This window comes from Zingiber officinale, chromosome 4B (genome assembly GCF_018446385.1).
Source record: "Zingiber officinale cultivar Zhangliang chromosome 4B, Zo_v1.1, whole genome shotgun sequence".
Taxonomy (NCBI): Eukaryota; Viridiplantae; Streptophyta; class Magnoliopsida; order Zingiberales; family Zingiberaceae; genus Zingiber; species Zingiber officinale.
This window is the reverse complement of record NC_055993.1, coordinates 101872574-101942991: the sequence shown is the minus strand read 5'-3', so window position 1 is coordinate 101942991 and position 70418 is coordinate 101872574. Positions and strand designations below refer to the sequence as shown.

At 40.4% G+C, this 70418-nt stretch overlaps 5 protein-coding genes and 1 non-coding gene across 11 annotated transcripts in view; 1 reads left to right on the top strand and 5 right to left on the bottom strand.

Annotated features, from left to right (window-relative positions):
* The window catches only part of LOC121975787 (BUD13 homolog), a 6246-nt gene extending 1159 nt beyond the window's left edge, over positions 1-5087 (bottom strand). For both annotated transcript variants that reach the window (XM_042527652.1, XM_042527653.1), the window contains exons 1-5: positions 4650-5087; positions 3769-4555; positions 3562-3626; positions 3376-3431; positions 505-608 (exon numbers count right to left, since the gene is read on the bottom strand). In XM_042527652.1, coding sequence (XP_042383586.1) covers positions 505-608; positions 3376-3431; positions 3562-3626; positions 3769-4555; positions 4650-4845 — 1208 coding nt within the window. In that variant the 5' untranslated portion in view covers positions 4846-5087. The remainder of the gene's footprint in view (positions 1-504; positions 609-3375; positions 3432-3561; positions 3627-3768; positions 4556-4649) is intronic.
* Positions 5088-43830: 38743 nt separating this feature from the next.
* Positions 43831-49444, top strand: LOC121975786. Of its 2 annotated transcripts, none has more exons than XM_042527649.1 (9): positions 43831-44775; positions 44970-45042; positions 45140-45217; positions 46248-46367; positions 47655-47753; positions 47903-47962; positions 48055-48149; positions 48843-48908; positions 49064-49444. In XM_042527649.1, exons 1-9 carry the CDS (start codon positions 43997-43999, stop codon positions 49080-49082), a joined length of 1389 nt encoding a protein of 462 aa, XP_042383583.1. In that variant the 5' UTR covers positions 43831-43996; the 3' UTR covers positions 49083-49444. The 2 variants fall into 2 exon arrangements, with proteins under 2 accessions (XP_042383583.1, XP_042383584.1); XM_042527650.1 differs by having other exon boundaries at positions 43841-44775; positions 44970-45018; positions 49064-49432.
* A 1367-nt stretch (positions 49445-50811) lies between these two features.
* LOC121975785 (origin of replication complex subunit 1-like) lies at positions 50812-59940 on the bottom strand. Of its 4 annotated transcripts, none has more exons than XM_042527645.1 (17): positions 58966-59940; positions 58688-58823; positions 57270-57422; positions 57049-57171; positions 56807-56958; positions 56629-56728; positions 56368-56490; positions 56132-56293; positions 55864-55921; positions 55600-55778; positions 54544-54676; positions 54175-54245; positions 53883-53978; positions 52750-52826; positions 52280-52363; positions 51296-51369; positions 50812-51174 (listed from the first exon to the last, which is right to left on the bottom strand). In XM_042527645.1, the coding sequence occupies exons 1-16, from the start codon at positions 59850-59852 to the stop codon at positions 51306-51308; spliced, it is 2598 nt and encodes an 865-aa protein (XP_042383579.1). In that variant the 5' UTR covers positions 59853-59940; the 3' UTR covers positions 50812-51174; positions 51296-51305. The 4 variants fall into 4 exon arrangements, with proteins under 4 accessions (XP_042383579.1, XP_042383581.1, XP_042383582.1 ...); XM_042527647.1 differs by having other exon boundaries at positions 50812-51151; XM_042527648.1 differs by having other exon boundaries at positions 50812-51369; positions 58966-59499; positions 59689-59940.
* LOC121978991 lies at positions 57285-57362 on the bottom strand. Its single transcript, XR_006111293.1, has one exon. It is a non-coding gene; the product is annotated as a small nucleolar RNA snoR28 (small nucleolar RNA).
* A 2027-nt stretch (positions 59941-61967) lies between the features above and the next one.
* On the bottom strand, positions 61968-62710 carry LOC121978470 (protein PYRICULARIA ORYZAE RESISTANCE 21-like; the record flags this gene model as incomplete). Its single annotated transcript, XM_042530811.1, has 3 exons — positions 62550-62710; positions 62350-62431; positions 61968-62278 (listed from the first exon to the last, which is right to left on the bottom strand). Coding segments are annotated over exons 1-3 (405 nt in total), but the record flags the coding sequence as incomplete, so codon positions are not given.
* A 937-nt stretch (positions 62711-63647) lies between these two features.
* On the bottom strand, positions 63648-69050 carry LOC121975784 (adenylosuccinate lyase-like). The gene is made up of 10 exons (XM_042527644.1): positions 68748-69050; positions 68315-68470; positions 67170-67385; positions 66890-67072; positions 65933-66154; positions 65207-65323; positions 64973-65116; positions 64697-64798; positions 64470-64538; positions 63648-64029 (listed from the first exon to the last, which is right to left on the bottom strand). Exons 1-10 carry the CDS (start codon positions 68907-68909, stop codon positions 63796-63798), a joined length of 1605 nt encoding a protein of 534 aa, XP_042383578.1. The 5' UTR covers positions 68910-69050; the 3' UTR covers positions 63648-63795.
* Positions 69051-70418: the final 1368 nt, after the last annotated feature.

Below are 70418 nucleotides of genomic sequence, written 5' to 3'. Positions count from 1 at the left end.
ACCAAATTTATGGTTATAATCATAATAAGCTACTACAACAATAAAAAAAATCATTAGATTCTAAGGGCTTAACTGATAGCTTGGAATTTTTTTTATAGGTTTTGCATATAAATATGGAAGTAGTTCACACATGAACAAGTGTGAAATTCATTTTGTTTTATTTCTTGAATTCCTAACATTAATGTATATGCCACAAATCTCTATGAAAATTTACGAGAAGGATTGAGTTTTAAAGTGCTTCATATCCACCTAACCATTCTCAGATTGATAAAAAAATCACTAAAAAAGCATACTATTTACACCGTGCCAGTTTATTGTTGTTCCCAAAAATTGCTAGAGGTCCAACATCCAACAAGCATTTCAGGTTCCAATAAGCGATGTTAATCATAGAAACAACAAGTGAGAGATTATAACTAGTATCCTGTTGATCAATATCTAATTTTGTCTATAAAAAAAATCATGCATGCTCGCAACTAAAAAATTTATACAAAAAAAACAACTTACTTCATACGAGCAAAAGGTTTGTCTTTCTCAAGTTCTAATTCTCTAGTGTTAGCTTCAGCTTGCCTCTTCTGTGCCAAGCCTTTACCCCATTCCAATTTTTTTTCCTGGACATGCAAACAAAACACTTGGTAGTAATGTAAAAAGGAAGATCACAAAAGAATATTCCTGATAAAAGTTAACTTTCTTTAGTAGAAACAGCCAAAAGTGCTATAGAAAATCCAAGAACCAACCATTAGCCACTAATAATATATGAAGGGATATTGCAAATGTAAGTGAACTTTAAAGAAACAAAAAGAGCAAATAAAAATCAACGAGACAGCAATAGTAAGGCAAATGATAGTAATGATGAATAGCCTCCATTTCCAAAGAACATGCCATCATTACTACTATTGGATGCCCCAACATGTGAACTTTTGGAAAAAATCCTTGTCATATTGATATTGATCATATCTATGGTCACCATATATAAAGTTTTTTATATTATGCGAGTGTTTTAGACTTTTTGGAATTGGAACACAACTGAAAAATAAAGAGAAAAATGATGCAATACTAACCTCACATCCAAGAAATATCAAGCCAACCTCTTGTTATAGTTTCAAGTGTGCAAGGTCAAAACATATTATATACCAAAATGAGATTATATACAAATAATAAGATGAAATAAGGGAGAGAAGATAAGAGAAGAGAGGATAAAAAAGGAGACGATAGAAGTTTCAAGAAAAATAACTCAATTAAATATCACATATCATACAAAAATACAATATTTGATACTTGCAAGGTTTAAAACTTCGACCTGTGCCAAGGTTTCGGTTTTGGACCGGAACGATATAGTTTCGGTACCGTATCATGTTGTACCGATATAGTTTCGGTTTTTTTAAATATAAAATATATTAATTAAAAAATAAAATATTTAATATAAATATTTAAAAAATAAACAATATAAAAAATAATCTTAAAAAAAGAAAAAGATATGAAAATAGATAATAAATAAATAAAAATTTTCTGAGGATTTAATAAAGCATATTTAGATTATCTCCATCATAACTAGGAGTTGATTAAAATAATTAACCTAAGTTTAATTAAAAAAAATCCGAAATCCGACACCACTCGCGAGCTCGCACTACTTCGTCGGTGTCGCGGGGTTGCGCGACCCCTCAACCATGGCCGCGAGGATCGCGTGACTCCTCCGGGGCGACCACGATGGTCGTGCGACCCCTCTGCAGCGGTCACAAGGTCGCACGTCTCCGTGACGGCGACGAAAGGGTTATGCGATCCCTCTACTGCTGTTGCGAGGTCGACCGACCCCTTCGCTACGGCCACGAGGTCGCGCAACACATCGCAACTGTCATGGGTCTGGTGCCGGGGTCGTGCTGACCCCTTCGCTGCAGCCACGGAGTCTCGCAACACGTTGCAGCTGTCGTGGGTCTGGTGCCGGGGTCGTGCCAATGTCGGTCGCCAAGCGGAATGAGATGTTTCGTCCGTTTCGACCGTCTCGGCACAGCACTTTAAAACATGGATACTTGTATGCTGCTGCTACACTCTAATTACCCTAGCCAATAGTATCATTAAACAAATAAATCACTGAAGATAAAGGAAAAAAAAGTGATATTGCATCAAACTGCTATGTAAAGTCAAAACAAATTAAAAGGTTGATTAATTGAACCTTGTAAAAGTGTCTACATTGAGGAAGCAAGCCTACCCTATGCATAAGCTGACATATGGAATAGGATGAGGAATTGAAAAGCTAGTTTAGGAACAAGCTTACGTTGTGCTACTACAAGTTAACATATAGAATGTGATCCGAAATCTATGAGTTAAATTAGGAAAAAATTTCTTGCTATATTTCATGCACAACTCCATATATCAACCAACAATTATTATCTTTTGTTGCTTCCATAGGCTTACAACAACTGTAGGAAAGCCATGAAGCATTGGAATTTGCATCTTAGTTGTGCTAGAAGCTAATAGGTTTATGTGGGTATTAGAGTTAATTATTTAATCTCCCATCAGTTATTTAGTAATTGGTATTACGTCAAAGACCTATGTATATCTGAGTGATAGCATTTTATCAATTTCAACTAGCATATCTGATTGTCTAAGCCACATGTGTCTTTATTAGTCTTAGACAAAAACATAAAAACATTTATGAAATTTGATGAATACAACTATTAAAAGTTTCCAAAATAATAAGAAAAATGAAGTTCAGAGTTTGTTATACCAATGAACAAGTTTCCTACAGAAGTGTAGAACGTTACCAGCAGTTGCAAAACCTCTTCCAAAGGGTCTATTCCTATGTACTAATAAAATTATTGGATTGTGCTATTACAAGCTAAGAAGTGTCAGATTTAGAACCACTATCTCTCATAATCGACAAAATTCCTATGTTATCAACAAATCTTTTCTAGTTGACAATGATCATCAATGACTCAAAAAGGTAAACAAAGAACTATTAACTGAGACTGAAAAACATAAACAAGAAATAAAAAAAGATAACCTTGAAAAAAAATAAACTGGATTTCAGACCTCTGTACCATGGCATATCTTTTATGACAACCATTTAGTCATTATATAGATATTAATAATAGAAAAAAATAAACAAAAATTTGTGCAAGAACTAATAAATAATAAGCGTTACAAATCACTCCTACACAATCAGCACTACACTTGCTTCCAACTAAGAGCCTATAATTAAACAATTGAATGTGTACCAATAATTCTCCTTTCTGATAAATAGCTGTAATAATAGCATAACTTGTTGTGCTCTTATAGCTAACAATAAAAGTAAAACAAAAAAAATATAGCTCTTGGGACTTGACTGACACGTATAGTAAAAATGACCACCAAATCAAAGATGAAGTGTATCAAAAATACCTTTGGTTTCTCTTCTTCCTTTGGTTTCAATAGCTCTTCCTTTGAAATAGCTTTCCCTACAGAAAATAATTCAGTCACTCAGCAGTCAGAAACATGCAAATATAAAACTACAAAACTGGTAGAATCTGAGCTTCCAAATGTACTTGGAAAATTTTCAAATGTTATGCTGTGTCAGAGAACTCAAACCTTTTGCATCACGATATACTGGCTTTGCACTTTTACCACTCAAACTAGGATCCAAGGATGCAAATCTGGGCCAAAAAAAACATATCACATATGTCAAGCGAAATCTCATAAAACCATGTTCAATTGAACAAAGAATTCACAGGTGTTATGTGCACGTAAATACGCAAGGTGCAGCTGAATTTGAAGTCCTCATAGATTAACCATCACCTTGACAGTGCTTCCTTCCTCGTCCTGTCATTCTCTTCTCTAAGATCTTTAGCTGAAAGTAATCCACCCCTTCTAGGCTCCTTCTCCACAAGAACCTTCCTGCTCTTCCTCGGTGGAGAAAGATCAGTGGGAGAGGAATTCCGGCCTCTAATAGCTTCAGGAGACTGTGGACGAGTCCGGCGTGGAGGAGAGAGGTCATTGGACAAGTCTTTACTACCTCTCCTTGGAGGAGAAAGATCTCCAACAGGGGAAGCTGGGGGCCCTGTGTCATCTGAAAATATGTGACGGGTTTGCCGTGGTGGGGATGCATCAGGTGACAAAAATCTCCGACTCCTCCTTGGAGGGGAAAGGTCGGATGGATTATGTGTGCGGGTGGATATATTACGAGGAGGAGATAGATCATTAGACAAATGCTTTCCGCCTCTCTTGGGAGGAGAAAGATCAGGGCTTGGGAAAGATGGCTCCCTGGTTCTTCTTGGCGGTGAAATATCCATCTCTTGATTAACAGGTAGTGCTGTCTCAGCCTCAGGAGGTGTATCAGCCCGCCGCTGCCTGCGCTGCGGAGGTGAGATGTCTGTACAATGAGAAGCCTCCCTGGTCCTTGGAGAGGGAGTGTCGAACCTCGATCTTGGCTCAGTGACCTTTGTATGTTTTGAGGAATTGGAAATTGAGACCCAACCACTCCCATCTTCTGAAATTGCATGATAGGGTTTCCGTGCACGAATGGACTCCAGTCTCTTCATCCTTTTGACCTCAATATCCTCATCAATTTGTGGTTTTTCTTCATCTGCTCCATTTGATTTTCAAAACAAATCAATAATGCAAAACTATTCAGGAAAAATGTCGAAATTTGAAAGAAATGGTAGTGTTTTAAGGATTACCAGCAGATTCTGACTCTTCTTGTTCAATTTGGACAGGTTTTTGCCACACGGGATCTTCGTCCACCACTAGGATGCCACCCATAGAGCTGGGCTTGACCTTCTCCTTTTTCTTCTTCTTCTTCTTTTTCTTCTCGTCATCTTCGCCCGTTGACTCGTATCGCTTGAGGTAATCTTTGAGGGAGAGAGGAGCAGCCATATGATTATCGGAGAAGCTTGCAAGGGAACAAGGACAAGCAGCAGCCGGCTTCGTGCTCGGACAGGAGGGGAGGTGGCTGGTGTCGGCTGCCCGCGAGGACGATCGAGCGGCGCCGACGCCCGGGCGCGTAAGGGACGGCGCCGATTAGACGAGCGGCGGAAAAACGCCGAGAGTGGGCGTGGGAGAGGCGGTCGAAAAATAAATAATGAGATCAAAGCAATCCCTCTACAACCTAAAATGCCTACATTGTGTTTTGTTAAGTATGCGGGATGAAAATTACGATGGATTATTTTACACTAAATAATTATTTATTTTAATCGAGTAGAGACTTATTTTTTTAAAAACAAATTGGAATTGATATAAATCGTGGGGTGAAATAGAAATTTCCGTTCAAAATCTGGCAAGCTGAGGGATCCGCTGGAAAATATAACTATCTTACGACACTTTGACAAAAAAAATAAAATAATAATAATATAAAAAATTAAGGGAAAAAAAATTCATGATGATAAAAAATTAATTTAGATTAATATCTAAAATATTGATAATAGAAATTATATATTTTTAAGATAATTAATTAAAAAATATTATGAGTAAAAATAAATATGCATATGGTATTTATTGATTTAGAAAAAGTTATGTTAGATTTTCAAAAGAAATTATATGAAAAATACTAGAAATCAAAATGTTAGTATAACATATATTAAACTAATTAATATTGGTACAATCGACGCATGGAGTTTTGATGTTTAATAATATATCAATGTAGTTGACTAAGGGTTGATCTAATTGGAAGAGATAAGTCTAGTCAGGACTAAATGACTAACAAGGATAAGTCCTAACTAGAGGTTATGCAAAGGTAAATCCTAATTGGAAGTTAGGCAGGTGAGAAATCTATTGAGTGACTAGTCCTAATTAGAGGTTAGGCAAGAGAAAATTCTAGTGAGTGAAGCCGGACAATAAAAGTCCTAGTCAGTGAAGCTAGGTAGTGGAAGTCCCAGTGAGTAAAGTCAAGCTCTAGTAAGTGAAGTTAGGTAGTGGAAGTCCTGGTCAGTGAAGTCAGACCCTAGTGAGTGAAATTAGGTAGTGGAAGTCCTGGTGAGTGAAGTCGAACCCTAGTAAGTGAAGCTAGGTGGTGAAAGTCCTGGTGAGTGAAGTCAGACAATGGAAGTCTTAGTGAGTGAAACTAAACTCTAGTGAGTGAAACTAGATAGTGAAAGTCTTGGTAAGTGAAGTCAGACAATGGAAGTCCTAGTGAGTAAAGCTAGGCAACCCTAGGTAATGAAAGGTCTTGGAGGAGTAAACTTCAAGCATATGTGACCGACTGATTTTTGGTCAATCACGTGCGATCGACCGACCATCGAATCTTGAATACTGCTAACATTATTTTACCTTACTATTTTATATCTATTGTGATAACTTAATGTTGCAGGTAAGCCTTAGTATATCAGGTTGATCAGACATTAAATAGGACTAGAGAAAGTCTAGATAGGTTTGAGTGTAAGTACCCCGTGGTAGTTTTGATATAATCAACCAAGTCAAGTTAGGTTTTATTGTAGTTTGATTCTAGTGTCTAAGTATGCAGAAGCTTAGGAGCATAGAAAGTCGAGCAAAAGACAACTAGCGAGAAGGACGGCACGGGAGAGAGTCGATGGACTCGGTGTGTCTAAGGGATAAGGCGCTACAGAAGAGTACGCTAGCGGATGAGAAGGAAACACGCGGCGGTTCCAAGGGACGAGAAGCCGGAGGAGCGAAAGACTGTTCGAGAAGGCTGGAAAATGGGTTTGGTGAGCCCTATTCCGGATGGTTGAAATCACTCAAGCAAGCGTAGTCGGAGCGAGAGACCGGATCGAAAAGTCAACAAGGAAGTTGACTTTGTTCCGGGCGCTCGGATCACATGGGCGCCCCGGGGCGTCTCACATAGCGTGGGTCGTATCGACACCGTTCGGGCTCCTGGACCCCTTCCGAGTGCCCGGACTAGAAAGTTTATCAAAACTCAATGTGCCACGATCTATTGTGACCTGGATAAAATTTTATCCACATCCAAGCGCTTGAAACTCTTCCAGGTATCTCGATCAGGGCTATTAATACAACCCTGATCCCAAAAGCTAAAAACAATACTTGTAAACGATTTATTTTCAGTTTAGCTTTGTAATTGAGTACGTACTGCTGTAAGAGGCTTCTTCACCTAAAGGAGGCTTTAGTGGCTTTTTCAACATTTTAGATTAGTAATTTTCTAATTGCAAATCAAGTAAAATCTTTATGTCTCTCTTCTTTTAATTTGCTTACTATTTTTTTTTGTACAAGTGTTTATATTAATTAACCTGTAAAGTTTGAGAAAGGTATTTATTTTTGAGCTATTCACCCCCTCTAGCCGACTGCGAGAGACCAACATAGAAGACCAGATGTTTGATGGGTAAGGTCAGGTAAATAACTGGAGGAGAGATCCAGTGAGGATGAGTCCCAATTAGGGACTTTAGGTGTTGGTCCATTTTGGATACCTAAATTGAGACCATGACTAGATCCTGGTTTTGGACTGATAGAATCTAATTAATAATGTTATTTTTGTTGGTGCAATATCCCCTGGGTCAGGTTGACCAAGTTGACTAAGTTTGAGTTGACTCAAGCTTGAGTCTTGATGTTTGGGTTTCGATGTTTGACGATATGTGGAGATTGTAGATGCAATTGTCTGATTCGGGAGATTGTTGGTGCAATTCTCTTCTGGTCAAGGTTTGACCAATTTGATGTGAAGAAGAGTCAAGTAGGTTAAGACTGACCGGTTACTTGATTGGGAAAGTCCTAACTTAAAGTTAGGCAAAAGTAAGTCCAACAAGAAGGTTGCCAGAAGTAAAAATCCAAGTGGGTCATTGAGGACCGGACACTTGGTGATGAAAGTCCTGATGGGCAGTGTGAAATTTTGGTGAGTGAAGCCAGGTGAAAATTCTAGTGAGTGGAGCTAAGTGAAAATCATAGTAAGTGAAGTCAGACATGTGAAAGTCCTGGTGAGTGAAGTCGGACAGTGGGAAAATCTTGGTGAGTGAAGTCGGACAGTGGAAAAATCTTGGTGAGTGAAGCCAGGTGAAAATCCTAGTGAGTAAAGTTAGGTAAAAGTCCTGATGAGTGAAGCCAGGTAGGTGAAAGTCTTGGTGAGAGAAGTCAGATAGATAGAAAGTTCTGGTGAGTGAAGCCAGGCAGATCGAAAAACCTGGTGAGCGAAGTCAGACACGTGGAAATCCATGTGGGTTAAGGTTGACCAAACACCTGGTGTTGGGAAGTCCAAGTAGGTCAAAGGTGTGACCGAATACTTGGCATTAGGAAATCCAGATGGGTCAAGGATGACCGGACATCTGGTGGAAGGAAGTCCAAGTGGGTCATGAAGGACCGGACACTTGGCATGAGGAGAAAAGTTTAAATGGGTCAAAAGATTGACCGAGCACTTGGTTAAGAAGTCCCAACAGGTCACGATTGACCGAATGTTGGGTTTGGGAACCTTGAACTTGAGTTAAGCAAGTGAAAGGGAGGTCAATCGATCAACTGATCGATTGAACCATGGAGCAATCGATCAGCCGATCGATTGAAGGTGTGCTGCAAGTGAAGGTTAGCCCAATTGATCAGCGGATCGATTGGGAAGCGTTATCGCAAGCACAGAACGGTCCCCAATCGATCAGTCGATCGATTGGACACTGCCAATTGATCAATCGATTAATTAGGGGCTGGCTTTCTCGTGCGGACGCGAGGAAGCCTGAATCGATCGATCGATTCAGATCGTTTCCAGCAGAGCACAGAGGCACTCTGAATCGATCAGCTGATCGATTCAAGTCTCCCCAATTGATTGGGATATGACCGTTGTGCAGGAAGCAAGCGATGGGCGGCTGCGATTGCATGGATCTGACATGGCAATCGATTGGGAGCTCTAGAAGCGCCAAGTATAAAGTCGTTGTACACTTTTTTCTTCCCAAAAATTCTCCCGATCTTCATACGACTTCTCCGACTACTCTCCGCCAGTTCTTGGAAGCTCTTGGGGACAAGTGTTGTTGCACTTTCAAGATTCAAGAGGCATTTACAAGCAACAAGAGAGCAAGAAGAAGGTTTTTCATTTGTACTCTTTGTATTTTTCTTCTTGCGTTGAGTTGTATGCTTGTGTGGGTGTTGTAAGAGGTTTCTCCACCTCCGGTAGTACTGAGAAGGAGTTTCTTTCTTATTGGAGAGTGCTCATGTGTGTGGATCTTTGGATTAGTCACATCATCTTGAGGTTGATACCAAATGAATCCTTCTTGTTAGCGTTGTAAGTGTGTTTCGTGTTTCATTCCGTTGCATATCATCATCACGAAGCAAACAACCAAAGCGCGACGAGCTATTCACTCCCTCCCTCGAGCTACAAATCGACCCTAACAATTTTATTATTGTGCTAACTTTATTTTGCATGTTACACTTTGTTTTTGGACTAATACATTTTGTAGGACCAAAGTAGCAAAATCAATCTCAGATGAATAGTATTCGAGGCACCTTAAAGTTGATTAGAGGTGTCTATGAGCAAGCTTGGAGGCACCCTAGATCCGTTGAAGGCACCCTCAAGGAAATAAAGTTTGTGTTGAGGGGAGGCGCCCTGGAGTGCACTGGAGGCTCCCTTGATTCATGCTTAGAGGCATCTTGGAGCGCTTGGAACACGCGCTCGAATGGATAAAAGCCAAAGTTAGCGTTGTTTATCGCGACCAGGGTCTAAGGGATTAAACTTAAGGTTGGAGGCATCCTCAACACTCTTTAAAAGAATTGTTCAAGCAGCACAATCAAATCATCCTTTCTACTAGCTTCAACGATTCTTCTACTGTTTCAACTAAGCTTGTTGTTGCACTACTGCTCCGAGACATGCTGCTGGCAAACCGACATCGACACATGAGCTTATTCAGATTCTACAATTCTAAAGTGTTGGTAACGATTTAATATTCGTGTACTTCTTTCATACTTACAAAAGGAAAGTGTAGGTTGTTATACTTTTTTGATTTTTCTTACTTGTATTTGATTCCCTCTATCGGTAGTTCCGGAAGAGGTTATAGTAGATTGGCCTTCGATACAGTCCGAGGGATCGTGAGTCTTAAAGTAGGAGTCGTTGAATGTTCTGAACCAAGTAACTCCTCGTGTGCTGTCTCTTTATCGTTCTTTTTACTTAGTTTATTTTTCTGCTCACGTGATTTATCCCCTCTTCACGTGCCTCAATCCTACAATTAAGGATATGTACGAAGATGTAACAATTAGAGTAAATACTTTAGGCAGAGTAACTGAAATATTTTCAATAAAGATAGAGTTTCATCAAAAATTAGTTCTAAGTTCTTATCTTTTTACAATAATTATGGACGAACTAACTACATACATTCAAGACACAGTATCATGATGCATGTTGTTTACAGATGATGATCCGACGGTTAGAACAGGGGACCCCCATTTTGAGGGGTCAACGCCACGTGGAAGTCAAAGGGCCAGGTGGCCGACTGGAGAAGGGCGGACCGGTCGGCCGACCGGAGAAGGATGGGCCAACCTCCCGGTCGGTCGACCGGTGAATAACCGATGGCAAAAGGCGCCCCGACAGGAGTCGGGGTTCCGGCCCTCGATTGAACAGTAACGAAGGGTCGAGCGGAAGTCATGCTCGGCCGTAGACATAAGGTAACATACTGCTAGCAGTCCCCACATAGCACCTTACCGAGGATCTCCCCAAAGATGAGTGCCGGCCGGCCGGACGGGAGATGAGTGCCGGCCGGCCGGACGCCCCGGCATGGAGTAGGGAGAGAAGGACAAGGAACATCCTATGACAGCTGTCAAGTCCTATGACTAGGCCATACTCCAAATCTGGCGGCAAGGTGTTCTGCTGTCCCGTCAAAGACGTGCCTGGACTGTAGCAGTATGGTGTCAGGTAAGCTTTCTGACAAACACATACCGAGGTATGGGCTAAGGACACGTATTTGCCTCGGTAGGTGTGCGTGAGCTCTTTCACCTCTCTATATAAGGAGTCTTATACTTCGCCGGAGGTAGGTGTTCTACAATTCTGGGAGCCACTTTCTTGTTGTCGAGCTTTGCCTGACTTGAGCGTCGGAGGGTCACCGCCGAGAACCCCTTCCCGGCCCGACTTCTGTGCAGGTTCGCCGGAAGTTCGTACGACCCGTCGGAGATCTACATCAGCGACTCGGAGAGCGCCACGTGCCCAACGTTCGTTGATTCATCTTTCGGACAGGATCAATTTGGCACCGTCTGTGGGAACGCTCCTGCATCCGAACGGAAGCAATGGACGAGGCTGGACGATAGCACACGGTGACGCTTTCCACGGAGGAACTCGAGGCTCTGATCGAGTTAAGGGCCGCTAAGCTTGTGGAACAAAAACATAAGGCACCAGCCGAGCGGCCTGAGCAGCAAGCCACATCAGCATCAGGTGGCCGAGAGGAAGTACCACAGGCCACAGTATCCTTCCATCGAGCTCTCTTCCGCACTCCTCCTGAAGCCGCAGCAGCTAATCGCGATAGAGGCTCTTCGTCCGATGTAGCACCAATGCGGGATAACAGAAAAGGCAAAGCCCCCCGAGCGGACTCTTCGCCCGAGCGGGTCGATCGTCAGTTCTCAGAGGCCATCTTGAAGGACCCTCTGCCAAAGCACTATGTGCCCCCGGCGATCGGTGAATACAATGGAACCACCGACCCAGACGATCACTTGGGTAAATTTGACAATACGGCTACCCTTCACCAATATACAGACGGGGTTAAGTGTCGAGTTTTTCTTACCACCCTCTCGGGATCGGCTCAACGGTGGTTTCGGAGGTTGCCGGACGGATCCATCACAAGCTTCAAAGACTTCCGTACGACCTTACTCCACCACTTTGCCAGCAGTCGGCGTTATCAGAAGACGAGTGTCAGCTTGTTCGCCATCAAGCAAGAGCCAAGAGAGCCGCTCAGAGCTTATATTCAGCGGTTCAACCAGGTGGCCATGGACATTACAACAGCCACCTCAGAGACAATGATGAACGCATTTACACAAGGCCTCGTGGACGGGGACTTCTTCCGCTCGCTCGTTTGGAAGCCGCCCCGAGATTACGATCATATGCTGCATCGGGCCAACGAATACATCAATGTGGAGGAAGCCCAAACTGCCCGAAGAAAGGAAACGCCAACCGAGCGGGCTCCTCCGGCCGAGCGGAAGCCGCACACTGCTCATCAGCCGCCAAGAGGACCAAGGTCCGAAGCAATCCGCTCCCCCCATGTTAGGTCCCATGTCCAAGAAGTCGCAGCCGATCGGCCCAAGCCAAAAAAGAAGTGGACCCCCATGTTCTGCTCATTCCACCGGACGGACACGCACAATACCAGAGATTGTCGGAGTCTTCCCCTGATCGCCCATCCCGTTCCCCGGAGTGGTGGCCGTCGATCACCATCGTCCGACAGGCAACAGAGAACTCACGGAGCCGATCGGACTATATCTGATCGCCGACAGAGACAGACCCCCGAACGGCAGCATACTCTTAGGCGTGAAGACAATCCTCGGATGTCCAGGGAGCGGCCCAAACCGTCCGCTCGGGAAGAAGAGAATAGAAGCAACACTTCCCGAGGTGAAATCAACATTATAACTGGTGGTCCGACCGGAGGCGACTCTAACCGAGCAAGGAAGGCTAGCGTCAGGCAGCTCTAAATCCATGCAGTCGGCTGCAGTCAGGAAAGGGCGAGCGGACCCGAGATAAGCTTCGGGCCCAGAGACTTGGAAGGAGTCGAAGTGCCTCATGACGACGCTCTCCTTATCAAAGCGGTAATAGCCAATTACACAATCCACCGCGTTTTTATTGACACAGGAAGCTCGGTCAACATTATATTCAAAAATGCATTCGATCAACTACAAATTGATCGGGTCGAGCTCCTGCCCATGACAACCCCCTCTATGGGTTTACGGGCAATGAAGTCCTGCCGGTCTAACAGATCCGACTGGCTATCTCGCTGGGAGAAGAGCCGCTCAGGAGGATGCGGACAGCAAACTTCGTGGTGGTCGACTCTCCCTCGTCATACAACGTCATTTTGGGACGACTGGCACTCAGCGCTCCACCTTCCAGAAGATCAAGTTCCCGTGGAGGACAAAGTGGGAGAAGCGGGAGATCAACTAGCGGCTCGGCGATGCTACGTCGAGTTGGTCCGAGCAAATTCCGCTCGCCACGGATCGAGGTGAACGCTATAACCGAAAAGCCTCCCTCTGTATGAAGAAAAGAAGAAGTGCAGATTCACCCGATCGGAGGCCACAACGTTCGTTGCGGCCGATCTGGAGGAAAGCCGTAACAGAAGTGATCAAATGCCTCCAGAGAAATGATGTCTTCGTGCAGTCGACGAGAGCTACCGAATTTCGTGAGCATAGCACGAGGCTACATGTCCGACCGCAGAGAAAAAGGGATTTCAACAAACAAAACGCCATCATCCGAGGTTGAGAAGCTTCAGGTGGCCATATACGCGAGGTTCGGTTCCCGAGGCAAACGTAGTATTGGTCTCCAAGCCGAGCAACAAGTGGAGAGTATGCATAGATTTTGGGATCTCAACAAAGCTTGCCCGAAGATTTTATCCTCTGCCTCGGATCGATCAATTGGTGGACTCCACATGAGTTGATATGTATGCTCGACGCTACCAAGGATATCATCAGTGTCGCCGCCTGGAAGATCAAGAAAAGTCGACTTTGTTACCGACACCTCGCTATAATGTAATGTCGTTCGGACTAAAGAACGCCACTTATGGCTTGATGAACAAAGTATTCAAAAGCGATCGGAAATCTGGAAGTATACGTGGACGACATTCTCATAAAGTCCGTCCGAGCGGCCGATCTCTTGAAGACATGGAGGAAACTTTCGAACGCTACGAAAATATGGAGTCAAGCTAAACCCTCGTAAGTGCTGTTCGAGACAAAGGAGGACGTTTCTTGGGTTACATAGTGACCGAGCGATATCCAAATCCAGCAAGGTGAAAGCTCTACAAGATATCGCCCAAGAAATTTGAGGAGGTGCGGTAGGGTTGGATAACCGCCTCGTGTTCATCTCCAAAACCGGCCGAGCCTACCTTTCTTCAAAATCTTGCACAAAGCCATTAAGTTTCGCGATCGAGCTTTCGAAGATCTAAAGACATATTTGAACTCTCTCCCGATACTAGCAGGTGAGCCGCTTTGTATCTACTTGTCTTCAACCGAGCAAGCGGTCGGCTCGGCACTAGTGAGAGCGAGTGGAGAAGAGCCTGTATATTTTCTGAGCCACATTTTAAAGATGTGAATCTCGCTACACCGGGCTCGAGAAGCTGGCTTTCGCTTTGGTCCTCGCCGCTCGGCGCCTCCGTCCCTAATTCTGGACCAGTATTACTGAATTCAGAAGCGTCCGGACGGCTCATCAAATGGACTACAGAGTTGAGCGAATTCGACATTCAATACCAGCCCCGTTCGGCGATAAAAGCGCAGTCCTTGGCGGATTTTGTCACCGAAGTATAAAGGCCAGAGCCCGAAGCCATGTGGAAGATATTTGTGGACGGATCGTCCACTCGGCTCGGGAGCGGTATTGGTGTATTATTGTTGTCTCCCCAAGAAGAGAAGATGCATCTATCCGTCCGGCTTGACTATAGAGCTACGAATAATGAGGCAGAGTATGAAGCCCTTATAGCCGGCTTACAGGCTGCCCGGCATGTATGGGCCGGACGGGTGATGCTGCATTCAGACTCTCAGTTGGCCGCTCAGCAGCTCACAGGTACCTTTGAGATTAACAACGTTCGGCTTAAACTCTATGCCGAAGTCTTTGAAAAACTCAAGGCCGACTTCAAGGAGGTTATTATCCAAAAGATACCCCGAGCAGAGAATCAAGCGGCCGATGAGTTAGTCAAACTCGCGAGCTCAATAACGTCGGTCGCCATCCAGCAGCCAATTGAACAAGTATCTTTGGTGGCGCACGTCGACCAGATGGAGGACCTCACGTTTCCGAGCGACTGGAGGACACCCATCATGGAGTTTTTACGCTCGGGCGCCACATCGTCCGATCGGAATGAAGCCCAGTTGTTAAGGAGAAGAGCCGGCCGGTTCACACTCATTGGAGATCAATTATACAAGAAGGCCTTCTCTCGTCCGCTGTTGAAATGCGTGAGCTCGGAAGACTCAGCGTACATCCTCCAAGAAGTACATCAAGGATCATGCGGAGGGCATCCGGGCGATCCTGCTGGCCGGATACTTCTGGCCAACCTTACAAGCAGACGCCGCTCGGACCGTGTCGACGTGCCTTTCTTGCCAAAGGTATCATAACTTCTCACACCGACCGGCGGAAGAAATGAGAGCAGCTACTGTGTCCTGTCCGTTCGACTAGTGGGGAATGGATATCGCAGGTCCGTTTCCTATGGCGACCGGGCAGCGGAAATTTTTACTTGTGGCAGTTGATTACTTTTCCAAATGGGTGGAGGCAGAGCCGCTAGCCAAGATCACCGAGCAGATGGTCAAGAAGTTTATCTGGCAGCACATTATCTGTCGGTTCGGCATCCCTCGCCGACTTGTTTCCGACAATGGACGGCAATTCACTGGAAAGTTGCTCGAAGATTGGTGCAAAAGTTATAGCATTGAGCAACACTTCACGTCCGTGGCATACCCCCAAAGCAATGGTCAAGCTGAAGTAGCCAATCAGGAAATTCTTCGCATTCTGCGTGCTCGGCTCGACCATTTGGGAGGAAGTTGGGTGGAAGGAAGGAACGGGTGTCACGCCTTTCCATCTGGTATACGGCGGCGAAGCAGTGATTCCTGTCGAAGTCGGCGTCGAGTCCGTCCGGATCCAGAATTATGATGAGGGCAATGCCGAGCGGAGGAGCATAGAGCTGGATTTGGTTGATGAGGAGCGAGACAAGGCGTCCGTCCGACTGATGGCGTACCGTCAACGGATGAAACAAAACTACAACCGGCGCGTAATACCCAGATCATTCCAGGTCGACGACCTTGTCTGGAAGAAAGTCAAGCCGGTCGGCGATGTCGGCAAGTTGAAAGCTCCTTGGGCGGGCCCCTTCAAGGTTATCAAAAAGCTCCGCTCGGGCGCATATTATTTGGAGGATGAAGATGGGCGCCAGCTGGACCGACCTTGGAGCGCGAATCATCTCCAGCCTTATCGAGCTGGGTGAAAGGTGCACTGATGTAACTCATTTTTGTGTATATTCTAGTCGCCCATGTCCTTGTAATGCAAGAAGCAAAAATGATTTAAAGGATGGCTAATGTGTTCGCCGATCGGCTGTGTCAAAGTTAGCCTTTAAGGCCGTCGAGCTCCGACGTTAAAAATCGAGAGACGAGCTAGCGTCTATAAACCCGCCGAGCGGAAGACCGTCGAGCTCCGACGTTAAAAATCGAGAGACGAGCCTGATAGGACTTCGGATGGTGGCTAGAGAGGGGGGGGTGTGAATAGCCGACCTCAAATTCTCGTTTCTTCCTACAATTTAGGTTAGCGCAGCGGAAATACAATGTAGAAACGAAAGTGGAGAAGATCAAACCTCAAACACGATGATGTAACGAGGTTCGGAGATGATACTCCTACTCCTCGGCGTGTCCGTAAGGTGGACGAAGCCTATCAATCCGTCGGTGGATGAGACCCCGGATAACCGGCTAATATGAACTCCTTCTGGGTGGAGAAACCTCACCACAATTCCTTTTGCAACAGCAATAATGGAGTACAAAGAATAGAGCAAGAAACTGTAGGACCGTTAGAGTCGATAGAGGGGGGGGGGGTGAATATCGATTCGAAAACTTAGAGTATAAACGCAGCGGAAAAGTAGAATAGACACAAATATTTTTTTACTTCGTTCGGAGCCTGTGACGACTCCTACTCGAAGGCCCGTGGTCCTTGACCACTTTCGTTGGGCAATCACTAACAATTCGAATATAGTTACAAAATTGAACACAGGAACTGCTAGTGAAAATAAAGCAATACCGACAAGGAAATTAAAAAACCGAAGGAGCACAAACGCGTCGCAGTGAACGTCGAGCAGCAAGACCAGCAGTAGAAGAGTTCTCAGATTGATTGATTATGAAGCTCCTGCCCGGGGCTTCTTTTATATGCTGTTTCGGGCGCCTGGAATGTGACGTAGCTGCTCAAATCGAGATGCTCCTCGAGACCGGAATCTAGTCACGATCTCGACTTAGACATCCGAAATGGATCTAAGCCGGATCGACGCCTAATGTTCCCTTCCCGGGAACGCGTCCTCGCAGTCACTCACCTCCAGTGACTTACCTCACTTACCTGCCAGACGTCCGGTCAGCCCGTCGACCCGTCTGGACTTCTCGCCAAGCGTCCGGTCAGCCCGTCGACCCGCTTGGACTTCTCGCCAAGCGTCCGGTCAGCCCGTCAACCCGCTTGGACTTCTCGCCAGCTATCCGGTCAGCCCGTCGACCTAGCTGGACTTCGTGCCAGACATCCGGTCAGCCCGTCGACTTGTCTGGACTTCTCCTGCACACTTGATCAAAGTGTCAAACAACAACAAAACTAACTTAACCTATTTGTCATTCATCAAAATCTGGGTTAGACCGTTAGTGCTACCCGCACCAACAATCTCCCCCTTTTTGATGGAATGACAACTTGGTTAAGTTAGTGAAAGAACGCAAAAACCAGGTACATTGGTTTTAAAGTTAGTTTCAGTGTTTTCAATTTGGTTTATCTAACTTAACCACCTAACCTCCCCCTTTGGCATTAATAAAAAAATAAGGGTAAACAATCATAGTGTAGAGTTACTGTAAAAAAGATTAATCACAGCTAATCTTGAAAAAAAATCTGAGTTTGGTTTAAGAAAACAAAATCCAAGGAAAAAATCAAGTTGACTTGGGGGAGACAAGTTGAATTTTGAAAAGTATAAATTTAAAGTTTTAACTTTTCAAGCGTGAAAAAAAAATTTTAAATTAGGTTTTTCAACCTTTCAAAACAAAGCAAAAGTTAAACGAGTAAGATTAAATTTGCCAAAATAATTTTTAAGGCTAATTTGATAAAGGCTAAATTTGGAAATAGTCAACTTTTTAAATTAGGTTTGAAAATTAGGTGGGATTAAACTTTCACGTTTTTCAAATACTTAGTTAAATTTAACTTTTTTGTAAATTAATGTTCAAACATAAGTTAGTTTTTAAAAAGCATTTGTCAAACACATTTTGATTAATTTCTCCCCCTTAACTTGATACTTAAAATTAATCAGCTGTCTAACCAATTAAGTACTAACTAACTATCAGAAGATAGTAGCTTTCACTTGGTTAGTCAGATTAAGTTGATTATAAGCAGTCAGTGTTTGACTTGACTGATGAACTTAATCTGATTAATGTCTGAGTTGTATTTAACGTCCAGACTTATGCTGATGCACTGAAATAAGCATCTTAAGTCCAGACAGTTGGCCTATGCATCTCACCCCTTTCTATGTTTGTCAAACACAAGCAAGGTAAACCTAAGGTGTTGGTGAGATGCTCAAAAACTAGTCCTATGGGTACATGCTTTCTAGGGATTCAAAACTAGTCTAAGGCCAAAACTGTTTTTGAAAATCTAAAAATGGTAAGTTTTGAAAACAAACAAGTTTAACTTATAATTTGATAACGCCATTTTTGAAAGTATTTTTTTAAAAAAAAATCCTAGTCTATCAAGCACATCCCTAATTTTCGCCGTAAGTTGTTAAATTCACTTTCAGGGAGTGGTTTTGTAAAAATGTCAGCTAAATTTGATTTGGACTCAATGTACTTGAGTTCAATATCACCTTTAGTAACATGATCCCTGATGAAGTGGTGCCTAATTTCAATATGTTTGGTTCTTGAATGATGCACAGGATTCTTGGTTAAGTTAATTGAACTTATATTGTCAATTAATACTTTTACATTTGTGATATTTAAGTTGAAATCTTTTAGAGTATGCATCATCCATAATAATTGTGCAACACATTCGCCTATAGCTATGTATTCTGACTCAGTTGTGGATAGAGCAACACAATGTTGCTTTCTACTAAACCAGCTAACAAGTGATGAACCTAATAATTGGCATCCACCACTTGTGCTTTTGCGGTCTAATTTGCATCCAGCATAATCTGAGTTAGAATACCCTATTAGTTCAAAATTATTTGTCCTAGGATACCAGATTCCTACATTTGTTGTTCCTTTAAGATACCTAAAAATTCTTTTAACTTGTGTCAAATGGGATTCCTTAGCACAAGTTTGGTATCTAGCACACATACTAACTGCAAATAAAATATCAGGTCGGCTTGCAGTTAAGTACAGTAGGCTACCTATTGCACTTCTATAATGTTTTAAATCAATTGGTTTTCCATTTGGGTCACTATCTAAGATTGTGTTTACTGTCATAGGTGTTTTTATTTCTTTTGTATTTTCCATTCCGAATTTTTTAAGTAATTCTTTGGTGTATTTATGTTGATAAATATAATTTCCTTCATTTGTTTGTTTGATTTGTAATCCTAAGAAATAGGTTAATTTTCCTACTAAGCTCATTTCAAATTCTTTTTCCATTAGATTAATAAATTCTTCTAAAAATTCTGAATTTGTTGAGCCGAATATTATATCATCTACGTATATTTGTGCAATAAATATGTCTGTATTTAATGATTTAACAAACAAGGTTGGGTCAATTTGACCTTGTTTGAATCCTTTAGATGTTAAGTAAGATGTTAGCCTCTCATACCATGCTCTGGGTGCTTGTTTAAGTCCATATAGTGCTTTCTTTAATTTAAAAACATAATCAGGGTGTTCTAGACTTTCAAACCCAGGAGGCTGATCTACATAAACTTCTTCTTTAATTAGTCCATTAAGAAAGGCAGACATAACATCCATTTGGTATAATTTGAATCCCTTATGGGCTGCATAACTTAGTAACATTCTAATGGATTCTAATCTGGCTACTGGGGCATATGTTTCATCATAGTCAAGTCCTTCAACTTGACTAAATCCTTTGGCAACCAGCCTAGCCTTATTTCTAGTAATTTCTCCAGTTTCACTTAGTTTGTTTCTGAATACCCATTTTGTTTCTATTATTTTCTTATTCTTAGGTGGTGGGACTAGGTCCCAAACCTCATTACGCTCAAATTGGGCTAGTTCTTCTTGCATAGCTATAATCCAATCTGGGTCTAGTAGGGATTCGTCCACAGTTTTGGGGTCAATTTTTGAAATTAATGAAATTTGACTTAGGTTTCTAAAAGATGATCTGGTTTGAACTCTTAAGTCTGGGTCACCGATTATTTGATCAGTTGGATGATTTGGGTTAACCCTTATTGTTCTAGGAGGTTGACTCTCTTGATGTTGTTCCTCTTCTTCATGACTTAGAGTTTGGTTGGTTTCTGGAACAAACTCAGGTGTTTGTGTAGGTTCTATGTCTTGTTTAGTTTCTTCAAATTTTACATTAGTAGTTTCTTCAATTTTTAAGGTAACCTTATTATAAATTCTGTAGCCTCTACTATTTAGGGAATATCCTACAAAAATTCCATTTTCAATTTTAGAGGTGAATTTTCCTAAGTGTTCTCTTGTATTTAAGATAAAAACTGGGCACCCAAATACTTTAAAATATTTTATATTTGGTTGTTTATTATAAAACATTTCAAAGAACGTTTTGTTATGAGTTTTATTTATTGTTGTTCTGTTCTGTACATAGCAGGCTGTACTAACGGCTTCTGCCCAAAAGTATTTAGGTAGGTTATACTCATTTAACATTGTTCTAGAAGCTTCAAGTAAGGTTCTATTTTTTCTTTCTACAATTCCATTTTGTTGGGGGGTTTTAGGGCATGAGAACTCATGATGGTAACCGTTTTCTAGACAAAAACTGTTAAAGTTGTGATTTTTAAATTCTCCCCCGTTGTCACTCCTAATTCTTTTAATTTTAATATCTTTTTCGTTTTCAATCTGTTTGCAAAAATTTGTAAAAATTTCAAAAGTTTCATCTTTATGTTTTAAGAATTTTACCCAAGTAAACCTAGAATAATCGTTTATAATTACTAAACAATATAAGTTTCCATTTATAGATTTGACTCCATGGGAGTCAAAAAGGTCTAAATGTAGAAGTTCTAATATTGAGTTAGTTTGTGGTTGATTTGTTTGTTTGTGGGTTGATTTAGTTTGTTTGCCTTGTTGACAAGCATTACATATGGTTGAATCTAAGTTAGGTAATTTTGGTAAGCCTTTTACAAGTCCATTTAGTTTACTTATATTTCTAAAGTTGGTGTGAGACATCCTCCTATGCCATAACCAAGTTTCTTCTTTTTGTGTTAAATAACACTTAATGGAGGAAGTGGTTAAGTTGATGGCGTAGATGTTGTCTTTTCTAAAACCTTTTAGGCTTATGGTAGGATTATCTAGATGTTTGATTAAACATTCTGTGGATAGAAATTTAACCTTATACCTAGTATCACACAATTGACTTATACTTAGAAGATTATACTTGAAATTTTCAACAAGTAAAACATTTGTAATTATAAAGTCTAATTTTAATTCAATATTACCTATACCAATTACCTTGAGTTTGTCGTTGTTTCCAAAGACAACGGTTCCTAGGCTTTTGTAAGTGAGTTGAGTGAACTTGGTGTGATCTCCAGTCATATGTTTGGAGCAACCACTGTCCAAAATCCACTTGGTTTCCTACAGTAAGTAGGATTTAAAGTTAGTCTTTTGAGCATGCATTATTTAAGTTTGAAATTAATTTTTAAGTTTTAAAATTAAAATTTTGAAATTAATTTTTAAGTTTAAAATTAAAATTTTGAAATTAATTTTTAAGTTTTAAAAATAAAATTTTGAAATTAATTTTTAAGTTTAAAATTAAAATTTTGAAATTAATTTTTAAGTTTAAAATTAAAATTTTGAAATTAATTTTTAAGTTTAAAATTAAAATTTTGAAATTAATTTTTTAAGTTTAAAATTTTGAAATTAAAATTTTTAAGTTTAAAATAAAATTTTGAAATTAAATTTTAAGTTTAAAAATTAAAATTTTGAAATTAATTTTAAGTTTAAAATTAAAATTTTGAAATTAAAATTTTAAGTTTAAAAATAAAATTTTGAAATTAATTTTTAAGTTTAAAATTAAAATTTTGAAATTAATTTTTAAGTTTAAAAATAAAATTTTGAAATTAAAATTTTTAAGTTTAAAATTAAAATTTTGAAATTAATTTTTTAAGTTTAAAATTAAAATTTTGAAATTAAAATTTTTAAGTTTAAAATTAAAATTTTGAAATTAATTTTTTAAGTTTAAAATTAAAATTTTGAAATTAATTTTTAAGTTTAAAAATAAAATTTTGAAATTAATTTTTAAGTTTAAAAATAAAATTTTGAAATTAATTTTTAAGTTTAAAAATAAAATTTTGAAATTAATTTTTTAAGTTTAAAAATAAAATTTTGAAATTAAAATTTTAAGTTTAAAATTAAAATTTTGAAATTAATTTTTAAGTTTAAAAATAAAATTTTGAAATTAATTTTTAAGTTTAAAAATAAAATTTTGAAATTAAAATTTTAAGTTTAAAATTAAAATTTTGAAATTAATTTTTTAAGTTTAATATTAAAATTTTGAAATTAATTTTTAAGTTTAAAAATAAAATTTTGAAATTAAAATTTTTAAGTTTAAAATAAAATTTTGAAATTAAATTTTAAGTTTAAAAATAAAATTTTGAAATTTAAGTTTAAAAAAATTTTGAAATTAATTTTAAGTTTAAAAATTAAAATTTTGAAATTAATTTTTAAGTTTAAAATAAATTTTTTTTTAAAATAAATTTTTTAAGTTTTAAGTTTAAAATTTTGAAATTAATTTTTAAGTTTAAAATAAAATTTTGAAATTAAATTTTAAGTTTAAAATAAAATTTTGAAATTAAATTTTAAGTTTAAAATAAAGTTATTCATCTCACCCGATCTATATTTTCAATCAGGGAATCCTATGATTTCGTGAGATGAAATTGGATTTTTAATTATGGAGTTTTGGTTTAACGTGTGTTAGATTCAGATTTAGTTTTGGTTTCCACAAATAGGCATTCTTCGGATAAACTTCTAAGCTTGGTGAGTCACATGGACATCATTAGAAGTAACCAATCTTTCGAGGTTTTCCGAATAGTCCTATCCACGGAACTTAGTACTAAATCTTGGTCTAACTGGTTATGATTTATTTAAGGGTAGCTTCGGTCAGTTCCACTTGGCCAAATGCACCAGATCGAAGCCATATCTTTCTGGACATGCGATGCCCAAGATTCCCTAACGTACTATCATCCAAAAACTTCTCCAGTACCATGATTCAAGTTAAACTTGGTCTCTAATTCTAATTACCCTGCCGGGTTAGTTAGTTTTGGGTTACCCTGTCGGGTAAGTTAGTTTTGGAGGTGCCAGCTATTCTGGAGCCTCCCCCTGAATTATTGGCCATTAATTTAAATTTTGATTTTAGGCTTGTGTCGATTCTTTTTATAGTTATGGTTAACTTGGTGATAATTTTGTTGATTTTTAAACTGTTTAGATTTTGAATTTGATTTTGGTTTGTATTTTGGATTTTAGTTTGGTTTATTCAATTTTATATAATGTATTTTTTCTTTAGGTATATAATATTGATTAAGTCCTACTTGCGTAGTCAGACACGCTTTCGGAACCCAACCTAGATTGGTTGACTTGTATTGGGTTATTAATGATTTGAAGGTTTTATTTGAATTCGACTCATATCCTAGTCCGGTTTTATTATAACATGCTTTTTGATTATTTAGGATTAAGTCTAAATTTTTTGATCTTGTTGTAAATTTTTCTAGCATTTCTTTTAAATTTTTAATATCATTTTTTAATGATAGATTCTCTTCCTCAAGTGTTAGATCTTGAGTTGGATTTGAATTTTTGATTTGTTCCTTGAGATTTTGATTTTCCTCAAGAAGTGATTTGTTTTCATTTTCTACTTTAGTTAATTTACTATTTAAACAGGAGATGATTCTAAATTTTTTTTTTTTTAAATTAAAATATACCTCATTCGAGCCTTCGAAAACGAGTACGGACTCGTGGCTTGTTTCGGGTTCAGACCCGTCTTCATCTTCCGACTCGTTTTCTGTTTCGGCTTCGCGGGCCATCAGTGCGAGGTGGCTCTACTTCGTCCGAGGAGTCGTCCCACGTTGCTTTGAGTGCCTTCTTTTTGGTTGGCTTTGGTTTGTCGAACTTCAGTTTTGGGCATTCGTTCTTGTAGTGTCCCTTTTATTGCAGCCGTAGCAGTCACGTTCTTTTGTTCTGAGGGAGAGCTGATCTTTTGAAGGTCCTTTTTCTGAGCTCCTCTTTCTCCTGGTGAACATTTTTCTTACCAAGTTCACCAGGTCTTGGTCGATTCTTCTTCAAATTCAGGCTTGCTTTTCTTTTATTTGGAGGAACCTGCAAATAAAGCTATACCTTTCTCGGCTCCAGCATTAGTTTGTTCGTGTAATTCTAATTCACGGAAAAGCTCATCTAATTTTAATTTAGAAAGATTCTTAGAAATTTTGTAGGCATCCACTATTGATGCCCACAAACTATTACGTGGAAAGGCGTTCGCGTACCTTATTAAGTCTCTATTCTCCATCGGTGGCCTATCGCATGAAGCCCGCTGAGGATGTCCTTGATCCTCGCGTGGAGTTGATTCATTGTTTCTCCTTCCTGTATTTTTATATTAAAATTTTATTTAAAAGCAGTCTCGCTTTGTTACCTTAGCGTCGCTGCAGTTCGATCAATTTGTCCCACAGTTCTTTAGCGTTTTGTGTGGACCGACTCTGTTTAGTTCTTCTTAGTCCGCACTGTAGAGTGTTGATCGCTTTATTTTCCGTGACGCCTTCTTCTTCAAGTCACCGTCCGTCTTCAGGATCCGATATTCCCTGAGGTGTCTCGTAATGCTCATCCACCGGTGAAGTCTGCTTTGAGGTAGACCTCCATGCGCTTCTTCCAAGATGGGAAGTCTCCCTTAAGAGTGGAGTCGTACCGTGCTGAATCCTTCTTGTTGGGACATTCATAATAACTGAAAAAATATCCCAAAACTTGGTCTTGGATTAGTAGTGCGGGAAGAGAAAAATAGTAGAAAAATCTAGATTGGTGTTGCACCAATTTAGCTAAAAAAAAAATAATAAAAAATGATAAACCAGTTTGGAGTTTGAGTGTAAAACTGAAAACCGAAAAAAAAAGAAAGAATTTCACCCCCAGTCTGATTGGTGGTTGCACCAAATCAGAGCGGTACCTGCTCTGATACCACTTGTAGGACCGTTAGAGTCGATAGAGGGGGGGTGAATATCGATTCGAAAACTTAGAGTATAAACGCAGCGGAAAAGTAGAATAGACACAAATGTTTTTTACTTCGTTCGGAGCCTGTGACGACTCCTACTCGAAGGCCCGTGGTCCTTGACCACTTTCATTGGGCAATCACTAACAATTCGAATATAGTTACAAAATTGAACACAGGAACTGCTAGTGAAAATAAAGCAATACCGACAAGGAAATTTAAAAACCGAAGGAGCACTTTGTCGGAGCTTTGTTGGCGTCGCACTGAACGTCGAGCAGCAAGACCAGCAGTAGAAGAGTTCTCAGATTGATTGATTATGAAGCTCCTGCCTGGGGCTTCTTTTATATGCTGTTCCGGGCGCCTGGATTCCTTCCGGGCGCCTGGATTCCTTCCGGGCGCCTGGAATGTGACGTAGCTGCTCAAACCGAGATGCTCCACGTGGTGACGACTTGGTTTGGATATAATTTGCCTTCCGGGCGCCCGGACCTCCGAGCGCCCGGACCTCCGGGCGCCCGGACCACCTTGTTCCAGAAAACTCCTTTTTCCTGCAAAACAAAGTTAGTCCGAGGCAATATATATCCTGCAACACAGATTGTTAGCACATTTTATCATAGTAAGAATTAGCACAAATAGTATGACTTAGATTCCGTCTTTCCGAGACCGGAATCTAGTCACGATCTCGACTTAGACATCCGAAATGGATCTAAGCCGGATCGACGCCTAATGTTCCCTTCCCGGGAACGCGTCCTCGCAGTCACTCACCTCCAGTGACTTACCTCATTTACCTGCCAGACGTCCGGTCAGCCCGTCGACCCGTCTGACTTCTCGCCAAGCGTCCGGTCAGCCCGTCGACCCGCTTGGACTTCTCGCCAAGCGTCCGGTCAGCCCGTCGACCCGCTTGGACTTCTCGCCAGCTATCCGGTCAGCCCGTCGACCTAGCTGGACTTCGTGCCAGACATCCGGTCAGCCCGTCGACCTGTCTGGACTTGTCCTGCACACTTGATCAAAATGTCAGACAACAACAAAACTAACTTAACCTATTTGTCATTCATCAAAACCTGGGTTAGACCGTTAGTGCTACCCGCACCAACAGAAACAATGGACAATATGAATGTAAAAATACCCTACCAAGTTTGCTTGTCTTCTCGTTGTTTACTGGAGTCTGTTGATGAAGCAGCAACTTCACGGATCCAACAACAGCAGCTAGAAAACCAGCCGATGGAAGCTCACACGAAGCTTCAGCAGTGGAGAGCTCAACAAAGCTCAGATCGCAGGAGCAAGAACCGTAGTCAGCAAGCGTTATGCATCCTTCTTCTACTGTAGCGGCCTTATATCCTGCACCTGCGAAGAAGACAAAGAAGAATCCAGAAATCTAGCCGTTGAGTCACAACGGCTAAGCCTGGACCGATCAGGCTCCATCCTGATCGGTCTAGGAGGACCCTGATCGGTCTGTGGACCGTATTTGGATCGGTCCCAAGATCGATCAACCAACTCTGTGAGATGAGGCTTGGCCTGATCGGTCTGTGGACCGATCAGGCTATAGGTGGATCGGTCCACAGACCGATCCCCCTACCTTTTTCTGCCTCCTGATCGTTTCCTGATCGGTCTACAGACTGATCAGTTAACCCACAGAAACATTCTGTTTGGTTACTGATCGGTCACCAGACCGATCCAGACAATCAGAGTATCACTGGATCGGTCACCTGACCGATCCAATGCCTTAGAGCTTCCCAGTCCTAAACCCTAAAGCCTTCCCGGTCTAGAGAATGAGCTACCGAGCCCTCTCTGACCTAGTTCGGAGAATGAGCTACCGAGCCCTCTCCGACTTCCACGTTCGGTCCAGAGAACGAGCTACCGAGCCCTCTCTGACTTAGTCTGGAGAACGAGCTACCGAGCCCTTTCCGACTTCATCCGGTCCAGAGAACGAGCTCCCGAGCCCTCTCCGACCTAGTCCGGAGAACGAGCTACCGAGCCATCTCCGACTTCGTCCGGTCCAGAGAACGAGCTCCCGAGCCCTCTCTGACCTAGTCCGGAGAACGAGCTACCGAGCCCTCTCCGACTTCGTCCGGTCCAGAGAATGAGCTACCGAGCCCTCTCTGACCTAGTCCGGAGAACGAGCTACCGAGCCCTCTTCGACTTCCTCATCTGGTCCAGAGAACGAGCTCCCGAGCCCTCTCTGATCTAGTTCGGAGAACGAGCTGCCGAGCCCTCTCCGACTTCGTCTGGTCCAGAGAACGAGCTCCCGAGCCCTCTCCGACCTGGTCCGGAGAACGAGCTGCCGAGCCCTCTCCGACTTCGCATGCCAAGCTTCCATACTTTGGACTTTTCCGTGCCAAGTCTCCATACTTGGACTTTTCCCTTGCCAAGCTCCCTGCTTGGACTTTTCCGTGCCAAGTCTCCATACTTGGACTTTTCCCGTATCAGGTCAACTCAAGTCGGGTCAACCAGGTCAACCTTGACCAAGGTTGCACCCACAATCTCCCAAGTTTGTATTCTTGTCAAACATCAAGATACAACTTTTCTATTCTCGTCAAACATCAAAATACACCTCGAGTCAGGTCAACTCGAGTCGGGTCAACCAGGTCAACCTTGACCTAAGGTTGCACCAACAGAGCCTGCGCCTATAAACCCGCCGAGCGGAAGACCGTCGAGCTCCGACGTTAAAAATCGAGAGACGAGCCGGCGTCTATGAACCCGCCGAGCGGAAGACCGTCGAGCTCCGACGTTAAAAATCGAGAGACGAGCCGGCGTCTATAAACCTTCCGAGCAGAAGGCCGTCGAGCTCCGACGTTAAAAATCGAGAGACGAGCCGGCGTCTATAAACCCTCCGAGAGGAAGACCGTCGAGCTCCGACGTTAAAAATCGAGAGACGAGCCGGCGTCTATAAACCCTCCGAGCGGAAGACCGTCGAGCTCCGACGTTAAAAATCGAGAGACGAGCCGGCGTCTATAAACCCGCCGAGCGGAAGACCGTCGAGCTCCGACGTTAAAAATCGAGAGACGAGCCGGCGTCTATAAACCCTCCGAGCGGAAGACCGTCGAGCTCCGACGTTAAAAATCGAGAGACGAGCCGGCGTCTATAAACCCGCCGAGCGGAAGACCGTCGAGCTCCGACGTTAAAAATCGAGAGACGAGCCGGCGTCTATAAACCCGCCGAGCGGAAGACCGTCGAGCTCCGACGTTAAAAATCGAGAGACGAGCCGGCGTCTATAAACCCGCCGAGCGGAAGACCGTCGAGCTCCGACGGTAAAAATCGACGTTAAAAGGCGAGCAACCGGGGCCTATAAAGCCGCAGGACGGGTAGCTCTCTGCGTGGTCCTACTCGATTGTAAAGGCCAACCTCAGATCGGGCATGCCGATGAGGAAAGAATAAAGAAAGCGTGGGGCCGATCGGCTCCTTTATAAAATGTACTTGGGACGCGAGAAAACTGTGACCGAGACGAAAGTAAAGATGGGACGATGGTCGAACAAACAAATAACAAAAGGAGACAATCCACTTACGCCGAGCGGTGGACAGACAAAATTTATAATATTCGCCCCGAACGACAGGCATGCAAAAGATTGCACACTTAGAGAAATTACATAAACCCCTCATTCACTATCATCAAAGTTAAAGAGAGAGTCGGGGATGGAGCCCATCATGGCCGCCAAATCTTCGGGGGGGACGAACAGCTCGGCAGGTATGTGGCCTTTGGTCTTCAAATAGTCCACCGCCACCTTGATCGCCTCTTCAAAAGTCAAGGACAGCTTGTCGCTGAACCTTTCGCCAAATTCATCCGAGCGGATGAAAGCTTTGCGCACCTCCGCCGATCGACCGGGCTCCCCGTCTTGATACTCTTTAAGCGTGGCTTTAGAAGCGTCAAAGGCAGCTTGAAGATCTTTCAGAGCCCCTTCCACTTTAGCCGGGTCGGCCGAACGACCCTCTCGTTCAGCGGACAACGAGGCGTCCAATTCCTTCACGCGCCGCTCTAGCCCCCGGTTCTCTACCTTCATCATATCCATGTCGTCGATGGCTTGGCGCTTCCGGGTGGTCGCGGTCTTTATCTCCTTATCTCGTAGCTTGACCAAAGCTTCGAGGCGGGCCACCTCACTCGACAGATCGGAGGACTTACCCCGCTCGGCTTCCAGCAGTTTTTTGGCCTTCTCCAGAGCGGCCGTTGACTGTCTGCTATCTCCCGCGGCTTTGAGCTTTTTCAGCTCGTCCTCCAGTTCGGTCAGGCGATTGCTGATTGCAATCTGCTCCACCCAATTCTGCAAACGGATAGGAGCAAGTTAGAAACTAACTCCAAATAACTAACATGGCAAAGAACATACCCCGGTCGCCTCTTGTAGATTGTTGTCGCCTAGCTGACCGGGAGTCATGATTGCAATTCGGAGCCGAGCATCCTCCCAGGCTTTGCCAAGAGGACCCGTGAGGGTGATCTGCTGCTCGGGGACCACTGGCCGATCAGCAGCCGCCATATATTCCTCCGACGGAAGGCGCAGGACAGTTTTTATCAATCTCGGGCTGCTCGGATCACCCTGGGGCGCAACTGCTTTACCGGACGGCTCACCACTTGAGGAAGGAAGGTCGCCCAATCGCCTAAGGCGACGCATGGTTCGCGGAGGACTGGCGGGCGGCACCTCAGAGGTAGCCCTTGGACAGCACTGGAGCTTCATCGCCCCGCTCGGACTGCGGTTGATCAGATGGAGTTGGTTGAGAGGCTGGTTCTGGCCGTCTGCGCTTCCGAGTCACCAGGGGGGCTTCGTCAGCCGAACGACCCTCTACCCCGACTTGAGTAGAAGGCTCTATATCGCCCGCAGCCTCACCGAGAGAGGCAGAAACGTCTAAGGCTTCGGGGACATTCTGAGTCCCCTCACCCTCTTCGCTGGCCGGACCAGCTGAGTCCAAGCTCCGCTCGGCGATCTCCCTATTCTTGGTCGCCTCGATCTCAGCGGCTCGTAGTTTCAGCCGCTCGGTAGCCTTTGCGCGCCACATAACTTCGGCTGCAGAAACAAAGAATAAATCAGTTAGAACAAAAGAAAGGGGACGATAAGAGAACTTACTCATGCTGCAAGGCAGGTCGGCTGGAATGGGGGACAAGCCAAATATATACATCACTCCCAGAAGGAGCAGCTTGTCGATGTGATAGCGCTGGCCGATCAGCCGGTCGGCTGCATGAAGGTAGGCTGGATCACCCCTAAACTTGCCGAGCTCCGGTTGCACTGGCATCGTCGTCTGCCATTTGATTCGGAAGGCCGGTGGCTCGGGGAAGCGCATGTAGAAAAAATGCTCCTTCCAGTGTTTGTTGGAGCTCGGCATATTATCAAAAAGGACAAAACCTATCCTCGATTGAAAAACAAAAGTACCCCACTCGGCATGCTTAGGGTGGTAAAAATAGTGGAAGACTTTGGGGTCTAATGGAATGTCGTTCAGTTTAAAGAGAATTACTACCCCGCTCAGCAGCCTAATGGAGTTCGGGACTAGCTGGCCGAGCAGGATGCGAAAATAGTTGCACACTTGTAAGAAAAACTTATGTGGAGGAAAGCGTAGTCCGGCCAAAAATTGGTCTCGGAAGAAAAGAACGGTGCTGGGCGACGGGTTATGAGGCCGGTCGGTAGAGGTGGCTAATACTATGTGGTTGTCGGTCGACAGGCTGTATGTCCGAGTGAGGCGCAGGGCGTCCTCCTCGTCAAATCGGCTCTCCATGGTCGTGTACCATAGACCAGGAGCGCCGCTAGTCGGCTGGGAAGTACTGGTCATGGTCGGGGGCAAGGAAGGAACGCGAGATAAAAGGAAAGGGAAATAAAGCAAAGAATGAAGGTGGCAGAATGAAAGAGGCAACCGACAGACAGAAAAGGAGGGAGAAAGCGAGGAAAAGAAGGGTTTACGAGCAACAGGATGGTCGCAAGGGGCCTCGGGGTCGTCGGAGAGTTGAGAAGCGAGGTCGCCGGAGAAGAAAGAGCTGTGGGGCGTCGAGGATCGATGAAGCAGAAATGCGGCGAAGAAGAGGGGTCACGAGCTTTATAACGTCGGCCTCGAATGGCCTCAGCCGTCCGATTCAGGTCGTGAAGAACCAGGCGATCATCCAACCGCTCATTTTAAACGGTGGCTGTCCCATCGGACGTAACGCCACCACCATACGCTGACAGAAGCGAGATCGCCACGTGTCAGCAGGACACGGGTCGCATTTAATGAGCGCCCCTTACCGCGCGCACCGCACGTGATTGGCAGTAGGGGAGAGGATTCGGCATGGATTCCAAGGGAATACAAGGCACGGGCAAGACACCGCCGAACGGATGAGCATCCCTAAGCCTGGCCGAGCGGACTAATGCAGCGGCCGTTACTCAGTCAGATCGGCAGTCCAGTCAGTCGGACTTCGCCTCCTTCGACTAGACTTGAGGGGGAGGCAAGTGATCCGACGGTTAGAACAGGGGACCCCCATTTTGAGGGGTCAACGCCACGTGGAAGTCAAAGGGCCAGGTGGCCGACTGGAGAAGGGCGGACCGGTCGGCCGACCGGAGAAGGATGGGCCTGTTGGGATCTTAGATGGCTAGAGGGGGGGTGAATAGCCTCTTTGAAAACTTAAACACAATCTTTCTTAAAGAAAAACTTGTTAGCACAGCGGAAGTAGAAAACTAAAACGAAGGAAGAAAAACACACACAGCAGACACAAGGATATACGAGGTTCGGGGATAACTTGCCCCTACTCCTCGGCGTGTCCGTAAGGAGGACGACTCCTTGATCTTTCGGTAGATCACACCCCGGACAAAATCCGGCTAAAGATGTCTCCTTCTCGGTGGAGCAACCTCTCAACAGAGTCTCAGTTGATTATAGAATTAAGCACAAGACTTACAGTGGCTGAGAAGAATAATCAGATGAGCTTACAGCCACGCGGAGAAAAAACAGAGCAGAGAGCGCACAACGACCTTCTTAGCAAGGAGCTCACAGCTTCACCAACTTGCTTTCTCAAAGGATTGATCGAAAAGAAAACAGAGAATTCAGTTACTTTTCTGAACCTCTCTTCTTCCTTCTTATGTCTCTCTGCTTTACTGGCTTGAATCACCGCCGCCTGCAGAATCGCTGCTGCCAACAAGGCGTAGCCAATCACCTCTCCTCCTAGTCTGGTTCTCTGAACCCATGCCAATGGAAATCACTGGCGTCTCTGGATACGAACCAATAAGTAGAGGTCAAACTGAGTGCAGCCCAATCGCAATCAGATTCGCCAGTGAACGTTGATGCCTCAAATGCATCTGTTGCAGCAAATCACAGTGAAAAGAGCACTTGTCTTCTTCTATTAATGAAGCTTAATTTGAATTCAACCATGAGAGTGTGACCTGCAACCTGCAAGCTAAAACGACTCACAGCAGATGGTTAAAAATAGATGGGTGAAAACAAATACGGCAATCAGAAAAAGTGCATGCAAAATAAACAATATCGTGGGTCGGCACCGATCCACGCCGATCATCGCTGATCGGCGGCATCGATCAGAACTATCTGATCGGTCCCGCACCGATCGATGTCGCTCTTTCCAAATGCGCGCAGCTTCTGGACCGATCGGGCACTAATCTGATCGGTCCGAGACCGATCGATGTCGCCTTCCCAAGCGCTTACGGCCTCCGATCGGTCTCCGGATCGATCAAAATCCTGATGAACCATCGATCGATTTCGATCGGTCCGCCGATCGATAATCGCCGAGCCACTATCGATTCACGATCGGTCGCGGACCGATCAGTGTCCATATCGGTCCGCCGACCGATCCGACTTCTGACTAGCTCCGAGCCCTCTCGACCTAGTCCGAGAAACGAGCTCCCTAGCCCTCTCCGACTTCATCCGGTCCTAGAGAATGAGCTACCGAGCCCTCTCGACTTCGCATGCCAAGCTTCCTTCTTGGACTTTTCAACACCGGATGTCCGATCACCCTTGATCCATCTGGATTTTCCCTTGCCCGGCTTCACTCACGGGACTTGCACCTAGCTTCACTCACTAGGTTTTCACCGCTTCACTCACCGTGATTTCCAATCACCGACTTCCCTCACCAGACTTTCCAACCGCCTAACATCCCAGTTAGGACTTTCTCAATCAGTCAACCAAGTCAACCTAGATTAGTAATTAATCTGAGTTAAATATTCGATACAAACTTAAATCGTTGTCAACAAAAAACAACATCCGTGTCGATCGTATCAACAATCTCCCCTTTTGTTGTTTGACAACACGATTTAAGTTTAGATCAAATGCTCATATACCCATAATTTTAGGGAAATCAGGATCCTCCCCCTAAGACGGATATACCTTAGTTATCTTCTCCCCCTTTTTCATATTGACTCGATGAAGTCAATTCATCACTAAACTTAACTTAGTCGAATAGGTGCGAATTAGGTAAGAGGATTCAAAAAGACTCAAAGTCATCCTCTCCCCTAAAATCAACCTTTCATTCATTTCTAAACTTAGTTATCTTCTCCCCCTTTGTCAAACACCGAAAAGGAGCGAACAAGGTAAGATAACTTAAAGAGCTCCCCCTTAATCCATACTGTCTTCTGCTTAATCCCCCTAGAATTCCTTCTAAGTGTATTATGAGACAGTGATAAATGAATAAGAGACATACAAAACAAGGCATATCAGTAGCATATTAAAAACCAATAAGGAGCAAGACATAAAGAAAGAAAATAAATAGCATACATAGATGAAATGAACAAGCATCCAGGTCAGACATAAAATATCCAACAAGCAGCATCCAAAAACATAGACAGTCAAAATGAATGTATCAATCAATGTCCTCAACATGAGGAACATCATCATCATCTGCGGGAGGCACGTAATCCTGAGGCGGTATACTGGAGCTCGAAGATGGATGGCCCGAGAATCGCTGCGGAGGTGGGTAGTTGGCCATCCAGCCCAGAAGTAGCTGCTGCGTCACCAGCTGCTGACTGCGCAAGTCATCGTAGCGCAGTCCATGGAGCTCAGCAGCCAGTAGCTCATCGTGTCGATCAAAGCGACTCTCCAGCTCGGCGATCTGCTAGCGCAGATCAGGATCGGCCTCTCCATCGTCAGCAGCAGGAGGAGCAGCAACAGGAGCAACCTGTTGTGGAGGTCCCCGTGGTAACTCACCTAGTGCCCTCCCATCCTTCCACCGGACGTCCCCATTTTGTCCTATGATTCCAGACTTGGAAAATGCCCCCTTCCCAAGCCTGCAATCCTGTCTGACCATCTTGATTATTCTACCCTTAGAGACATCAACCTGAAGGGTCTCGAGCCAGTCTGTAATTATATGCCCATAAGGCATATAAACAGTGTAGCCGCTCGGCTCACTATAGGAGACGATCGAAGAGTAGATGCTAGATACGATGTCAAAGTCGAGACGCCGACGCAATCCATAAAGCATCAGGCAATGATATGGTTGGATCTCAGACAATGGTTTAGATGTGATAGGCAGAAGGCAGTTTGTGACAATTTTAAACAGAATGTAGTCTTGAGGAGATAATCTCAAGGCTGCAAAAGTAGAAAAGTCAACATCTAGCTCATCAAGGCCACCCGGTCTAGGTTGCCTGAAGAAATACTCATAGACGGAGTCAGGTGTGACATCAAAAGGTGAGGGTAGGGGGTCTGGTAGATCAGGAAATATCGAGAAGACATTACCGGAACACCTCCGACAATCGAGATACTCAAAGAAGGATACAAAATTGAAATCAAGAGTCCGCTTAGCAACTCTTGTTTTATAACCTGCTTCATTAGGAATCTTATGAAGGTTGTTATAAAACTCAGAGACCAAGTCATAGTTGATATCTCGTTCTAAGTAGACAAGTGAGTCAAGATTGTAGTAGGAAATAGTTTCAGACACAGTTGGGCAAAACTCGTCCATGAATTTACGATCTACAGATCTACACGGGAGTAATTTGAAGGTTCTTAGTCTAAAGGCTTCCTCAAAATTTTGGTTCGGGAATCTACCGGAGACAGCTGGTTGAGGACGGGAGGTTTCTTTGGACTTGGATTTATCTTTGGACTTGGAAGTACCCTCACCTACTGGTTTCTTCCTAAGGGGTTAGGAACATGACACAGATGAAGCAAAGGAGCACAACCCGAGCACCACCCCAAATCACTGAAGCAGTGAGAAATGAAACAAATGAAGTACTAACGAGAAATAGAGCTGATTAAGTTACCTTGGAGCCATTTCTCTGGTTTTCGGAGAAAGAAAGAAGTGCTGAGGCAGGAGGGAGTCGTCTAGGGTTCGGCGATCAAGGGGAAGAAGAAACGGGAAAAGAGAGTCGGCTAGGGCTTCGTATGTAATGGGAAAGGAGGGAGTCGGGAGGAGTTAAAACCAGGGATCGATCTATTCCCTGATCGGACGGTTGTTCGATCAGGAGAAATCCTGATCGATCAGATCCACCCGAGTGAATCGGCGACACCTGATCGGTGCCCAGACCGATCAGGGGGCTTCCTTCGTGCGCTGATCGGTCACTGGACCGATCAGATACCAAACAGAGAGTTTAGCTTCATTCTGGATCGGTCGACAGACCGATCCAGACTTTCCTGATCGGTCTGTGGACCGATCAGTGTCTGATAACCCGATTTCAGTAATTTCAGTAACTGAAATACTGAGCCATGAAGTCTGAAGAATCCGGAACTCAAGAATTCAAAACTTCCCTAAGACATACCCTAGAACTTAGGAATCACCAAACACTAATATATTCGAAATATGATTTCTTATGGCCTGAACTTGTTCATAATCCAAAAGTTTCAGACTCTTATCAAACAAAACCTCACACTAACTCCAACCATATGGAGTTCTGTCTTCTTGGTCCTTAAGAGTTCAAAATATATTTTTGCTAAACTCATCTCTATGATCAGGTTCAAATTTGTCAAAATATAAACAACTTGTCCTAATTTTCAATCAAGGCATGTTAAGTATCAATCAAAAATATCAATCAACAAATCACCCATAGTTAGACACTTTTTAGACAAAGGTCCAATCAAGATTCCTTGATTGGAATATATGAGTAAGATCAAGGAACCAATTACACATGAATTATGTAATAGTGTTCCCCATACTCAATTAATGTCCCTTCAACCTAATTATTCAAGGGATGCATGATACATTTTGAATAATTTGGTTGTTCCTAGCATCTCACCCCATTTCTAGCAAACAAAAATATTTTGTTAAACCTTATAGTTTGTGTGAGATGTTCCCAAGTTGTCCAAATTATTGTCCCAATTACTCTTGTCATTTTACTAGTCCTTATTGATCATGGTGAAGTTCTAATGACCTAAGGAGCCAAACACATTCCCAACTCCCTCCTTAAATGACTAAATTCATTCTCCGGAAGGGGTTTGGCGAAAATATCAGCTAGGTTTGACTTTGACTCAACATATGTGAGTGCAATGTCTCCCCTAGCTACGTGATCTCTTATGAAGTGATGACGCACTTCAATGTGTTTGGTCCTCGAATGATGGACTGGATTTTTAGTTAGGTTGATCGTGCTAATGTTGTGACATAGCACTTGTACACCCTTATAAGAAAGTCCATAATCCTCTAGGGTGTGTGTCATCCACAACAACTGTGATACACTCTCTCCCATGGCAATATATTCGGCCTCGGTCGTGGAGAGAGCAACACAATGTTGCTTCCGACTTGACCAACTAACTAAAGATGAATCTAAAAATTGGCAGCCCCCACTAGTACTTTTCCGATCCAATTTGCACCCAGCATAATCGGAGTCGGCATAACCTATCAAGTCAAAAGACTCAGTACGTGGGTACCAAAGACCTACTCTAATTGTGCCTTTAAGGTATCTCAGAATTCTCTTAACTGCAATTAAGTGAGATTCCTTGGCACAGACTTGATACCTAGCGCACATGCCCACAGCAAAGAGTATGTCTGGTCGACTAGCTGTGAGATATAGAAGACTACCAATCATGCTTCTATATTGCGTTAGATCAATTGGTTTTCCACTCTCATCATTGTCAAGGCGAGTGTTTGTCGCCATTGGAGTGGACACTTCCTTAGAGTCACTCATATTGAATTTTCTAAGCATCTCTTGAGTGTATTTTGTCTGATGGACATAAATTCCATCTCGAGTTTGTTTGATTTCAAGTCCGAGGAAAAATGTCAACTCTCCTATTAGACTCATCTCAAACTCACTTTCCATGTGAGAAATGAATTCATTCAAATAGCCCTTGTTATTTGAGCCACAAATTATGTCATCGACATATACTTGGGCTACAAAAATGTTTTCACCATCTCTACGTAGAAATAGTGTTGGGTCTATTTGACCTCTTACAAATCCCTTCTCTAGTAAATAAGTTGACAGCCTTTCGTACCAAGCTCGAGGTGCTTGTTTAAGCCCATAAAGAGCTTTCTTGAGCTTGTATACGTGGTTTGGAGCTTCGGTACTCACAAACCCCGGTGGTTGCTCAACATAGACCTCTTCTTTGATGAGACCGTTTAAGAAAGCTGATTTAACGTCCATTTGATAGAGCTTGAAACCTCTATGTGCAGCAAAAGCTAGCATCAAACGAATGGACTCTAATCGGGCCACGGGAGCATAAGTCTCATCATAATCGAGACCTTCGACTTGACTATAGCCCTTGGCTACAAGTCTTGCCTTGTTTCTTACAACTTCTCCCTTTTGATTTAACTTATTTTTGAAGACCCATTTAGTTCCAATAATGGTGGTCTTCTTAGGTCTAGGAACTAAGTCCCACACTTGGCTCCTTTCAAATTGACCTAACTCATCTTGCATAGCTAAGATCCAATCAGGATCGTGCAATGCCTCATCAACTATTTTTGGTTCAATCTCTGAAATCAATGCGACTTCATTAGACTCATTTCTAAAGAATGACCTAGTCCTAACCCCTTGTTGGATGTCTCCCACAATCTGGTCTTGGGGATGACTAGAGGCTAACCTAGACTGCCTTGGTGTTGGCAGTGCCTCATGAGTGGTCTCACTCGGCACAGGCGAGGACTCAGTATCAGGCAACGGGTCTGCCTGAGTTCTTTGTTGCCCTTGCTCATCATCATCAGAGTCAATTTCGACTCTTTCTATGTTTGGATCATTCAAACCTAGCCTTCTAAGTTCGAATTGAATTTCTTCTACATTCCTTGATTGATTATCAGGGATTTCTTCGAAAGCTACATCCGAGGACTCTTCAATCAATTTAGTCCTCTCATTGTAGACTCGATTGGCTTTGCTGGTAAGAGAGTACCCGACCAGTATCCCTTGATCAGCCTTAGCCGTGAACTTCCCAAGATGATCCTTGGTGTTCAAGATAAAAACCTTACAACCAAACACCCTAAGATGTTTAATTGTAGGTGGTTTCCCAAACCAAAGTTCATGGGGAGTCTTTCCTAAAAACCTATGTATTAAAACTCGATTTTGCACATAGCAAGCTGTATTCACAGCTTCAGCCCATAAGTAGCTCGGTAGTGAGTACTCATTGAGCATGCTTCATGCAACCTCTTGTAGGACTCGGTTCTTTCTCTCCACAACCCCATTTTGCTGTGGGGTCCTTGGAGTAGAGAACTCATGCCTATATCCCTTTTCTTGACAAAACTCTAAAAACCTATGATTTTGAAATTCCCCACCATGATCACTTCTAATGGTTTTAATTGTTGTCGATTTTTCATTTTCAGTTCTTCTACAAAAAGAAATAAAAATATCTATAGTTTGGTCCTTATGTTTCAAGAAGAAAGTCCATGTGTATCTAGTAAAATCATCAACGATTACCAAGCAATATCTACTTCCATTCAATGATATTACACTACTGCAATCAAATAGGTCCATGTGCAATAAATCTAAAGCAGTAGATGTACTTACGGTGCTTTTACCTTTATGAACAACTTTTGTTTGCTTACCCTTTTGACATGCATCACATAGTTTGGTCTTGTGGTACTTGATGCTGGGTAAGTCTCGCACTAATCCTTGGTTGGCCAACTTCCGGATGTTCTTCATGTTTACATGTGCCAACCTTCTATGCCATAGCCAAGACTCTTCTTCTTTCGACATGAAACACTTAATCAAAGCATTAGTAGCACTTTTAAATGATACTTGATAAATATTATCAACCCTTGTGCCTACTAGTACCGTGTCAAGTGTGTCAATGTGTTTAACCAAACATTGACTTGAATGAAATTCAATTGTGTAACCCGTATCACACAATTGACTGACACTTAGGAGATTAAAAGTCATCCCCTTGACTAGAAGGACATTCTTGATATGGAGACATTCGGATATATGAATGTCTCCAACTCCTACAACCTTAAGGCTACCATTATTACCAAAAGACACATTACCTCTACTTTTGTTTTGAATGGTTGTAAACAGTGATTTGTCCCCGGTCATTTGCTTGGAGCATCCACTATCAACAAACCAAGTTGATAGATGCTCCCCCTCGACCAATGCCTACAAGACACGGAAGATAGAGGTTTTAGGTACCCAAATCTTGGGACCTAATGCTTCTACAACGAAAGACCTAGGAACCCATGCCTTGGTCATACCTTTCCTAGTTCCATGAGCCCTAGAAACATGTGATCTACTATTTTGAGTTCTAGACATTAGAGAAATGAAACTCGACTCCTTAGGTTGATACCCTAGCCCGGCCTTGTTGTAGACTGCCCTTTGGGCATTTAGAATCATGTCTAGAGTCTTAGAACTAGTTGAGAACTTCTCAAGCATTTTCTTGAGTTTCTCAACCTCACCCTTTAAAGCCTTGTTCTCATCCTCAAGGACTTCTAGATGTAGGTCATCGACCTCATCTTCCCTAAGGGTCCTTAAGGTTTTTACTTCTTCTTTTAACAATTTATTTTCTATTTTTGACTTTTTAAGCAATGTAGATAAGTGAGTGATAGTCTTATAACACTTTTCTATATGAGAAGAGGTTACCTCTTCATCATCCGACGATGATGAAGCCGCGGTTGAAGCGTCGCTCGAATCTCCCTCACTTCCGGAGTCCGAAACCTCCCTTGCCATGAGTGCTAATTGTCGTGTGCTCTTTTCCATCTTCTCTTCTTCCTCCGATGAGCTTGATGAGGACTCATCCCAAGTGGCCTTGAGAGCCTTCTTCTTCTTGACTCTTTCCTCCTTCTTTTTGGCTCGTTCCTCCTTCCTCTTTAATTTCGGACACTCGCTCCGAATGTGTCCTTTCTTGCTACACTCATAACATATAACATTAGATTTATCAAAATTTTGATCATTAGTTTTACCTTTTCCTTTGTATCTTCGGCTTCTTCTCATAATCCTTCTTACGAAGTTCGCCATCTCACTTGATGATGATCCACTTTCATCATCGGATTCGGAGGAAGAGGTGTATGAGGAAATCTCCTTTTCCTTCTTCTTTTCCTTCTTCCTTCTTCCATCCTTGCTCTTTGGTCCTGCAAATAAAGCAATACCCTTCTCTTTTTGACCTCTGTTAGCAAGCTCATGAAGTTCCATCTCACAGAAAAATTCATCTAGTTTAACAATGGAAAGATCCTTGGATACCTTGTAGGCATCTACCATAGATGACCACAAGGCATTCCTAGGAAAAGATTTAAGAGCGTACCTTACTAGATCGCGATTCTCCACTCGTTCGTCCACAGAGTGTAGACCGTTGATGATCTCCTTGAATCTCCCATGAAGTTCACTTACCGTTTCATTGTCCTTCATGGTTAGATTTTGGAGTTGATTCAAGAATAGGTCCCTCTTGGCAATCCGAGAATCTCGAGTTCCCTCTTGGAGCTCGATGAGTTTGTTCCATAGGTCTCTTGCACTCGAGAACGGACCTACCTTGACGAGTTGGTCCTTGGCGATTCCACATTGCAAGGTGACCATAGCCTTGGCATCGGCTTGTGCTTTGCGGAGTTGTTCGGTAGACCACCTTGACGAATCGAGTTCCTTACCTTCTTCATCCTTTGGTGGTGTGAAACCTTCCTTGACTGAGAACCACATGGCAATGTCGGTCTTGAGGTAATACTCCATGCGACCCTTCCAATATTGAAAATCTGCTCCTTCGAAGTAGGGTGGTCGATTTGTGCTAAAACCTTCCTTCATAGCCATCCTTGTTTGCTCTTTTGGGTGTTAATCCGAATCAAAGAGCCCCTTGCTTTGATCTTGTTGGGATCTTGATGATGGCTAGAGGGGTGAATAGCCTCTTTGAAAACTTAAACACAATCTTTCTTAAAGAAAAACTTGTTAGCACAGCGGAAGTAGAAAACTAAAACGAAGGAAGAAAAACACACACAGCAGACACAAGGATATACGAGGTTCGGGGATAACTTGCCCCTACTCCTCGGCGTGTCCGTAAGGAGGACGACTCCTTGATCTTTCGGTAGATCACACCCCGGACAAAATCCGGCTAAAGATGTCTCCTTCTCGGTGGAGCAACCTCTCAACAGAGTCTCAGTTGATTATAGAATTAAGCACAAGACTTACAGTGGCTGAGAAGAATAATCAGATGAGCTTACAGCCACGCGGAGAAAAAACAGAGCAGAGAGCGCACAACGACCTTCTTAGCAAGGAGCTCACAGCTTCACCAACTTGCTTTCTCAAAGGATTGATCGAAAAGAAACAGAGAATCGGGTTATTTTCTGAACCTCTCTTCTTACTGGCTTGAATCACCGCCGCCTGCAGAATCGCTGCTGCCAACAAGGCGTAGCCAATCACCTCTCCTCCTAGTCTGGTTCTCTGAACCCATGCTAATGGAAATCACTGGCGTCTCTGGATACGAACCAATAAGTAGAGGTCAAACTGAGAGCAGCCCAATCGCAATCAGATTCGCCAGTGAACGTTGATGCCTCAAATGCATCTGTTGCAGCAAATCACAGTGAAAAGAGCACTTGTCTTCTTCTCTTAATGAAGCTTAATTTGAATTCAACCATGAGAGTGTGACCTGCAACCTGCAAGCTAAAAAGACTCACAGCAGATGGTTAAAAACAGATGGGTGAAAATAAATACGGTAATCAGAAAAAGTGCATGCAAAACAAACAATACCGTGGGTCGCACCGATCCACGCTCGATCATCGCGATCGGCGATCAGAACTATCTGATCGGTCCCGGACCGATCGATGTCGCTCTTTCCAAATGCGCGCAGCTTCTGATCGGACCGATCCAGCACTAATCTGATCGGTCCCAGACCGATCGATGTCGCCTTCCCAAGCGCTGCCTCCGATCGGTCTCCGGATCGATCGGTAAAATCCTGATGACATCGATCGATTTTCGATCGGTCGACAAGAATTCGCCGCAGTAACCATCGATCGATTCTGATCGGTCGCCGATCGGTGTCAGTTTCACCGGATCGGTCGCCGATCCAGACCTGACTCAGGTCGAGCCCTCTCTGACCTAGTCCGGAGAAACGAGCTCCCTAGCCCTCTCCGACTTCATCTGGTCCTAGAGAATGAGCTACCGAGCCCTCTCTGACTTCGCATGTCAAGCTTCCTTCTTGCACTTTTCAACACCAGATGTCCGATCACCCTTGATCCATCTGGATTTTCCCTTGCCTGGCTTCACTCACCAGGACTTGCACCTAGCTTCACTCACTAGGGTTTTCACCTGGCTTCACTCACCAGGACTTGCACCTAGCTTCACTCACTAGGGTTTTCACCTGGCTTCACTCACCAGGATTTCCAATCTGCCTGGCTTCCCTCACCAGGACTTTCCAACTGCCTAACATCCCAGTTAGGACTTTCTCAATCAGGTCAACCTAGATTAGTAATTAATCTGAGTTAAATATCTGATACAAACTTAAATCAGTGTCAACAGCAAAACAACATCCAGGTCAGACTGTATCAACAGGGCCGACCTCTCGACCGGTCGACCGGTGAATAACCGATGGCAAAAGGCGCCCCGACAGGAGTCGGGGTTCCGGCGCTCGATTGAACAGTAACGAAGGGTCGAGCGGAAGTCATGCTCGGCCGTAGACATAAGGTAACATACTGCTAGCAGTCCCCACATAGCACCTTACCGAGGATCTCCCCAGAGATGAGTGTCGGTCGGCCGGACGGGAGATGAGTGCCGGCCGGCCGGACGCCCCGGCATGGAGTAGGGAGAGAAGGACAAGGAATATCTTATGACAGCTGTCAAGTCCTATGACTAGGTCATACTCCAAATCTGGCGACAAGGTGTTCTGCTGTCCCATCGAAGACGTGCCTGGACTGTAGCAGTATGGTGTCAGGTAAGCTTTCTGACAAACACATACCGAGGTATGGCTAAGGACATGTATTTACCTCGGTAGGTGTGCGTGAGCTCTTTCACCGCTCTATATAAGGAGCCTTATACTTCGCCGGAGGTAGGTGTTCTACAATTCTGGGAGCCACTTTCTTGTTGTCGAGTTTTGCCTGACTTGAGCGTCGGAGGGTCGCCGTCGGGAACCCCTTCCAAGTCCGGCTTCTGTGCAGGTTCGTCGGAAGTTCGTACGACCCGTCGGATATCTACATCAGCGACTCGGAGAGTGCCACGTGCCCAGCGTCCGTTGATTCATCTTTCGGACAGGATCATATGATATTATTTTGATAGATGAAACACGTGAATAAATAAATATTAAATTAGAATCTCAATATGAAATACTAAAAGGAAAATTTTTTAAATTTAATAGAATAAAGATAAAATATATAAAATTTAAATTTAAAAATATTAAATATAATAAGATAATTATTAAGTCAAATTATCCGAGATTTAGATATTTAACATCACTATCATGTGACTGTAAACTACTTTTAAAATTTAAAAGACAATTCTGTAAAGTCACATATGCTATATGAAAATCGACCAAATAAAAAACTGAGAGGTATTAAAGAGAAAGTGAGTTGAGGAAAAAACTCGTGGAACGAGTACTGATTTCGGGTATGTTTTTTTCCTCCTCCTGCTGACCCACCGGAAAAACTAGCCGTTGCTTCGCCGCTCGGTTATTAGAGGAGTCGTCCTGCTTCGGGGTCGCGTCGACGAACCCTAGCGAGTCACGCTCGCGTTCTTTCTTCTCGTATTCCTCCTTCCTTCGGAGATGGCGGCGACTCCGTCGAAGAAGCTGCAGCGCTCCCGATCTCATGTGTTGGAGGCACCGATGGGCTCGGAGAATTCCGATCCCAATATTCCCTCCCCGTCTCCTCTTTCCTCGCAGAAATCGGAGAGGTCTCCAGCGGTTGGATCGGACGAGTCGAAGGGTTCAGGGAGTAAGACCCGCGGTCGGGATCCACCGCCCGCTCCGGGACGAGCGAGGAAGTTCATCGTCGCGAAGAAGAGCTCCAGGAGGGCGGGGAATGGGATTGACTTCGAGAAGTGCCGAAAAGAAGCTTACGAGACCCTCCGAGCGTCGCAGGAGGAGTTTTTTAGGATAGGCCGATCTTCGGGAGTGGCCGGTGTCGTGAATCCTGTAGACGTTGAAGCTGGCGTGTCCGTTGATCGAAGCAATAAGGAGGGAGTGAATGGGACGAGAGAGGTTTTGGATTCGGGGACTGAAGATACTGAAGACTGTTCAGAGGCGAGGAAGCTGAGAGATTTGGTGAAGGAGGAGGCACCCGAGCCTGGATCTGGTCGCGTTAGGCATCTGGTAAAGGCATTTGAGAACTTCCTTTCCATTTCAAAGGATGATGCTGTTGAAAAGTCAGAAGACAGAGATCCGAACGTGATGAATTGGACATTGCCAGGCTTACAGCAATCGTGCAAGACTGAGGCAGCGAAAACTTCATTTGCATATGTTTTTTCTTCGTCAGAGTTTATACCTTCTAAAAAACCTACTAGGGAGTCGCAGTTGAAGTCTTCAGTGGATGAAAATGTTGAAAGGTTAGAATTCTCACATTGCATAAACTTGATGTGTTTTTAGACGTATCACTTCTAATTTTTTTGGTAGGTGGCATTGGTGATAGGCTGGAGCTCTTAAACTCTAGAAACTTTATGCTTTTTATATATGTAGTTTTTACTTGATGTTTCTGTCACTACTCAAAGAATTCAACATTATCGACCCCAATTGGTTCTAGGCTGAGCTTGGGGAGAAGGACATCTGGTGAAGGAAGGAACAAACGTATTGTAAGAAAATCTTGTATTCTACAAGTAATTATTTCAAAATGTGTACAGAGATGTTCTTCATGTTTTGCTTTAGAATGTCATATATACAGGTTCTGACGTGAAACTGGTGTATTCTTGCCAGAGCTCTGATTGTCTTAGGAGGAGCTGGGATAAGATGCTTAAAATGACAAGCCAACATCCATTCAAGCTCAGGACCGAGGTAGGTTGCTAGATCAATTTTGTTAGCAAATAATAAAAAACTCTGGTTAAAGTGAAAAATAGTGTTATTTTTAAAGCCTGGATTGTGGGCACTGATCAGGTGCTTGGCCACTACTTACTGTCAGAAATGACAGGATATCCCTGATCAATGACTGTCCTCTAGTTATGTAAATCCTTGTGTCCTTTACTATTAATTCTTGTCTAAAGGAACTTTGTATCTTGTATGATGTGAGTAGCTTTGGGTTCAGCTTCGCCAGAATTGCAAAATGTTTGAAAGTTAAATGGTTGAAAGAGTTATTTTTAATTTTAACTTCACTTTGTCCAAATGTGAAGGGGAGCCTTGGCGCAATGGTAAAGTTGTTGCTTTGTGACCAAAAGGTCACGAGTTCGAATCCTGGAAACAACCTCTTGCAAAAAGTAAGGTAAAATTGCGTACAATGGATCCTTCCCCGGGACCCCGCATAGCAGGAGCTCTTGTGTGAGCGTAGTGCGTTTCTGTCTAACAGAAAATAGAAAAATTTATAAGATTGTGGGTCATACTTTGTAGATCCAACTGTTGGTAACTTAATAAATAACTCATAAAAAGTTATTGTAGCTGGGGTCCGAATGCTTAAAAGAATGCATGAGATTACTAATAAAATAAAATAAATACTACATTTTCACAAAAACAACAAATAAATTCTATAATTAGACAAGTTGAGTAGATTAAAATTGAAATTTATGCGGGACAGAGAAAGATAAAATTAAATTCTAGTTTGTAATATTTCCAGTAATATAGTCGCTTCATGTGGTGGGGGCTATCACAGTTTGTTTATCTAATAGAGCACCCTCCAACTAACTCTTGCAATGAGTGCTTGCTAGCTAACAGTCTAATCCAATGATCTGAAAGGTGTTTTTAAGTTTATCTATGTTTTTTCTGTTCCTTTAGTACTTCAGGATGTCAGATAAACTTTAAAGATTTTTTTCATCAATTGAATTTTGATCTTGTTTTTGGTTGAGCTTCATAAAAAAATTATGTATTCTATTTTTAGCAAAGAGGAAGGATTAAAGAAGAACAATTTATCAAGAAAGTGAAAGAAATGCTGGTTGAGGAGGAGAAGCAACGTATACCTATTGCCCAAGGCCTTCCATGGACCATAGATGAACCAGAGGTGACAAACTTCAAACTTAATTTCATGACAAGATTAGTGTTCAAAGTTAAGCAATGTAATGTGTGTGACGCAAATATATTCAATTGATGAGTTTAATCTTTAGATATTTCCCTTATTTATTGCTTTAATCATGATTGCAAAGTATGAAGAAGCTTGTGAAATCTATGACTAACTAATAGTGGGAGGGAGACCACCAGCACTAAATGTTCAATTTTTCTCTCCCAATAGGAGACCGCATCAAGAAAACTTTCCTATGTATAGCCCGTCTTAAAATTCATACTATAACAAGGGCTTTCATTGCTGGTATATTGAAGAATTTCTTATTGTCAAAAAAATTGTTTTCAGTAAAATTTTCAATTTAGGAAAACAGGCTTCAACTTCTGAAATTTATATTGAAGAGTGTCTCCTTCGTACTTGACAAAAGGACATTCTGTCCAATGTAGTGGCAAAGGGCAGTCTCATCAGGATAAACCAAAAGTTTTTTATCTTGACCATAGAATTCAATAAATAAATAATCTAATAAAGAACATGCTTTTGTTGTTTGTTGGTTACCTTGCCATATTCTTTAAGCATGCTCATATGCAATCAATCTTTTATTTTTGAAGTTTCTATGAGATGCTCACTATAGCCTATAGTTCTTAGCTAAATAAACTTCTGTTAGGAGGACATTTAACTGGATAAAATGCTTGTGATTTTGTTTACACTTGGCAAGGACCATACAGGAAAATAGAAATAATGAAAATTGAGACATGCTTCATTCCAGCATATATTTGTATGGGCTATTTTTTTTTATCTGTACGTGGCTACTATGTTACATCTTTCATCAAGATTAATAGAGGCAGTAGATTGCACCTAAAGTTATTGTCTTCATTGGCAATTTAGATAGGATGGAAGGCGTTGAGATGGAAGATATTAAGCATCTTCATAAACATTAATTATTTATTGAACTATTGGATCAGCTATGTTTGGTCTACTTGTTTGATCTATTCATGTTTATTTGTTCTAGCATCAGCAAAATGAGCCAGACTGTAGATACCATTCAATATGGATGGAAGTGAATCATTTTGTTTAATGTTGCCTTTATTTTTGTATTTTTTTGGGGAAAAAACTGTCAGAATTGCACTACTTATGGACATTATGTAGTTTTATGAAACTCCAACTGAATTTATTATTGCAACCATTAGCCGGTTGGATAATTTTCTTACTGAAATAGTTAAATCTCTAATTCTACATTTCTGCAAGTTCTTTCCTTCTGCTAACCTACAATATTTCTAATATGTCACTTAGATCTTGTTGAAGCCCCCCATTAAAGAAAGCACTGAACCTCTAGACCTTGTTTTGCATAGTGATGTGCGTGCAGTTCAAAGGGCTGGGTTTGATAAATTTGTAAGATTTCTAGATTCTGCTATTATCAGCAAAAATAAATAAATAAATAGAAATTTTTTTAGTATAATTCCAGTAATATCATGTAGTGCTGAAGCCAATATATAATTCATCACTAAGCTTTCTTTGTTGCTTACTCTACTATTCATCAGGTAGCTGAGCGGCTGAGCTTTGCCGAACAACTAAGATTAGAAAGGGAGATGCAACAGAAGGTTTTTTTTCCTCTCTTTCCCCTTAACATTCATGATTTATCAAGTTCTATGAATCCAAAAAATTGTATACTTAAATATTAAATATTTTATAGTTTGAAGAAGAAGAAGAAATACGGAGGCTCAAAAGAGAGCTTGTGCCTAAAGCTCAACCGATGCCATACTTTGATCGACCCTTTGTTCCTAAAAGGTAAGTTTACCGAAAAACCTATGCATCTTTTGCCCTTATATTTTTTTGATGTACGTTAGCCAAATTTCTCCAAATTCAGACACAACTTACCTGTTAATTGGCACCGTCTTATTGAACCAAGTAGAAAGTATTTCTTAATTTTTCTGTTTGATGGCTAAGCATCATAAAGCAAGATCTGCTAAAATTCCTGATTGCACCATCTTACTGAATGCAGTAGGTATTTCTTTTTTTTCCCTGTTTGTCGGCCAAGCAAGTCAAGTATCTTGAATCCTTCCACATTACAAATTCAGTAGGCACTTGATAATGTAAATGAGATGGAAGTGATGAGAATCCGATCTAGAGATGCATTAATGGGTATCTGAAATCTTGTAGTATTGTGAGCCACGCTTGTGAGGCGGATGAGAATGTATACAGGAATTCTTGCAGCTGGCCACAAATCGAAAAACTGAACTAAACCAAACTTAACTGAAGTTCTCGATGCAGTTTGGCTTCCTTGAGAGTAGTTTGGTTGAACAAAAAAAATCAATTCAGTTCACTTCAAACTTCGTATAAGATTTTTTTAATATGGGTTGGTTCTGTTTACAAAAGATAAAATAAAATTCAATTCCATTTGAATGAAAAAGAGAGACACCCTCTTAACTTACTCTTGTTTGTTATTGTTTCATTATATTTTGCTCCTCTTGTTCTTGAAAGGTCGGAAAAGCCTTGCACAATCCCAAAGGAACCAAGATTTCGCATCTGCCCAAGAAAATCTTCATGGTAATTATTTTAACCAAGAATCATTTCATTTGTCATGTTTTTCAATTTTCTTGTTGTTAACGCGTGAAAAAAAAGAGGGAGCGAAAGATTACAGAACAATTTACATTCACATGCTATATCATACTTAATGATTCTTTCCTTCTTCTCGTCTCCAGTGCTTCAAGGTTCAAATAACTAGCCAAGTCAGTATCGTCTGTTCATCCTTTTGCTTTAATAGACTGAGGTTGCAGCCAAATGAGAATTGCTCTCGACTTTGTCATGATTTGAACCGCAACTCCACATGACATTGTACATACAGGAATTCAGTACATTTTTGTCCCAATAAGATCTTTTTCCCCAACTTGCGCATGGAGTGCTAGTGTTGTAACTTGTAAAGCATTAACATTTTGTCTTTGAAACATGTAGTACCAAGGAAATTTAGTAAGTTGGGGATTTGTTCATGTATAGTTTCTGTGATCTACCATCTGCACTATAAGAGTTTGTTTCTTTTGGCTTCAGAATGTACTCAATTGTGCAATGTTTTGGAGAACATAATTTTGTTTGTTTTGGAAAACATGATACTCTAAACTAGCTTGATATGGTTATATGTTCGCCTCTTTTTCTATAAAATACTTCTTGTTTAGTGACGACAGTTCTTTGCTGATGTGTGATCCGAAACAGAGAAATGGTTTGGCCGATTATGTCGGGTTTACTCTTGACAGGTAGATGACAAATAGATAAACCTGTAGATCAATCATCTTTGAGGATAAGAGTCATTGGAAATTGTCCACCGGTGTGGTGCAGTGGGAAAAATAGAAAATAAATAAGATGATCAAAATTCGAATCTCAATTGGGATGGATATTCTAGAGAGAGGTGGTATCTAAATGTCCATAAATTCGGCTGCAAATTTACTCGATAAGTTAACTCACATCCAAGATTAAGTCAAGCACTTGAACATCCACATTATTTTTAAAAAAAAACCACAAAAAATTATTCACATTATAATAAAAACCCATAAAAAGTTATTGGGCAAAAATTTAAGAGTATTTTTTTTTAACGTCCCACTTTTATTATTTATGAAAAGAGCACCTCACTGCAGTAGTAACTTATGTATAATTATCTAATTACATAAAAAAAATATATCCTTTAGTATACTTTATCCATTAAATATTCTATTTATATTTCATAACGGCTACAACATAGAATTAACATGTTCACCTAACATTCATATTATAATAGCTACGAAACTGTAGTTGCTACGATTTTATAGTTGTTACAACGCAAATTTAATTTATTCATCTAACATTCACGTTATAACAATTATATAATTATAGTTATCACGATTTCGTAGGTACAATATACGCACCTTCCTATGGCTAATGTTTTAAACCTGTTTCTCATTATAGGAAAAATATCTTAAGTGCACAACAGTTAAAATTCGAAGTTTAAATACTTTAATTATTCGTTGAAAGACTTAACCATTGCACTATTGCCCCTAGGACACATAAATCCCTTTTATTATTCTTATGATAGTGGTTTTTTATTATTGAATTTCTAATTATCCTTTATATCACGCATAAAGCTCTTAAAATTACTTTCCCCCTTTTAAATTAAAAAAATAATTTCCATCAATTTAGACCAAATAAAAGAATCATTTTGGATGTTTAAATCCATTATTAAAAATTATAAAATCATTATTTTCTTTTTGAATATATTTTTATTTATATTAAATTTTCTGAATGAATAAATTTTTAAAAAATATCTTTTACTTTTCCTCCCAAATGGGAAACACTATTGTTTTCTTTAAGAAAATCAACGCTAAAAAGTTTTTTTCAAACTTTTTTTTATGAAATAAAAATCAAGCCAAATTTGCAGCAACAAATCAAATCAATGAGTTTGGAACTAACGTAATCAAATTGAGAATATGCCACAAAATTTGCACATGAATATACCAGATGAAAACCCATACAATAGTACAAAAGTATCGGATTGTCTAATTTGATACACTCGCCAAAGTTACATCCGGCCTGAATAATTGAGTTTTTAATCTCACTGAGCAAAGAAGTCGCTGACAAGAACACACAATTGTTCAGTGGATTTGTCCCTTAAAGTCATCCTCATTGTTGACGCTGAAGCAGACTTCACCCTCCTCATGGTCTCTGAATTTATTCTGCAATAAGCCATCCTCTTTGCCGCAGAAACATGGCTGTACCTCGCTAAGGTGCCAGCATAACCTTCTTAGTTTGCCAATTTGATGAGTGCTCTGATAAAGAAATGAAGAACAAACTGCCGATTGAAACAGAGACACGAGATTGATCAATTCATCCTAGTCAAGGCTCTCAATCGAATCCATGAAAAAAGAAACAAAAAACCATGACGGACGGAAGTAGATATTTTGCCATATTACCACCATGCACTTATAAATATTTTGCCAACCAGGGTAGTTCCGAGCAGTCTTTTAAAGCAAAAGAAACATCATCACTGCCATCATTGTAGAACAAATATCACATCAGTTTCAATTTAAAAAAGAAATTAAACCACGTAAGGAACTTAAAAATATATATAATCACAAAAGTATAGCCAACGTGATGAATGATAGGATAAAAGCATGGGTATTAATATTCCATAATTAGCAATAGTCTCAGAACACCGATCACTTCACTAAGTTGATTTTTATGCCATTAAAGAACTGTTTGAAAATAAATTCTGGAAAAAAACATAATGTGTTTTACTTTTGTACTAAAATTTTAAATTTTTGTGAGAACACCAGATGGCAATGACAAAACCTTCTGCCATACATGTGAAACCTAACAAAATTCAGAAGCATGTAGCACACGTGGATGATTTTAAGCCTAGCCCCATTAGAACACAGATCACTAGCGGCATCAAATCATATTCCAATCCTAATGGTTTGTTAGGATGATCTAACAGAAAAAACGATGCCTTCAATAATCAGTTGTTCCACTACAATAGCATCATTTCTTTAGTTTTTATGCAATACCCTGGGATGCTAAGATTCTACAATTAGCAAATAAGAGACTCATCTAATTCTATCGGCAAGCTAGTGATGAGCCTTGTAGATTATCCTAGTTCTAACTATCCAATGAATTATAAATTTCTTAAAGAAAATATGATTCTGACCCAATTTAATATGCCATTAGTCATCTTGCAATGAGCTTCCAATTTGCAATCTGGAAGCCCGGTTCACCTCTATTGCTATGTGAATCACTGTTCTCATCCAAAATTGCAAATTACTTGCACAACTGAGCACTGAACAAGAATGCCACCCCTTGGCAACCTCAGCGACAATATAGGGTCAATGATATGACAGAACTAGTAGACAGAATTAGCTATTTAAGTAAAACTAGTTTTCCGAGCAACAAAAGTTAACCTTGGGAAGTTAAGCTGCAACTTTTGCAACCTGTGTTTTGTGCCTTCCTCGCAAAGAATTATTCTACTCTCTCCAAGCTTACACCTGTAGCCCAACAAAATTTTGGAAGTTATTTTTATGGGATCAGAAATGAGAACCTCACTTGAACAACATGAGAGCAACTTGATGTAGCTAATATGATGGCTACTCAAATAGATGAAATGACTATGAAACAACCAAATATACTAACTGCTACATTTTTTCTCAAGCCGATTAGAATTTGGAGAAAGTGAAGTAACTTGAGCATTTTATGCTCTCTTTCCAAAGGGGAACAATGCCCTTCTACTGACAGCATGTTCGTTCTCTATTGAGGTTGTATCTCTTCATTCATTTTTTTTTTAAATTCTGATGCTTAAACATTTTAGTTTCTCCCAGTGTTTACTTTTTAGGCAAAACTATAAACTACATCAAAAGAACATTTTTGTCCTTACCCCACTTTCATGAGTGTATCCCATCCAGGAGGTGCTTCCCTATTGCTTGAGCACATAGATATAACAGTCGTTGCAAGCTGCAGTAGAGTTACCTTTTATTACCAGATAGAATTATAGAAAAGTATAATCCAAATCACATAATCATATCAGGAACTAAGAGAATGCCATGCAACTCAAAGCAATTAACACCAGATACTGATTTGTGCTTACTTAGAGAGGAGAAAGTAGAAGAGAAAGCGAGAAGTTCAAGTAAAGGCAAAAAGGAACATAACTATATTATCTAATTTCCACCATTGCCACTCGTCTAGTTTATTTGGACAGCACTGAAAGAAGTTATTGCTTTTATTAGAGATCCAAACTTCTTTTCTATCCATTTCAACCCAATTTTGGCAGAAATAGAACAAGTAACTGACAAATAATAAATTTCTTCCTCCTCTCCTCTTCCTTCCAAGTAAACCAGAGACTCAATTTTTCTATTTTCCTTTCTTTTCCCTCTTATTCCAGTCCAAGTAAGCACACCATGAGTACTACATAAAGGAATGTTATTCACCATATTTGTCAATAATCAATCTAAATTCATTCTTTACCATGAAATTAGGAAATTACAATGTAGATATAGCACTGCAAATGAATGAAATAACAAGATCAACAAACTAGAACTTTTGACAGCATCATGAATAAAGACCAACTTACAGGAGAAAGAAGGATGGACTAAAGTTTATTAGTTTCTGATGGAGCAAAGGATAACTTGAAGAAATTACCCGAAGAAAAAAAAACAAAACAACTGAATGCCATCCAACAACACGAAATCATGGACATAGCCATCAATTTATTCAGCTTTGAATTAACACTAAAAAGGGGCAGTTGGGCACGAAGCTTCCATCAATGTGGGGTCCCGAGAAGGGTCGGACCACATTGGGTCAATTATACGCAACCTTACCTTTCAATTTTGCAAGAGGCGATTCAAGGTCATATGGCAGCAACTTTACCGTTGCGCCAAGGCTCCCCTACTTAGATTTGAATTAACACTATTCACATGAAAAAAATGCAGTATAGATTTTATTTGAGATAGTAGGTGATGTTAACTAAATAAACATGTTAGTTCAAAAGAAAACAATTAGGTAAGAGAAAACCTTTTCGAAATTTGTTTCACCCAAACCAGTTCTGTAGAGTTCACGGACCATAGCTACTAAAAATATTTTGCTCAGTCTTGAAGAAGTTTTCATGACCTATTGAGAGATAAATATTAGCTAGCTTAAATATAGTACAGCTACTTACAGCATTCAGGAAACTATATCTAGTAAACACAAACAGAATATTACCAGGTGCATTTTTGCCAATTCAAGTTCACATTTCCAAATTTATCTTTTCAAGACCCAATATGAGAAGAAACAAATTTCTCCAATGTTGAAAATTGTAGCTTACTTGAATATGTGGTGCCTGAAAGACTTCTTCTAGGGCAGCCTGGATGTGAGTCATCCGAACTCGCTGTTTCTCTAGCAAGTAGACCAAAGCAAATCTCAAATTAAGTGCACATATCTGGAAAATAAATATCTCTTGATGCTTTTGGTATAAGAGGGGAAAAGAATCTATATATCAACATATTTCATTCATAAGAGCTTATCCAGGAAAAATTAATTGATGATTCATGCGTGGCTATATCTGGATACTATAATCTTGAAAAGTTGAATGATGCTTCATGGTTACTAGGATCAAGAATTTTAAAGTTTCAACACATTGCTTCACTAAATTAGCTGAAAACCAAATTCTCAATTATTTATCCTTAACAAATACCTTCCATCAAATCATTAAGTGAACCCAAAGATTGTTTTGATAACAGTGACTGCTTAAGTTGATAATCTGCTATCTCTGCTGCTCGCCTACATATCTCCAAAGCACGCCTGGCATCACCAGACATAGCAGCAACCTGATACATGAGAATGCAGATAAACTGTTACGGACATGACAGTGTGAACATATATACTGAAGGAATTTGAACAAGCACCAAATGCAAGCAATGGACTGCTTTGGTTCCTGAATTAGCACTATCTGGAACCAGGTTGCTAACCTTGACTGAGGCAATGAACAAGCAGGAGGTACCCAGTTACTAATAAAGCAAACAAGTATAAATTGTATTTATAAGAGCACAAGGCTTTGACCATAAGCAAAGTCAAAAACTTTTTTTTTTTGCTATTTTCATCTTCACGCAATAATAAAAGGTTGATTCATTATAAATTACAAAATTAAAAAAAGAAAAGAAAAGAATCAACTTTCTAGTATTACATTACTAATCTTCTGATTTACCTAATTCTGACATCGTATCCACAGGTATGAGTTGTGGCATGATATAATATTTTTATTCAAAAAGTTGGTCGATGTTATAAATATTAAATTTAATTAATTTGAATAGTACTAGTGATAATGACTTCAATACCTCAATGGAGGGATAAAATTCATGTATCCAACTCTAAATAGATAGAACAAATATGCCGTCATGATGATGGTAATAATATTATAAATTTTATTATGTGGTCGTTTTTGAGATGTGTTTACTTGCTAATAAATGATTTGACCGTTACATTTGTGTGAATGAGATATCTAACCATATGAACTTATAAACCACTTGTACTGGATATTTTTTGGAACAGTATGCCTAATTGTTTTTAGAAGAAGACCAGCCTTCCTCATGTGCCCAGGATCCACAGCCTCTTAGACTAGTTGTGTGTAGTGCTTCTGTTAATACAATGGTGACCATTAACATGACTTGTTTCTAGAACATGTAATTTAGGTTTCTAGAAAATTGTTCCCAACAACAGCTACTCCTTATGAAATATGCTAATCATAAACTACCTTTCTTGAAGCAAACTCAATGGCTTGATCCTCGAATGCATCAAGGCTGTTAAGACGACTTGATATTATTTCTTGCAATTGCTGATAAGTATAAGGCCCGAAACATAATCTCTGAATTCCCATTCTGCTCGAGATGCGAGGCAATAACTTTTCAGGAAGATCCATTGTGTTTGCTATCCCTGAATAAAGATCAACCAAACAAAGTTGCATTTAAAAATCAAACAAGTTGAGAATAATATACAGTCAACAAGAACCATTATATACCTATAACAATAAGATTTGTATGAGGTTTAGTAGGCCAATCGAGAATGTTATACAAGACCTGAATGATGAAAAGAAACAACAATTATAAGCTCAAAATTATTATCTAAGAATCATATCATTTTCTACAATTTGTAAATACTTTCAGGATTTTTAAGTTAGATCAGAAAGACAGATAATCACTACCCAAAATTTACCGATAGAATTTGTAAATACTTTCAGGATTTTTAAGTTAGATCAGAAAGAAAGATAATCACTACCCAAAATTTACCGATTGGTTTCGTGTCAAAAGAAGATCAAGCTCATCTATGAGTAAAACACAAGGTCGATGCTCATTTATCTCAGCTCTGGTACCATTGTTAAAACGTTCATTCAGAAAATGAAGAGCTTTTTTCCACCCGGCCCTGTGACCACTTAGAGCTTCATGAATTACCTGGATTGTGCAAATTCAGTCTATCTACTCAAGATTTTGGAGAAAGAAAAGCAGCAAAGAAACAAATAACCTACTTTGTAAATATTCTCAGGAGAAGCCAGTTTCAAACCATTAATCTCCACAAATGTATATGGCCTCAGAGTTCCTGCATCAACCTCAGACCTCAAATTCCTCATGACTGAAAGTACGGACATAGTCTGCAGTTTGAGGCAGATCAGTGGTACAGAAACAACTATTCTAATGTTGATCACTAAGACACAGTAATAATATCAAAAATTTAAAGCATTAACATGTGCCAAACTAATTACATAGAAAGATGACAAGAATCAAATTACCTTGCCAGTTCCTGGAACACCATGAATATAAAGGCATCGTCCTAAACAGTGTTCACCAGAGATAGCACCTTTGATGAATGCAGTAATTTCTTCCATTTCCCTGGTATATAAGCACATATAATCACATACACCCAAAAATAGAATGTCAAACTTCTAAAATAAATCAGATCATATATACTTAGTTCTGCAAGGCAAAAATTTTGGCAAACTCGCTAACAACAGCATCCCCTTGGCCTTTTCAAGATCGGTCTGTTTACGGCGCCGTGCGTGCTCAGGGATTGTCTTTATACCAATTTTTTGAAGGCCAAATGTTCTTCCCTTGCATATGTTCTGAAAAAAGGCATATATTTAATTACTTGTTAGATTCAAAAACATCAAAGCAATTAAAATGAAAATTGAAAAAGGAAAAGAAAATAATACAGCCGCCACTTCATGCTTTCTCTGACAAGAAGGGGTTTTCATAAGTCCTTCATTTTCTAAATCTTCTTCTGCATCAGAATCCTTGTAAACCCACTCCTCGTCACTTTCAACTCCATTGTCATTCTAAAAAAGAAGAAAAATTTAAAGTACAGCTTCATTCATGCAAGAACTGTTAAGTATTTTCCTAAATGCATATTCTACTATGATTATAAAGAATGTACCTCATTGGCATCATCAATATCTGTTATACGCTTGAAGTTATGCCAGTGAATATCATACTCATATTCACAGTAGAATACATCATCTCCTGCATCTTTGGCTTCACTGTAGGCCTTAGGGTTCATAGCATAGCAATGTCGAATGACACACTCCATCTGGAGACATACAAGAGTTTTAAGTTCTTACATCTGATGAAAGAATTAATGCATCACCTTAAAAAAATTAACATCCAAGGGAAGTAGGGTTCTTTAAAACTAAAAAACTGTAAAAAAAATGATAGTACATCAACATGGCAGTATTTAATCAAGATTAAAGACTAAGTTTTATCTGAAATTCAGGATCATATTAACTTACCCATTTCACTAATGACCACATTCAGTCCAAGTAGGACCATTAACTCTTCGAAACGTCGAGCTTACTTTTCTTTTGGACACTGGCATAATGTGATTATGATCTATTTTGTTATCATCATGTGACCATTATTAACTTTCAACTAACTAAATCGCATGGCATCTAAGGAATAACTTATGTTTGGAGAATTAGATAAATGGTCTCAAATTCAAAAATATCACCTAATTGGGAGCATGCGTTAAGCAAAAGATTATCAGTTGTATTGATTGGATGTCACTGTGACTGACTGATTTACCACTATTTTTAAACCTACTTTATGTTAGTAATATGATTGTGTGAGCGATTAGGTTCAAAGCTTTCAGTTGATAAAGTGAAATAAATACATATAAATATGTATGTCTGTATGTTAAGATGACAAGGCAATAGGGATATATGAAAACTAAAGTTCAGCATAGTATAACTTAAAATGATCTATGTTTATAGTTGGAATACAGTAATTTGTTGTCCTTCTTTGAATTCTAACATGATTATGTTCCTTGGTTAATAATCATTGGGAATGACCAACTTATACAAAGCCACATGCAATACCCTATATATGTTTTCTTTCTGTGTTCGTTCCACCCTGCAATCAACACTTGTGCTCCTTCCATCGACGTGGGGCCGTCGTGTGGGGGGTCGTTAATGTGGCGGTTCCACATTTTTTATATATGTTTTCTTTTTCCAATATTTTTGGAGAATTGTTAATTATTGCTTGTTGGATCAGATTCCTCAGTCATCCAACTGGATATGAGAGTGTGACTTGTGTTGTTGCATACATCTTTTTACCAATTTTCAAAATTTCCAATATGAGAAAATGCTTACATAACATCTACATATCAAACCCAACTCCATATCCTTCCAAACAGTATCCTGATCTTGTGAATATGGCATTTATTGTCGTTTACAACATTATAATACCTACATCATTCATCTTGACTAATTAGCAGAGCTTGACAGAAGCTGTAGTGCTAGAATTTTCAGAACAAAGATCAAAGAGAAACCAATTCAAAAAAATGTCAAAATTGTCTACCTCGACGTCATTGCAATTATTTGTTCGGTATAGCTCCCTTCTTAAGTTATGTGGCTGTCTCCCAACGGCAGTCTCTTCAGGGATGATGTACCATCTACACTTGAGCCAATAAGTACCATCCGGTTCCCTCCATAAGCTGTTCATAAAACACAAGATTTCCTATTAGTAAACTGACGAGCACGAAACAGGAGTACTAAAACAAGCAGAGCCGAATAAGATACTGAAAAATGTGTCAAATGACCAAAATCTACCACAGATTCAGATGTGTCGAGCAATACCTCTCGATCCTAGCAGCCCAGAGATCGCAAGAAAGGAGCTTCTCTTTGGCCGTCCTCCGCACCTTTTTTCCTTTGGGCGGGCTTGGGAGTTGGACATCCTTTCCCAGCTTCCGGGCCTCACAAAAGTCACAGATCCAGTCCCCCTCCGGGATTTTCCTAAGCGGCGGCTTCAAGCACTTGAGATGAAACCCTCCCAAGCAGTCGTCGCACTCGATCATCACCGTCCCGCCTTCCCGGAAGCAGATCCGGCACTCCTCCACCTCCAGGTCATCATCATCCGACTCCAGCCCCTCCCTCCTCTTCAAGTACACGTCATCTCCGACCTCGAACTCGACCTCGTCGAAGACTACCTTCTTGTAGTAAACTCTCCTTCGGGCGGTCCTAGAGTGCTTGAAGTCCGGGGTGACTGGAGGCAGACCCGAAACATCTCTCTTTTGGGGGGTCCTCGAGGGGGTTCCCGACCTCCGCTGCTTCTTCTGGTCCGGGGTGACAATCGGAGCATCTGGGCGCGACAACGACCGCTTAGAAGCGGATTTGGGAGTGCGGTTGGCAACGGAGGGTCCGGGCCGCCGCCGCTGCTTCGAGTCCGGGGTGATTGGAGACAGACCCGAAACATCTCCCTTTTGGGTGGTCCTCAAGGGGGTTCCCGACCTCCGCTGCATCTGCCGGTCCGGGGTGACAAACGGAGCATCTGGGTGCGACAACGACCGCTTCGAAACGGATTTGGGAGTGCGGTCGGCAACGGACGTTGGAACGACAGGGGTGGTAGGGTCGGAGGTTGTCGCGGTCGCGGAACGGAGAGAGCGGCGGGGAGGTGCGGTGGACTCTGGCGTCAGCGGAATCGCCGGCGATGACTTTGAGCCCCTGGTCTGGCGCTTCGCAGCCATCAGCCTAAACCCGTCTTCCCCGATGAATCGGTGGCGAGGTGTTAGATAACCGTTTGACGTTTGATTTTTTGTCTCGCTGGAGAATTAAAGCCGTTGAGAGTTTTTTCTCAACGGGTCGCTGTAGAATTAAATTACCTTTAATCTAAAAAAAAATTAAATGTGAAAATTAGAAAGTATATAATTTATCAGTATTAATATAATAATAAGTAATTGATATCAAATAAAATCTTGATTAAGATTCAGTGCTATTAAATTTTAAAAATATTTTATTAAAAAAGGGAAATATATAAATATTTATCATATGTTATCTTTCAAGTATTAACCATGTTTTTGAATTTTGTTTTCTTTCTATTTTTATAAGTTTTTTTTCTCTTTTTCTAAGTTTTTTCTTTTCTCAGCTAATTTTAACTTAAACTAAGGGCATTTTTAGCACAGTAGTCCATTTTATTTAAAAATTTTAGGGTAATTAACTCATCGACCTACGTAAATTCATCATCTGCTAAGAAGGATGAGCCAACCTGCCCGTCGAAATTTTTTTAATTTAACCTAATCTAAGATGAATTACTAAAAGTGTGTTTGATTTGTGTGTTTTTTATTTTTATTTTTTAGAAAAATATATATTTTTAAAAAATAGTATTTGATTTGTATTTTTTATTGTCTAAGAAAAATAGGTAGTATTTTTCATATTCTATTTTCTAGAAAATATGTATTTTTTAGAAAATAAAAATAAAAAATATACAAATCAAACGTACCTGATTAACGGGTTAAGCCTTTAAAAAAAATCCCTACGAATTTAATCATTTCATAAATAAATATTTTAAAAAATCATAATAAAATTCTTAATTAAGTTAACCAAAACAATTAATAAAAAAAAATGAAAATACATATATCATTGTAAATTCATAATAGATAAAGATTTTTTTTTCCTTTTTTACTTCGTGGACCAACTAGAGCCCGTTACAGTCGGTCTGCTTGACCCAAATGAATTAATTAATAAAATTTTAATGCATCTTGCTTAAATTATGGTACATCGGATAAATTCAATCATTGTTCTAATTGAGATTAGATCCTCTGTCTCAAAATTTTCATGTCTCCATATCTCCTCATCGATCAGATGAATTAAATCATATCTCAAAGAGATATTACACATTACGAGGATATCATGACCATTCAACCGACAAGAAAACACGGAAATATAAAAATTTTGAGGCAGAAAACCTGAACTCGCTAATTGAGTTCAAAGTAAGCTACCAATTTTATTTTTAATACTTTAATTTCCCCCACTTTCTTATCTTATTTTAATTAAGCCCCTAATTCTCACTATCGCGAATGCATCACATCTGTCAACCACTGACCACCAACATCAACAAGAAAATGACCCAAAACCTCACTAATTCATAGCAATCACTCACTAATTCAAGCATTTCAATATCAAATTAAAAATATATTTCTCTCTTTTCTCACTTTTTAACTCAAACTTATTAATTTCTTACTTAAATACATTTACTTTTTACACATACCACCTCAATCACCCTCCAATTTATCTCACGTCACAACTTGTCTCTTACATTCTTACATGCTCCAACAATTATATATATAAAAAAGGTAGTAAAAATAGATAAAATAAATATTGGGGGGGTGATATGAGTGATTACATTACATGATGGAGCAAGAGGTTGCAGGGTCGTCTTCACAGGAGAATTGGCACGGCTGCTGGTAAGTCACAGGGTAGTAGCAGGGAACCGGCGCCGGCGGGTAGGCCATCGCCGGCGGCTCCGCCTCCGTCGTCCTTCCGCAGGAGCAGCACCTGCACCCGCCGTGGTAGCTCTCCAGGTACGGCCGGTGGCAGCACATCGGCCCCGGCGCCGTCCAGAAGTACGGGTACAGCGTCATCATCACCGGATCAAACTTAATTCTCTCTGCTAGCGCCGCCGCGACCTCTTTCTTCTCTTCCTTCTTCTCTTCTTTCTTCTTCTCTTCCTTCTTCTCCTCTTTTTTCTCTTCTTTCTTCTTCTCCTCCTTCTCTTCCTTTTTCTCCTCCTTCTTCTTCTCCTCCTTCTTCTCCTCTGGTTTCTTCTCTTCTTTCTTCTTCTCCTCTGGTTTCTTCTCTTCTTTCTTCTTTTCCTCTGGTTTCTTCTCCTCTGGTTTCTTCTTCTCCTCTGGTTTCTTCTCCTCTGGTTTCTTCTCTTCTTTCTTCTTCTCCTCTGGTTTCTTCTCTTCTTTCTTCTTTTCCTCTGGTTTCTTCTCTTCTTTCTTCTTCTCCTCTGGTTTCTTCTTCTCCTCTGGTTTCTTCTCCTCGATGTTCTTGATCACTTTCCCGGCCCTGCACTTGAGCTTCCTCGAGACCCTCTCGGCGTCAAACACGCCGGAGACCGTCACCGTCCCGCTCTTCTCGTCAAAGGCGATCGCCGTGATGTGCACTTCATCTAAACCGATCAACACAAAACAATCAACACAAATTTCATGCAACGGCCATCTCCTTTCAAATCACGTTTACCTTGAAGCCTGCACAAAATCTTCCTTATCTTCTTGTCGCAGCGGCAGCATTCCAGATCAACTTTCAAAATCAACGTAGTGTTCTACATATTAAGAGATCATTCAAAAGAAAAGAAAAAAAAACAGAGAATATTTATAGTTCCTTATGAAAGAAACAGCAAAAAGAAATTATAAAACTCCACATCATGAAGAATTGCAGACCTTCCATGCCATTGCTCGAGCGTGATGAAATCCTTGCAGCGAAGGCAGCCAGGCAGCGACGAAGACAGGAGGAAGGAAGGTTGCTATAAAGACGGATCCTTCCACCCAAAGGCCACAAGTGGGAATTGGAGGGCAATCAGGCAGTGGTTTCGGGCGCCCCCACAAATTCAATAGGACAAAACCTGAGACAGGATTTGATTAATTGGTCTGGCTGAATCCATGTGCCATGAATGTGTTGGGGCAGGAGACGTATGCGAATTGGTCATCGTTTCAGCAGAAACAAGCAGATTATGGTACAAACTACAGACTGCTTCTGCTGTTCTTCATCAGATTTTGCTCAAAGATGCTTTTTTGGTGAGCAGAATGATGAGTGTAATTTAAAATGAGTGTTTTTTTCCTGATGTTTCGTGTTCATAATGAGTGCTTGATTGAATAATAGGTTTGCTTGGAATGATTGATTTGTTAACTCTGTTGAGTTTGAATCGAATCGATTGGTAAATCTAGAGCATAATTTATGCATACTTCAAAGACTCAATCAGTCTAATGGGTTTGCCTGAAATGGTTGATTGGTTAACTCTATTGAGTTTGAATCGAATTTAGTACTAATCGAACAACTATCGTATCGAGGTTAGGTTGCTAGCCGAATATCGTGTCAACGAAATCGAATTGGTTGGATTGATTTGGCTAGTAAAATAAAGTTAGGACAAAAGGTGGGAGCAAGGATGACCCCATCAATGAAAAGGTGTTCATCCTTAATCATAAGTATTCTTCATGTGAAAAATATTAGGCGATCTAATAATTTATTATTTGGATTTGGTGTATCAAAACAGAATCATTTGGTAAATGGATTGAAGTTGTAGAATCAAACACTATCATTGGCATTATATGATCAATAATTGAATTAGAGAATTAAAGTTTAGGAATGCAATTGAATTTTTGGGACTCTTGCTAATTGTATAAGAGCTAGGAAATATTTGGGACCCATAAATTAGGTAGGTTTAATCATATTGTCCTCATGAGAGTTGGCTAATTGGCAATTGTCAAGGATGAAGCAAACAAAAAAAAAAGAAAAAGGAATGCATATGGAAACAATTCAAGTGAGAAATCCAAAATTTACCATTTTATTGGTAGCTTCAATGATCAAGTACTCAAAATTGTCACTTTAAAAAAAATTATGTTTTTTTGCTTGTTATTGAAGAACAAGCGTGACAACACAGACCAGTTTGCATATGAGAAGTCGCAAATCTCAATGGAGTTTAAATCCATTAACTAGATCCACAGCTTCATCCACAGATTTTGCCAATTCTTCAGCTTCTCCAATGTAGGAGTTAGGAGTCAAGTTCAAGAGAATTGCTTTTGCTTCCTCAGGCAAATCCAAGGTTTCTGTGAACTCTCTGATGCTTTGCTTCGAGACTTCTCTTCCTCTGGTCAGTTCCTTCAGCTTCTCGTATGCCTCGGGAACAGCATGCCTTCGCATCACCTAACGGTGCGAAAATAGTTACACAACACATCAGCTTGGTTTTCTCCAATAAGAGGAGCTTGAACACATCAAAAAAAATATAAGTAACTATAACAGAAAAAATAATTTAATCAATGTTGACGATAGTCTACATTCTTTTTACTCGGAATCTCTCTGGTTGATTTAAACATTATAGTGGCACTCATAGAAGTGGAATTTTGTTATAATAAGGTAATGGTGAGAAATATGCAGAAGATATCGAGTCTTCCAAGTGTTTTATGGTCAGGACATAGTCATGCTGCCAAAGAACTAATTGGTAAAATCTTCCAAACTGAAAATCAAGTCTTTGTTATAATGACTTCGATTAACATCGTAAAACAGCCACATAGCAGGTCAGAATGTGCATGTTCAACAAATATGGTCAAGATTGTCAACTACAGGATAAATTTTTGATGTCTTACTGTTTGTATCGGCTCAGCAAGGACCTCCCAAGTCTGCTCCAAGTCTTCAATCAGACGAGATTCATTGACCTGCAAAACCACCATTTTTTATTCAGAACAATCTAATTAAATTTCAAAAGATTCTGCAAGGTAATATGGTTCAGGGCGAAAGCTTTTTGTGATGCTTGTAGTGATTCCACAACGAGAATCTCTTGCTAGTGAAAGGTAATGATTCAGAAGTTACATACCTGGAGCTTTTTGATTCCCTGTAGTGCACTTTTATAAGCTACAAGCGAGTACCCTAATCCAACACCTAGGTTCCTCAACACAGTTGAATCAGTCAGGTCTCTCTGTCAAGCACAACACGTAGCAAAGAGTAAGCAGAGCATGAGAATCACGTCCACAGCCATTATAACTGAATGATACACCTACGTTCATGTAAATGCTTGGATCTTACTAAAAGATCAAAGTTTAGCCATAAGTATGCATCTTGGTTGCTATAGAAGGAATTTTATAGATGGTACCTGCATCCGTGAAACAGGCAACTTCATGCTCAAGGCTGATAAAATAGCATTTGCTAAGCACAGATTACCCTCACTATTCTCAAAATCTATAGGATTTACTTTGTGAGGCATGGTGGAAGATCCAATCTCACCGGCCTTTGTTATCTGAAAAGAGTGCAAGAGATATGCATCATCAATCCATTTCATCATAAACTAAAAAGAAAGTCGAAAATCTGAACTCCGGAAGCAGGTTACCTGTTTGAAGTAACCCAGAGATATGTAGCTCCATATATCTCTGTCAAAATCAGTTAAGATGTTGTTAAATTGAAGTATGTTATTGAAAAGCTCTGCGATATAGTCGTGCGGCTCAATCTGCATGGGGAGAGAAAAGATAATAAAAAAACACTTGAAATGCACTTCTGGACCATTGAGAACATGCACAGTGATTCTTTGATGTAAAGTTGACTTGTAGAACATAAATCCAATTCCAGCCATAAGATGCTATATGTGACGGTGAAGAAATCAATTACATGAAAAGCTCCATATATCTCTGTCAAAATCAGTTAAGACATTGTTAAATTGAAGGATGTTATTGAAAAGCTTTGGCATATAGTCGTGAGGCTCAATCTGCATGGGGAGAGAAAAGTAAATCGCAAGGCATCGCCAGAACTATAAGCAAATTGTAGCCAAATACACTTATCCAAGTCAACTTCAGTTAATAAAATAAAAAGGATACTCTTGCAATAAAATTAGTAGGAATAAGTTAACCTAGACACAATTATAATATAATAAAAACACTTGAAATGCACTTCTGGACCATGGAGAGCATGCACAGTGATTTCTTTGATGAAAAGTTGACTTGTGTAACATAAATCCAGTTCCAGCCATAAGATGCTATGAAGAAATCATTTACACGAATCAAGTTGACAACATGATCCTTAGCAGTGGATGACAGTATACTCGTTCAAACAAAAGAAATACCTGTGTTACATATGCATTAAAATCTACTCCCAGAGATAGTACAAACTCTGCAGCGATGTCTCTCCAGTTGATATTGGGATATGCAACTTTATGAGCATTATAATTTCCAACTGCACCAGCAAACTTTCCAAGTATCTGAATTCTAGAGAAAGTCTTTCCTCTCTCACCAAGTCTGACTGCAAAATTCGCCATTTCCTTTCCCAATGTCGTAGGTGATGCTGGCTAAAATAGGCAAAAAAAAGTTGCAATCTATTGCAGTGTAATTAAATCATTTAACTTGGGCAGTATCAACTGGATTATCTAGCAATATCAAAATTGTTTAGAAAATTCCTTTCTAGCTGTAAGAAAAGAGGAATGTATTATGAACAGCTCAGATTTCATGATACTTGGTGGGACAAGACTATGAACCTAGTCATAATATAGCATGAACATTTCAAAGCACAACAACTAGCAACAAGAAGAACAAATAGAAGTTAATAAATAAGCGAAACAGATGAATAATTGGAAAATATAGTCAAGGATAAACAGAATTTATATGAAGCATGAAACTTATATGTGCTTCTCTAGGATAGAAGTTTGGTTGAATATAAATAGTTTTAATTTTTTAAACTTCATCTTGGACAAAATGAACTTTAAAATTTCAGGGACACTTACATGATCGCAAACTAGATGAGAAAGAAATCTAATTCAGAGATTACAATCAACAAAATTCTTGGTTAGATAGTGCATAAGTGGCATGCACTGCAACATCAAGCTACTCAACATTACACCATCTTTGATTATTAAATTGTTGGTTATACTATGATTTATTCAAAGCAATTGGAATTTAATTTTTGAGCAGCAAGAACCAACAGTGGATCAGCAATTAAAGTAAAAAAAATTAGCTACAAGTTGAAAGCAACTTATGTTGGCAACACACAAGAAACTACAATGTTCTTGAAAATATGAGGTACCTACCTGGCCATGTGTGCGAGACAACATAGGAATGTGTGCATTTTCCTTCGCTAGAGCGCATATTTCTTTACACAAATCAACCATGGCTGGAAAGATAACATCATTCAGAGCCTCTTTTAGTGATAAAGCATGAGCCAAATTGTTTATATCCTCAGACGTGCATGCAAAATGAAAAAACTCGAGCACCTGGAAGAAGTGTGCAAGAATAATAAAAAAAATAATACTTCATATCCTAAACTAACATTTGACACACAGAAAACATTAGAAGTAAAAATTGACTAACCTTTGCAATATCGGGATGAGATTTACATTTCTGCTTCAAATAGTACTCCACTGCTTTCACATCATGATTAGTTATTTTCTCAATCTTTTTCACTTCGACAGCATCATTTATCTCGAAATTGTCAATAATTTTTTCCAAGAAAAGATGAGCATCCTGACTAAACTGTGGGACCTCCACAATTTCAGGAATTTGAGAAAGCTTTTGCAACCATTTTACCTGCAAAGAACCAATTGGATGACTATTGTATGAGATCAGCTAAAGGCATCACCAAAAAAGAATTTTTATGCAAAGAAGATGATTTTACAGGATTATAAAGCCAATGGAAATTTATTATTGGAGTTGTAAGTAGAGCTAGGAAGCATTATCAATAATAACAGATATGGATGTGCAAAACCTACCAAAATTAGAACAATTTTAGAACTAAAGCATGACAAAATGGAGAGAACGATTATTATGTTAATATCTGCTCATGTTACAATTTCAACCATATACATTGTCATGCGCCGTGATGATGAAGAGAATATTCCTATAAATTTAAACAGACAATTATTATTTCACTGCTCTAATCAATGAATATACTATTATGTAATATTTAAGATAACTATGAGTCAGATATATTTTCCATAAGGTGCCTTGAACTAGCATATTTATTTTGATAATTGCACATAAACTCCTAATATAGAAATCTTATATTTGTTAAAAAGTATTTGACAATTATAAGAATGTTTGCATTCTCTACCTATGTTTTATAAGAAACTTAGTAATCCAGTAAGCAGTAGGGTTTTAAGATGATCATACTAAGTGAAAGTGTTTGGTACATATAAAAAACAGCTCGACTCACAAAATTTCAAATTTGAAATCATAATAATCCCATCTGTAGACAACATTGTTCTAACTCAAATAAACTCTTACTACTCTTATTACTAAAAACCAATATTAGCAACAAGCTAATATCAAAAGAATCAATATCTGCCTCCTTCACTAATGCAACAAGCACACAAGTTGTTTATTCTGTTGCAGTTCAAAAACACTTTAGAGCATGTTAATGTCATGATAATCCAATTTAGAATTTAGAGTAGGACATAATTAAGCTTCGAAGCAACAAAAGGATGGGATTACAAAATTTATTGAGCAAGAATGCTAACCTCAACCAAAACCCGGTAACGAATTAGTCCATATTCACTGAAGAATGGGCGTAAATCCTTGACCTTTTGCATATAGCGTCCATCCAACGGTGACAAAGATGTTGTATTTGATGCCAAATCCCAATTGGAAAGATCATCCATGTTATTCTTCTTCACCTAAAGATAGTACGATCCTTACACTCAATATATTATACAAACTGAAAAAAAATCTTTCATCTACAACCAAATGCTCTGTCCACTGTCAACAAACAAACAAAAAGAAGTCCGACAACATTGTTCTTAAAAATTATGGCTCGCAAAAGAATTAAATAAAACATTTGTTGCATCAAAAAGTCGTGGAAGACCATGAATCTACAACAATGGAGTATGTTTATTAAAAGGAGCAAACTTTTCGTTTGATAAAATGCTCGATCGAGAAACGGAAGAAAGGTACCTCTTTTGGAGATGAACTCTGAGAACCGATGGTCAAGGACGACCGGGGAGTAGGTAACAAATTGGACCTGACGAGGACAGGGCAAATCTCCTGGCGCCTTAAGCGCCCAAATCTCCCGGCTGCGAGGGGCGGGGAGGCGCCTGAGATCCCGGAAGCTCTCATGAAGGCCGCCGCTTCGATCGATCGTCCGTGAGGTTGGAAGAGCGGACGGGGGATGAACGCGGCGGAAGTGGGCGCTTTAAACAGGCAAGCGCAGGGCAGAACTGGCACCAAAAAGCGGCGTCAAATGCTCCTCTCTTCAAAAATATCAATTTTGGACAAGTGACAGTAGTTTTTTATTTCCTTCACCTAAAATTTAATATTGCATTAATTTTTCAAATTTATTTATTATTTTATTACATATTGCACTTTCCTAAATAATGCATTTTTCGTATAATAATAAAAATAATATTAGTTGAGTTTAATTAAAAAAACTCGAACCTCATCCTACCAAATTTAATTTTTCAAAAAATAAATTTAAATAAATTTGATAAGAATAATTTAAATATAAGACACTCAAAAAGAGCATCTCCATCTTGATTCCATGTCAATGTATCTACAATTACCGAGTTACTCTTCAGTATATCATTTTTATTATTATATTTTGTCTATAGTTTTTCATATAAATCTTGAATTGAGGGCTCATTATAGAAGCTATAACCACTGCGCCATATACTTAACTTATTCTAACAGTTGTAATTTTATAGATTTCACTTATCATTTATGTGTTGCAGCAGTTATTCATCGTTCTAAGATGTATTACTCATTAAGGAGAAAACTCCTCGTATATTATTAGAAAGTCTAACGATGACATCTTATACTGAGTGATATCATAATAATAATTATGGAAGTAAAAAAATAAAATAAAATTAGTCATCCTAACAACTCCACACCATTAACTTTACAATTACCTACGAGAAAATAAATTAGAAAATTATAATTAATCAGTGTAGAAGGACTTTTTTTTTTTTACTTTATCAAGATTTAAATCTTTACTCTATAATAATAATTTTATCTCGTATTAACTAATACAATCTTGCTCCGAATAATATAGTAATAATTAGAAAAATATATTGAAGGATAATTGATTGAGTAATTATACGTTAGTTGGGGAGGAGGCAAGGTCGGCCCTGAGACATGTCATCGGGGACGATGACCAAGGGTCCTTGATTTTTAGGGGTCTCAAATTTGACATGTATATATAATATATATTATATATAATTAGATTATTTAAATAATATATATATATATATATATATATATATATATATATATAATTTAGAAGAATTCTAAAAAAGAAAAGAAAAAAAAAAATGAAGGAGGGTAAACATCATTTTTTTTTCTTCTTTCCAATATCTTATTTCTTGTATAACTCTTTCTTCATTAATTTATTTACATAAGTCATAATATCTTAAAGAGTAAAGTATGAATCTTGAATGCTACTTGTCTCCCTTTGAATCTCTTCTAATTAAATTAGAAAATTTTATTTCCTAATTAAAATTTTAGTTTCATCAATATATAAACTTAAAACTTATTACCTACTTATCTATATTTTTTTATTGTTAATATTCAATATTGATTTTTAATAATTTATTGGAGTCAATATTTTATAATTTTTCTTATAAATTTGAA

Coding starts and splice junctions, on each gene's coding strand:
- LOC121975784 (XM_042527644.1), bottom strand. CDS start 68,909: ATGAGAGCTTCCGGGATCTCAGGCGCCTCCCCGCCCCTCGCAGCCGGG. Junction 67,386..68,314: donor GTTACCGGGTTTTGGTTGAG/GTTAGCATTCTT, acceptor GGTTCTTTGCAG/GTAAAATGGTTGCAAAAGCT. Junction 64,799..64,972: donor TGCCTGTTTCACGGATGCAG/GTACCATCTATA, acceptor TGTGCTTGACAG/AGAGACCTGACTGATTCAAC.
- LOC121975786 (XM_042527649.1), top strand. CDS start 43,997: ATGGCGGCGACTCCGTCGAAGAAGCTGCAGCGCTCCCGATCTCATGTG. Junction 47,754..47,902: donor GGGCTGGGTTTGATAAATTT/GTAAGATTTCTA, acceptor ACTATTCATCAG/GTAGCTGAGCGGCTGAGCTT. Junction 47,963..48,054: donor AAAGGGAGATGCAACAGAAG/GTTTTTTTTCCT, acceptor AATATTTTATAG/TTTGAAGAAGAAGAAGAAAT.
- LOC121975785 (XM_042527645.1), bottom strand. CDS start 59,852: ATGGCTGCGAAGCGCCAGACCAGGGGCTCAAAGTCATCGCCGGCGATT. Junction 57,423..58,687: donor ATAATTGCAATGACGTCGAG/GTAGACAATTTT, acceptor GTATGTCTCCAG/ATGGAGTGTGTCATTCGACA. Junction 53,979..54,174: donor TTCAGGCACCACATATTCAA/GTAAGCTACAAT, acceptor ATCTCTCAATAG/GTCATGAAAACTTCTTCAAG.